The sequence below is a fragment of the Chenopodium quinoa genome, unplaced genomic scaffold, assembly GCF_001683475.1.
Source record: "Chenopodium quinoa cultivar QQ74 unplaced genomic scaffold, ASM168347v1, whole genome shotgun sequence".
In the NCBI taxonomy this organism is placed as follows: domain Eukaryota; kingdom Viridiplantae; phylum Streptophyta; class Magnoliopsida; order Caryophyllales; family Amaranthaceae; genus Chenopodium; species Chenopodium quinoa.
In genome coordinates, this window is record NW_018743850.1 from 7,699,034 (window position 1) to 7,750,454 (window position 51,421).

Consider the following 51,421-nt stretch of genomic DNA (forward strand, 5'->3'; position numbering starts at 1 on the left):
ACTTCAGATAAACTGCTGCCCCGGCATGGTGTTTCGGATAGTTGTTCCCTTGGATGAATTGAAGAAAGTGTCACAAGAGTACCATCTCTAGAGTGAAAACTCTCAGGTGGGAAATCAGTACTTTAAAAACAGATGTAGAAAATAAAGCAAAGTGTTCAAAGATCCTCGGCTTAGCCGAGAAAAATTATCAGCCATTCCAGAATTCAGAAGACCTCATCTTCAGATTTCTGGGGGGGCAGAGGGAAATAGAGAAATGGCACAACTGATCTAATACCCTTCAGCTCAGCCGAAGTTTGATACTTATGTCAGTTTTTTCACAAGTTGAAAACATCCGAGTACAAACGGCAAAAAGAAGTCTCAGCAGAAATGATTCTCGCTAGCCGAAGTTCTGCACTTAGCAAATATTTGAAAGATCATTCAAAGAAAGCAGTAAAGTGCGAAGACTGGTAAAGCGAAGGAAAAAAAAATACACAAGAAAGCTGAGAAAGTGAACTTCTTTGAAATAAAAATGTTGAATTACAAAAATAGTCGGCAGCCGCCCACAAGCGGAAAGTAACAGCTGCCGAAATACGTACAGGCAAAATAAAAATATAATAAGCTGTTGTACGATAAGGCAAGCTGAAGCAAAAAAAAACAAAAGGCAAAAATTCAGAAAGCGGCAAGTCTAAAGTTGAGCGCATGATGAACCGCAAGATTCTGAAGACGACTGCCCGAGTTCCTATGCTTCAGCCTGAGGATCAGACTGATCAGCTTCATTGGGCCCAATGGTGGTCTCAGCTCCAGCAGCAGAAGAAGCAGGCTTTGCACTCTGCCGAGCCTCCCTTTCCCTCTGCTCAGCCTCCAACTCCATCCTCTCAGCTTCTTCCTCGGCTTCCTCAGCCTTAAGGATTTCAGCTTCGATTGGAGTGGCATACTTCATGTGAGGGTCTTCGGGATCTTGGACCCATTCAGCACATTTGGACCAGTCCAGCTTCGGCTCAGCATGAAGGCAGACCCTTCGGCACACTCTGAACCCGTTTCTAAAACCCATTTCATACTCTTCTTGGGTATAGATACGGACTTTGAGTAGAGCCTCAGCATCGGCCAACTTCTTCTTCGTCTCCTCCAAGTCTTCCTCGGATCTCTTCAGCTCATCGACGAGCTTGGAGGAGGAGCCTTTCAGCTCGGTAAACTCTTGCTGAACCCGGGAAGCCTCGGCCTGAACTTGGACCATTTCTTCCTTCTTGGCAGTGAGCTGATCCTCAGCCTCTTGTAGCTTAGCTCTTTGAGCTTCAGCAGCAGCAGCAGCCCTTGAGAGTTGGACATCCCTAGCTTGGAGCATCTCTTCAGCAGCCATTCTGCTGGCTTCAAGAGATTCTAGCTGATGCTGCACTTCAGCTTGTGCAGCAGTTCCTTCTTGGATTCGGCTCTCGATAGCAGCCTTGAACTTGGAGATGTCCACCCCCAGGTGCTCTTGGAGGAATTTTTCCCCTTCCATCAGTGGGGGAAAAACTTCCTTCTCCATAGCGTCGCAGAAGGTCTGGAGGGCTTCAGCAGCCTTTTTCTCGTACTCCTCAGCCTTCTGCTGCTTCTCTTCAGCTGCTGCCTGCTTCAGCTTAGCAAGCTTTAGCTCTTCCTCGGCTACCCTTTGATCGTGCTCGGCAGCGTCCACCCTATCTTGTAGGGAATCTATCAGCTCTACAGTGAGAGTCTGATTGTGCACGAACTGAAAACAGGGGCACAAGTTAAAAAAGTAAAAAATAATAGCTGAAAGGTTGAGTTCAGAAAGAAATCAAGGCAAGGAGAATTACCTGCATCATCAGCAGTTGGTTGGACCTGGCAGGGTCAGGAACTGATCTGCTGGATTCGCCCATCCCAGCAGTGGCCTTCAGCGACCAAATCCTTGCCCTATCTACTTCGGACAGGCCAGCAAAATCGCCGAAGTAGGCTGCAGCACCTTCTCGGTTCTGACCCCATATGAGGTCCCAGATGTGGTCTGGGACTGGAATTCGGGGGGCCGAGAAACCCATTTCTCCAGACTGCAGCGTCTGGAAGGAAGGGAAGGATGACGATGGAGCCTCTTTAGCTTTGGGTGGCTCAACGTCCTCCTCCTTCTCAGAAGAGTCAATTATTGTGACCTCTTCTTCTTCAGGTGTGAGGACGAAGGCCCCAACCTCTCTGGCAATGTCCGCCGTGAAACCCTCAGCACTGGGCATCACGGCGTCTCCATCCTTGTCCTCGGCGGCACTCTCTCGAGCTTCTTCTAGAACCTCTCCCTTAGGTTTGGGAGTTCTCTGATCCACCTCCATCTCGGGGGGTGGCGGAGAGGCCCTTGGGGGTGATTGAGGCGGTGGCCGGGGAACCCTCGGCGATCCATTGCCTTCCTCGGGTTCCCTTATTTCAACGCCGATGGTCATCGGCCTCCGCTGAAAGTCATGCGGGCCGATGATGGCCATTCTTCGGCGCCTCTTCTGAAGCGGCTGCTCGTCCATACCCGAGTCTGAAGACTCTTCTTGTACTTGGTCTTCGGGACGAACAGGGGCTTTCCCTTCCCAGTGTCTGCTGCTCTCTTCAGACTGTAAAGGGCAGGCAGGGGGAAGAAAGTGAGTAAAAAAAAAAAAAAAGAAGAAAGACAAAGTTAAGTCTAAAGGCTCACCGAGGTCTTCAGCAAAGCCTCGTCTTCTTCAGCTGCCCTAGCCGCAGCTTCTTCAGCAACTCTGGAGGACCCTTCTCCACCTTCACAAGCTTCAATAACCCGTGCAACCTCTTCGGCTGTACGGGCAGCTTCAGCTTCTTCTTCCAGCAGCTGAAACAAGGGATCTCTCTTCTTCCACCAAGGCTTCTGCCTCTGATACAGAGCAACAGCCTCAATTTGGAAGTGGGAAGAGTCTAGGTGAACCTCTCGGCGCCTTGGTTCAGTGATAGGGGGAGCCCGATCAGTTACGACTCGTTCTCGGTTGACGCCAAGGCGAGCGTAATCAATGCCGACGTTGGTCTCGTCCCGTTCTGAAAAAGAAAAGGGGAGAAGTCAATTCAGTTAGTTCGGCACATCACAAGAAAGCAAAATGAAAGAAGAAAAGAGATAATTAAAAGGCCTCGGCCCCAGCCGAAGAAGATTACCATCCCTAAACTTTCGGCTGAGGCCGACAGCTGCCAGCATATTCTCTTGGAAAACATAGTGCGTATCGGGGAGCCAAGTCTCCGGGATATGCTGCATTCGGCCGCTGCCTCCCCGGTTCGGCAGCTTGCCGAAGATGTTCTGCTGATTAAGGTTCGGGTCTGGCCCGCTATCTTCGGGAGGACCTAAACTTCCCATATCAGGATCCGGCTCGGCAAGATACCGGGGAGCGCTGAAAACGTAAGGGTGGCTCGGCTCCGTGGGTGCCCTAACCCAAATCCATTGACCTCTCCAGTCCTTGTCTGAAGAGTCGTTTGGCCACATGGTTAGGAACGGGGGCCGAGACTCAATCCGATACCACCCAGAGCCATGGCATCCGTGCCCACTTTGAATGTTTGGCACTAGCCGATGGAGCCTTTTGAAGCAATGCAGGTTCGGCACGTACCTGAAGAATTTGCAGACCCATAAGTACGTCATTACCCTTCGGATGCTGGTGGGGGTCAGCTGGCACAGGGAAATGTTGTAATGGATCAGCAAGTCTCGGACGAATACGTCCAAAGGGAACCTCAGCCCGTACTGGAGTTGTCTTGTGTACACCCCCACATACCCCGGGGGTGGACGGTGGATTCTATCGGAGGCCGTGGGCATTCGGCACCAATACCCATCGGCTTCAAGGATGCCGTAATGCAACTCAATTTGCTCGGCAAACCGGTACTGATCAGCATTCTCCACCCACCATGAGTAGGGGCGGTTCTTTATCATGGCCGAAGCTACTTCGGCATCCTCCCACTCTGAAAACCCTGGGAGGATATCCCAAAGGACAGCGGGAACTTCATCATCCCGTCCTGAAGCGCTCACCCCCTCAGCCCTCTGAGGAGGAGCCGAAGAAATGGGAGTCGCCCTAACCCCTTCAGCAGGGTCAGACTCTGTCCTTCGTCCATTCCAGGTCCCAATCCTGTCCCTGGGATCGGGGATTAGCCTTGCTCTTCTTGGAGCACGGGCTCCACCTCTAACTCCCCTCACCATTGACGAATTTCGAAGGAAAAAGTCGAAAAAGGGGAAAGAGTGCAAAGTCGAAGAAAAATGAAATAAAATCAAAGGAATTTACCTTGATCTGAAGCAAAAGTCGCCGATTTACGAATTGGTAGTGACAAGTCTCAGCTTCTAAGCTTAATGCTCGGGGAATTTGCGAAGTTTTGATGCGGGCTCTTGAGCGTTCTTGAGAATTCTGGGTTTGTGTTGATGAATGAGTGGGGAGAGAAGACGCGCCTCTATTTATATCTCCAGAAATGGGAATTCAAGGAGTCTGCGTTTCAATTTCTCTCAAGCACCCCACTAAGTAACCGTTAAACACACGACCTTGCAGTTAAATCGCCCACTACCCGTCCAACTTCCGCAATTATCCACATTAACTGTTGTTATCTCATTAATCATGGGTTAATTACGGTTTAAATTCACATTTTTGGATTAACAAATCATTCACTTCCCTCCTTTTCTGATTAAATCAAACCCGACCCGTCATCCTTCCAAATCGGGTCTGGGGGGCAAGTTGTTTGGGTCCAATTTAGTCCAATTGGGCCTGGTCACTGAATGATCCAATTAAAAGCCCAAGGTTAAGGTTCAACTCTCCAAATGTGCTAAAGTCAAAAATCAACATCCTCAAAGCCATGTCAAGGTCAGTCAACGGCCCAATCAGCTTGGCCCAGCCCAACTGACTTCCGGGCCCAATCCGCCTCCTTCATTAGCCAAGGTATAAAAGCCAACAATTTGGTCAATTCTTGGTAAGACAATAAAGCCTCAAGCAACTAAACTCTTGCACAGCTTTCTCTCTCTAATATACTGACTTAAGCATCGGAGGGGCCTTCCTCGGCGTCCCCCCCGAGGCTAGTTTACGTGTATTTGTTGTGCAGGAAACCCTCGGCTCCTGCGTCGTTCGGACCGAGACCAAGTTCCCTCAAGATAAAAGGATCTTCCGAGATTCGATTGTTTTCATCCGAAACAGTATTGTTGTGTTATAACTTTCGACAAAGAGTGTTACAAGGCATTTTAAACCTAACATCTTATAAATTAAAAAAATATGATCAAACTAAGGTTTAATTTGGATTGGGCAAATTATCATCAAAGTATAATCTCAATGGACTTCCTAATCAATTGACTCAAGTTTGTCGGTTATTTTCATACTCGGCTGCTTGGGGTCTGATATTAATTAATTAATTAATTTTTTTTTTTTGTTTGAAATATATACCTTTATAGTGGGCATTGGTTGAAATATAGATCTTTATAGTGGCATAACTTGGATTGGGCAAATTATCATCAAAATCTTCTAATATGGAATTAATTAGTCCTTTTACCTAATTTGCGAATGACTAAATAGCAAGTGACATTGCATTGTCATGAGTTGGGGTCAAGTATCTCTCAATGACTGCTACTACTTGTAACCTAAAGTGGCTAAAAGGGTTTACATTGTTATTTATTTTCAGGAAGATACGCTTTATACTTATATGTTCATCCTTACCTCTTCATCATGAATTTTTAATTTTTACATAGAAGAAACTTATAAATAGTAAAAGAGAAATGGACACACAATATGTATCGTGGGAAAAATTATCAAAAAAATTCACGACGACAAGCACTCGAAAATCCACTATACGAAAAATAAGAGAGTACAAAACCCTTGAAAGGGTGAATATTACAAGCAAACTCTTAGGAACTCACAAAGAGTAGATTAGGGAGATTGGGTATAGGTAGAAACTCCGATCATGATATATTAGAGAGCGGATATTTGTCAGTAAATTCTCTCTAAGCATAGATTGTATGAGGGGATCGGAGCATTAGAAGATGATGTAAGTGGATACATCTTACCAAATGATGCCCAACACTAATATTTATAGGTGATGTATGGAGATGTAAGAAGTGTGTGGAACCATTTATCCTCACATATTTTAAATTCTTTACATAATCTAGAACCTTCATGAGCATTCACCAATTCTAGATTTCTTCACAATTCTTCGTCAATCTCTCAACGTAGTAAAGTTTTGTAGAAACCTTGAGACATAAAAAGTTAGAATTATGGAATTTGGGCCACACTAACCCAAGACTCTTATTTTTAATTTTAATAATTGCTCTAAGAAAACAAGCCAAAAAAGATAAAACACCGGTATGGAGTAGATTGGTATAGTAAATTCTTAATCATGTCAATTTTTTTTTGGTTACTTCTTATTCATTTAACATTTTCCAAAGATTTATAATATTGACATTAAAGGGTTAACCCAAAGGTCTTAATTGTTGGGTTATTAATGAGCTAGTAATTGTAATTAAACCCACTTTAAAAAATAGTCTTGATTCTCTTGGTCTTGACCCAATGACTTTTCCATCCTATAAAGAAAGCCCACTTGAAAAAAAAAAAAAAAGAAAAGAAAATCAAGCATCGATGACAACCTCGAACCTTCCTAATCTCCGTTGTTCTTGTTCATATATTAATTTTCTTTTCCATTTTCCAGTTTCCAATTTCAACTGTGACTAATTATTATTACTCGTATTTATTTATACATCACCTTTTTTTTTCGTGCTTCTCACTATTCAACCAATTCCACTGGTAAGTTTTCTCCTTTTTTCGTTGATTAAATCTCATATTTATTCATATTTTTAATTCTATATTTGGCTTTATTACTCTTTGATCTTGCTTAATTGATTTGTTTTATTCTAAATTTCGATTGCATTGAAATCTTCGATCCCATTATTTGCAGGTCGATTAAAATTTCTGGGATTTGTTTAAAAATTGTACACGAATTAGGGTTTAGAAAAATGGAAAGTGGTTTTGAGGAATCAATGAAGGCTGAATCAAGTTCGAGTAATGGAGAAGCAAAAGATAATAATAATAACAATAAAGATAATAATGATGCTGGTGATTTTGAGTGTAATATTTGTTTTGAATTAGCACAAGACCCAATTGTTACACTTTGTGGTCATCTTTATTGTTGGCCATGTTTGTATAGATGGCTTCGATATCATTCTCAATCACATGAATGTCCTGTTTGTAAAGCCCTTGTTCAGGAAGATAAACTTGTACCATTGTATGGTAGAGGAAAATCCAATACTGACCCTAGATCGAGGCCGGTCCCGGGTATCGATATTCCTAATCGACCATCCGGGCAACGCCCTGAAACCGCCCCCACCCCACCGGGGCCTGAGCAAAGTTATTTCTCTAATTTGGGTTTTGGGTTGTTTGGTGGGTTTATGCCAATGGCAACTGCTAGGTTTGGGAATATGACTATGTCTGCTGGGTTTGGTGGACTTTTCCCTTCATTGTTGAGTTTACAGTTTAATGGGTTTCCTCATAATCCAATGTATGGGACCGCGCATGGGTTTCCTTATGCTTATCCACAGGCGGTTCATGGTAATGCAATGCACCACGGTCATGGGTACGAGCACGGTCATGGATTCCAGCAGCATCATCATGGTGGTGTTGCAACTCCTGCCAGCCAAAGACAGGATTATATTCTCAAGAATTTGTGTCTCATTATTGGCTTCTGTTTTTTGGTGGCGATGCTCTGGTAATTGTTTAGCTTCGATTCCTTTTTGATCTTGTACAATTTTTTAGCACATTTTCCATGTTAGCTGAGGAAGTTGTCCATATAATAATAAGAAGCTTATGATCTCTTCCTATGATTTTCATCATTGTTGGAATGTAACTAATAGATGTATTTTGCTTTGCGTGTCAGACTCCGAGTAATTAAAGAAATTAAAACTCTACAATTGTTGTTATCAGTTTATGTGCTGTCATTGTTCTTAGACATGAATTGTGATTACTGATGTTTGAGATGATAGCTATTTTTTCCACTTGAAGATCTGTTCCTATATGCATTGTGTCACTTTTATGGTTTTACGGTTTCGTTATTTCTCTATTGCTTTTGGAATAATTCTCTTATTCATTTTTTACACATCTGTTCTTTTTGTCTTCTATGCATAATCCAAGTTTGAACAATCGAAGACTGTTGTGAATGCAGCCAAGTTTGAACATTTTAGAACACACGTTTTTTTTCCCCTTGTAAGTTTTTATTTATTTGAAGGCTTAAATCTGGGTTATGGCTCCTAGGCTCCTTATGAGCCAAGTTTGAATCATTACTTTTCTTTAAACTGAAAAATTCAGTCATAAATTTTGCTTTTCTCCTATAGTCTTCACCATCTCTTGCAGGTTCAACTGTATGCTCCTTGATACCAAAATTTTCCTAATATTGTGAGGCTTAGGCTGTGAGTGGCTGGTAATAAGTAAAGGTAGTTTTCCTGTTTATACTCTGGTTTGTAACTTGAAAAATTATTATTTTTCAAGAATGAACAAGATTTTCTTTTTCAATGAACAAATGCCTTGTTTTCCTCTCTATCTCCTAACTCCCTTCACCTTCTTCCCACTCTTACATTTGACTTTCTTCTTTTCTGTCAAACTTTTTTAACAATGAAATAAACAAATGGATTGTCACATGTAAAACCTGTCTCCATTGAAAATACTATATAGTTCAATTGTTTTTTTTTGAATAAAAATGTAGCCTAATACCAAGATTTTTTGTGCACACAATATGAGTCAACAAGATAGATCAAGTGTAATTTCGCTGACTAAAACAGAGTGCCAATTATTTTGATTTGTACTTGTACAAAAAACCAATTAGTTTTGGTATCATACTTGAGAGTTTGTTTTCTTTTTGTTTGCATAATGAGAAGTCAAGTGGATTTGATGAAGCAAGTAATGTGTGGCAATGTTTTTGTTTTTTCTGGGACCCTGTCCACGTCTGATTCTTTCCAAATTACATGTTCCTAGTGGAACATGTAATTGGAGGCAGTCTATACATATTATCACAGCCTCTCATAACACATTCAGGGCGTGCAACTAACATATGACACCTGTTATCTACATTTGACCACATTCTAGATGGCGACATGTATAGATTCATTCTTGCACCTAAGTTTTGTGATTTGCTTTCACCCTGGTTGCCCGTAATTATGGGAGGCTTTGCATTGGGAGTGGTAGTGCTTGTGAATCTGGGGTAAGTGCGATGTATGCATGTATCAATTGATAAATTGATCTAGTAACCGGACTATTATGTTATTCTGCTATTCGCATCTTGGTGCTTCACCATGTTTGCCTGTTGAATGGGTCAGTTTAATTTTGATCAATTTTTACTTAAGCCCTGTTGTGCTTGGGTGTTTTATCTGTTCATGCCTATTATAAACTATTGTTGGAAGTAATATTCAGGCATTACCTTATGCATGGCCCCAAACTTTTGGGTGGATTTTTGTTGGTTCAAGTAGGTCCTTTATATTTCTTAATTTGCTTAGAGCTTGAGCTTGGAAAATGGCAGTTTCATGTAGAAAATGAATATATATATTTGATGGTGGTATGAACAATTGAATTGGATTCAGGCAGTTGTAACCTGTTGGAAAGAGCTTGTAATTTTTTTGTCTGACATTGTCTTCATTTGTAACTCAAAATCGGTGACTTTCAGTTTTTCTGATGAAATGAGTGCTATAAACCAAATAATCCCTCTTTTTATATGGTGAGTTTTAATTCTTAGCATGCCCTGTTGACCAGATTGAGAACTGTGGTTGGCTGGGGCTGGGCCATGGAGTTCTTAACTTGTTAATTCAAGGAAGTTAAGGTACCAGAGGGAATGTTATTCTCTATGGGCGAGTTAAGGAGCAGTAATTCAGCTTGCACTTAGGTATTATGTGTTGATTTAGCTCGATCTGGTATTGGTTTACCTATTTGCGTGGCTTGTTTCAAAGTGATGTAACTTGTGGTTTAGAAATGATGCTCTTATGCTATCATTTCTCTGTATGTTTTTTTTTCTCTTCTCGTTAATAAAAAAATTTCAAACTGGAACAACAGAATCATCTACATGAATCTTGTGTGTATTATTAGAGCACCAAAGCCACCAATTCTGTATTCATGTATTACAAGGCATTGATATTACTCTGTAACCATCACTCATTAACTGAAAGAATGCGAGCTTTATATGTTGCCTTAACCTTTAGAACCCAGCATGTCCTGCAGGTCTAGCATCAGAGTCCTCAAATACTAACCTTTTGGTATGATGAACCTACTTCTGTGGAAACATTGTGAGTCAGGATTGATCAAACAAAATTTTTGATGGGAAGAAGATGAGACTCATGAGAGTGCCAATTACTTAAATTGTAGTTCTTGGTTGGTTGCATAAGAAACATGAGATTTAGAAGATTATAGAGTTGTTTGGTTGGCTAAAAGTGAAGTTGCATTTCCTAGAAAGTGATCAATGTCCTTCCTAAGTTAGTGGACTTCTCATGTTTCAAGGAAATAATACTTCTTATGTTCTAATATTCGGCCACTTAGTCTGTTTGCTTATTTGATCCTATCATGGCTTCATTCAAGAGAGAGTTTGGTTGTCTTTATAAGTGCATGTTAGCACAATGTACAATAAAAGGAGTAATTAGTGTCTTTAGGAGAATAGCACTCTTTCTTTTGGCTAGATCCTAGAGGCATAAACCATTACACATTTTCTCAAAATCTTTCGAGCATGCAACTATATGAACCTTTTGCTACCCATTTTCAAATGCAGCATAAATTGCTGATCAATCTTATATTTCTGTGAACTTAAATGTGGTGATATCACATGTGTTTTTATGTTTCTGGTTGCCTAAGCTCATTTAATGTGACAGTAGACACAAGCACACAACAGTTCAGATTTGCATTTGCAGGTGTCAGTGTTTTGTTCATAAGCACACAACAGTGTTTTTTCTCCCATTACTTTTATATGCATTGTATAGTTTGGTGCTCCCACAATTTTACTTGCTAAACAGGTTTTTCAGGCAAATTGGTAGCCTATTTTAGGTCTTGTTATTTTGGGGAAATTTCTAATGTCAGGTTCATTTATAGTTGATATTAGCAGGGATTTATGTTTGTTTGTGTGTGTGTGTAATGTCGGGTTCAATTATAGTTGTTATTAACAGGATTTGTGTGTTGTTTATTGTGTTCAAGATCCTGGTTTGTGACATGCTTGCCGTAGTAAAAATTATTGAATGTGTTGTATTCCTCAAGTTCAATGAGGACTGCACCCTTGTGACCAAAAGTTGTAACCCCGTAGTAAATTGTTGCAATATGCTAAGAAAAATGTGTCAATCATATATCAGGAATTTAGGATTTCTAACAGTACTATAGGCTTTTTATGATTGCTTCCTTGAAAGTTTGTGTGGATCCATGAATCATTTGTCGCTAAACACTAAATCAAGACCGCAATTACTCTTAAACAGAGATTTAGGATATAATGCAGTTGTATTCCACAGAAGCTGAAGTTTCTAGTCACCTTGAGTGTACAAACATGGTTGTTTAAATGCCTGTAAACAGAGTAGTTCGGAGAAATAATGATATACGGCAGTTTATACACAACTTGGCCGACTTACGCTGCATGAAGTGAGTGTGAGACCCACAACATAGCTGTTCCAGTGTCGGCAGGCAATCAGGCATGCCCACTTCCCACTCATGTGTGCTTTTTTATCTCCTCTCTCCTCACTTTACTGTCTTAATCATGGATTATACTTGATACATTACACTGTTGCTGATTTTAAATTGGGTTTATGCTTGTATTTGGAATGCTCAATGTTTTGTTAATTACTGCCATTATCTTGGTTGGAATTGGAATTATTTTGTAATAATTGAATTGGCAATCTATCTAGATAATATACGTACAAGAGTAGTTGCCCTCAATTACTACTTAAGTAGAAATAGTTGTATACTGAATTTGAGGTGGTGGAGTAGTAGCATCGCACTCCCCATCTGGGACCTCAGTGATGTCTTGTAGGTATTAAATTTCATGGGATTCACTTAAGGGATTTTCTTTATTTTCGTCTTTAGTGAATTTTCCTTATTATTAAAAAAATAAAGTATAAATAGTTGTATAGCATCGAACGTGATATGCGATTTTGCTATTTATTTCTGAGTTTTGTTGAATATGTCATCAACTATGACATTTTGTAATTTGCAAAGGAGCCTTACAAATGTTAAATTGTATTCTTTCTTTATAAATTGACAATAATGCAAAGGACCATGCGACTATCGATCAGACATCAACCTGCTCATGAAATATGGCCACTTGGGCACTTGGCGAAGACGAAAGTAGCAATTAGTGCTAAATCCAAGTAATAGGGTCGAGTAGGATCGAGTAAATAATGTACAACAATTCCAAGCTCATCTTCCTAAAAGGTTAGGGTAGATTGTATGAACTAAAAAGTTACTCTCTGATTTTATACTTTAATTTTTTAGTCTCATAAAAGATTAGATTTAAAATGAGAAGAATAAAAAGGAACAAAAAGATATTTTTTTTTAATGGATTTTACCAAAATTATATTTCTCCGTTGATTTCTATAGTTCAATGTAGTACTACATGCTCTTACAAATCTAGTAATTGCCATGTATTGTTCATTTTAGTTATCTCTGGTTTCCTCCAACTATCATTACAAATGTCCAATTTCCTTCTCAATTGACGTCTTACATAGTTACATGTGTCCAACCACAAGACTATTTTTCTCTTATCTTTTCTTCAATTTGAGTAGCTCCATAATTTCACCGACTATCTTCATATTCTTCAATTATAATTTAATTTCTTAAGGGGTTTGTCCTATTTCGCTATAGTTGGCACTACTTGGAGTTGCTCAAACTTGTAAAATACTCCTTTTACAATAATTAAAACCGTTTGACTTTTTAACGTGTACATATTTTGACTCACATGTTTTATTATCACTGTCTCAGTGTCACCATCTTAATATAGTTAAACATCTTCTTCGAAAAAAAAAATAAATTGTTATTATGTGTTTCAAAATAATTTGAACATGTACACTTCTTTTTTGGTATGGTTCTGTGAATTGTCTATTACTACCTCCATTCATATGTGCAATATTTACTAAACCGGCTGCTACACATTATGTGCAACAAATGTTTTCTTTCCTTCTTAATTTGTCATTTCTCTGTGTTAAACTGTTAATCTCCTAATCACATGCATTTCTATCTTTCTCTCTCCATTTAACACTCACAAACAAATTTTATCTAGGAGTCTGTGTTAAGATCTTTGTTACACATAAAATGAAATGGAAGTAGTATTTCTTAGATATATACATCCCTTACTCTAATTACATCTTTATTAACCAAAGTAGCTACTTGTACAATTTATCACATACACAGTAAAACTTTGTGCAATGACAAGTATTTAAACTATTCTACTATGAAGGGTATAAAAACTGCAAGTATATAATTCGTTAGATTAGTTTCATTATATATTCTCATATTATCAATTAATATAATTTAATTTGACTAATAAATGGTTTAATAATGATTTACGTAAGCCTTTTTTCTTGATCAAAATGCTAAAAACTGCTCAAATGCTGCCGCCGAACATGCCACAATATAGATATGAAAATTAAATTGCACAACCAACTGAAAAAGTATATTTTCCGGACGTTATTAGTTACAATAACACGTGTAGAACACAGCAAGGTAGATACAATAAATTAGAGAAACTGCGTAGGTGAAAAGGCGGCAAGTCGGTTGTAAGAACGTTAAAGTTGAATGAAATAGCATAACTTAAGGCAAATATACTACGAGAAAGAGTAGTGCAGTTTCAGTATCCTGTTTGTTTTGCAGTAATTGCGGTGAGATGAAGAGGATCTGATTCTTTTGAATTTAAGAAATGCAATGTCCCCCAATTAGCCATACATTTTTCCAAATTTTGGGATTGATTTTTGGGGGGTAATTTAAGCTTCACATGTTTGCATTAATGTATTGTTTACGCCTTTTTTTTAAAAACGGTAGTTTAGATATTTTGTTAATAAAGATCTTAGGGATCACATTAAGTGGGAAGATTGGAAATCAATGTGTAGTTACTTTTGCTTTGACTCTTTTCCATAATCATTTGATTATTTTATTATTATTATTATTTATTTTTTTTTTTCCGAATAGCTAGTTTGATACTCTATGTGTGATAACAAATAGAGGTAATATTTTAAGAGTAATGATTTTTAAACATCTAATGTCTTTTATGAGAGTGAGGGATTGTTCGAATCCATTCACTATTTTCACTCTAGATTCTTATAATAGGCCCTCGGTCCTAAGAGCTTAATATATCATTTTTTTTTATATCATAATACAAATGCTTTTTGCTAAATTTAAGAAGAAACACGCATGCATATGTCATTAATATTTGCTCATTTGCCTGTCCACTTTCTTTCTTTAGTATGTCGATAATATTAGTTGTCCGCTTTTTTTCTTATTATTTTATCTATTACGATATGTATAATATTAAGAGTTGCATATAAACGTTAAATGCGTTTCTTAATTTTTATAAATTTGAAAATGTATCACAAAATCACATGTTAATCAATGCAATTAATGTTTCATAATTCATAATCTTTTCCTTTTATTCTACTTATAAGCAACTCTTAATCTAATGAATATTTACCTTATTTTATTTCATTACCAAATCCAATTCATTTATCACCACTTGTAGGTGTGATATGGTATCCAATAATGCAATTTTAATGTGAAAACACATTATTGAAGTGGAAATCCATAAAGTATATGAGGGTTGAACTTTTGTGAAAAACTTTTGTAATGAGCTAAAAGGTCACATCGAAGAAAAGTAATTGAAAAACAAACGTAAAATTTGACCAATTGACCTCCATGAATTAAGAAACAAGGGTTGAACTTTTGTGAATAATTAATGTTGCTAAATATTCTGAGTTCTGACATAGATTAACTAAACCCAAATTTTGATATAGATTGTTATTTCGAGTCACAGTCTCGGGATTATAATGTGTGTTTGGGTAATTGTGTGTTTAGTATAGAGTGGTGACTGGTGAGATGTAACTAAATTCAGCCTTTAATATGATCTATAATCTTGAGAGTTGACATGATATTTATGACAAGGGGAAATTTGAAGGGAACACATTCTCACAAAAGTTACAAGTTATAACCCTAATGTAGTCCTTTTTCAATTCCGTCCATCCTTTGAAAATTGCCTCATAATTCTAGTGGTTGTTTGATTAATATTGGAAATAAAAATTCACATGAATTTCTACTTTATGAGAGTTAATTTTCATGACTAAGTTCATGAGAATTACGTAAACTTGTTTGGTTAATTAGCAAGAGTGAAATACTTTTCATAGAAATTTTTACTTATTTATAGGGAGATTACATAAAGTAAATTATTTCTACATATTGTGAGAATTGAAGATTTAGGAAGTTTCAATTTTCCTATTTCATCAGGAAATTTTATTCAACCAAACAACTTATTTGCAATTCCTGATAAGTCTCACTACCTATGTTTTTTTTTTTTTTTTTTTTTTTTTTTTTTTTTTATGTAAACCAAATAAACGTCTAGTCTTATTTTTGTGAGAGTTATGAATTTATGATGATTGATAAACAAGTTGATAACTTTATCTTTTATTAAAATAATAATAATAATAATAATAATAATAATAATAATAATAATAATAATAATGATTGTACGCAGTATGTTAACTCGAAAGGAAATATGACAATAATGGCTTTTAGGGGTAGGATCAAGGTTTAATGCGTTTAAATCCTACCTCACTCTTTCCCTCCCAATGAGCCTCAAAATGAGACCTTTCAAAATGCAAAAAGTGCTTCCAATCATCTTTGTTATGACTTTGAACTTGATGTGTTTGACAATAGTTAAAAAAAATGTACACTAAGGTTTGTTTTCACCAAGCCTTACCTTTTTTGGAATTTTGCAAAGTGAAAAATTGAAAGGTAAAGTGGTATTATTTGTAAAGTAAAAGGTACTCCGTATTACATATGTACTTGGTCTCCTAATAAACATACTAGTAGATGAATGATGTCCATGCTCCTTACTGACTATTTTCCTCGTCCCTCTAAGGTTGCTCTTATTCGGCGACTCTATTTTCATTAGAGAAGAGAGAAAAAAACATAAAAACTAAGAGCAACTACAATGGTTGGCTAATTCTTTTAATAGCTTGTAATGCACCATCAAATTACTACAATGGCGGAGGATTGATAAAAACTAAAAACTAGTAATGCACCATCAAATACTCCAAAAGATGATAAGCAAAAAGAAATGAACATGTTTACATTTACAAAGATCATGAAAAGCTTTGACTAGTAAACAACCCATTGGTCCACATTTCTTGATGAATTGGCCCGCCCTTTCATTTTCATTTTCCTCAACCAAATGACCTCCCTATTCATGTACGCGCATTCAAAGCTAAAGTTTGCAACAAACACCACTCAACACCTAAGCATCTCTTTTCCTTTTTTTCCCCCCTTTCCCTTTTTATACTTCTTCTTGTACTCCTTACTTATACTTTTATCACTAATCATTTCACACTACACTACTTACACAACTTCCTCACTTGTTAATCAAGTCATGTAACTATGACTCAACTCGTAACACTCTCTCTCACCATATTCTTACTGTCATTCTCTTCAACATCCATTGAACTTAGTTCCGCCCTTGAATTCAAAGAAGCGCCTAAATTTTATAACTCCCCAAATTGTATAAACAATGATCAAACCGTCCACATTGCAATGACCCTAGATGCCACGTACCTCCGTGGCTCTATGGCCGCGATCTTATCAATCCTCCACCACTCCACTTGCCCCGATAACCTCCGATTCCACTTCATATCGGTCTCCTCCACCGCCACGAGTCGTGATCTCAATCGTACAATACCCACCTCCTTTCCTTACCTCACTTATTACATGTACTCATTGGATGATGCCAATGTTGCCGGTCTTATATCCACGTCTATACGGTCATCCCTCGACTGTCCGTTAAACTACGCGAGGAATTACTTAGCTGCCCTTTTGCCGGAGCGTGTGAAGCGCGTGGTGTATCTTGACAATGATGTTGTTTTGGTTGATGATATTGGTAAACTTGCTGCTACTTCTCTTGGAGAAACCGCTGTTTTGGCTGCTCCCGAATATTGTAACGCTAATTTCAGAACGTATTTTACGCCGTCGTTTTGGGCTAATCCTGCTTTGTCTATGACATTTGAAGGCAGAAAAGCTTGCTACTTTAATACAGGTATGCCATTTTTTTGTAACATCTTTACCTTTTGATTTATTTGCTACAAATACGAATCTGTACCACTCGACTAATTAAAATAAGTTTTCATCGAATATAAGAAGAAAAAAAATCACAAACAATAAGTTAAGTTTAGCAAAAATAAATTACAACTTAGTACAATTTAACAAAGTCGAGGAGAGCAAAATACGGTACACTTAATAAGTTGACTAGCTGCACATATTAAGGCAACACACACGACTATTGAGTGCGAAATTGCGGATCCGTCTTTATTTTAACATAGATTAGATTCCGAATTGAAGTAATTAATACATTGATTTTATCCCTTCAATTAATCATACAAGTACTAAATCTAATTAAGTATTGACTCAGCCTTTTTAGTAAGGGTGCCAAAGTTTTGATAGACATAAAATAAATATTCTATGCTAAATTCTATTACGTCAATTGTAGATGGCATATTTAATTTTTTGACACATTAGAACATCATATTTCAATAATGTTACAAGTGCTCTAATAAATGTTACTGAGATTATATTCCCTCTGTTCTTTTTTAGGCAAGTATTATATGCTCTTTATGCTCGTTTTTATTTTTCAAAATAAGTAATAGATTGGGTGTACCTCAAGGTATATAGAGTTAAAAGGTTAAAGAAGAAACTGTAATTGGAAAGAAGATTTTAGGTTGATATGATTGTTTATGAGGGGGGCTTGGAGATGCTTGTACGATAGTGTTTTAGGCTCTAGCTAGTTGGTGATATTATCATTTCAGAGAGTTGGGAATCTATAACTTCTGCTTTACAGGAATAATGCGATAAGAGTTGTATACCACCTTTGATAAGCTGTTGGCAAAAGTTCTAATAATAGTAGTAATCTCCTACTATTTGTTAGAACATTGGACGATTAAGAAACTAGGGGATCGAATGTTTCTTCTAAACACATGATAAGCTATCTATGATTTTGAAGAAAATGTACGATAAAATTAAGAGTTTATTATATAAATTTGTCCATCTGATACTCGTGCTAAGTCACTCGAATGAATAAAAAGATTAGTTCAAGGAATATTTCAACAATTGACAATCGGATTACTAGATGTAACGGATTTATATCGGTATAACTATTGAAGAAATTTTGTTACTACTGTTGTTGATGGGTATGCTTGAACATATGTTAGATAGCCATGCATAAAAAGTCAATTAAAAGACAATTCATGTAGGATTGGAGTTAAGTTCTCTTGTCAATTATTGAACATCAACTAGTGTTGAGATATTTTCTAGTGGGAAGGGAAGTGTCCTACGTGAAAAGAAAATTATGGGTTCAAAAGTAACGTATATAATCTATACTACGATATAGATTGACTAGTGATTGGTGATGCTGCATGACATAATTCTATTCATATTTATATAGTTTTATCTAACTATATTAAAAAAAAAAAAAAAAAAAAAAAACTTTATTTAGGCCTAGCTACTATTTTGAACTTTTATTTGATCTATCTATGTTAGTTGTAACTTGTAAGTAAGTGGTACGTGTTTGTTATATGCTCCATATATTTAGAACGATTTTAGGTTCTATTAGAGTGTAATATATGTATAGAGAGCCGAAATTGTGAACTCTAAGTCATGGACAACTTCTCTTTACAACTCTACAAACAACATAAACCTAGTAAGTAGAAAGATCTTACATCTCTGTCAAAAAAAAAAAAAAAAGATCTTACATCTATGTAAATTTTGTCACCTTCAATTTATCATGTAACCCCATATTGCTTTAGTAGGTTGGATTATAAATATATACTTGTACAAAGTTGTTAGGTGAAAGACAAAAGAGTTAATTTCATATCAGCTGACGATGATATTTTCGCCCACAAAAATTTCGACAGGTGTGATGGTGATTGATTTAGAGAGATGGAGAAATGGAGATTACACAACAAAAATTACAGAATGGATGGAATTACAAAAAAGAATGAGGATTTATGAATTGGGCTCATTACCACCTTTTTTATTGGTTTTTGCTGGGAAAATAGCCCCAGTTGATCATCGTTGGAACCAACATGGGCTTGGTGGCGATAACTTTCGTGGGCTTTGTAGGGACCTACATCCAGGCCCAGTTAGTCTTTTACATTGGAGTGGTAAAGGTAAGCCTTGGGCCCGTTTAGATGCTAAACGGCCCTGCCCATTGGACTCACTTTGGGCCCCTTATGACTTATTGCAGATACCTTTTTTACTTGATTCCTGAAAAAACAAAAAAAAAAAAAAAAAACCTTTTTATGTACTTTCTATCATCTATACTAGGTAGGGATGTTAGGATGCATATAACATACTATATGTATACGCAAGTTTTGTTATTTTTACAAGTAACATCCGATCTACTATTGAAGTTGTAGAAATACAAAAATGAGCTTGGTTGTCATCAACTTGTTGATAACAAGAGAAAACGTGTAAAGGTACACATTTGAATGAAAGGTTCAATCTGTATGGTTGTTACGTACTTACATGCCAATTGTTAAGCTTACATTAGAAAGACTATTTATGTAGTAACTACTCCCTTCATTCGGCATAGATAGTCACAAAGGTGGTGCTACAAAGCCCGAGTATAAAAATACTTAACAAGCATCTAAAATTTTTGACTTAATGGCTGTGAGCGAACTGTATACAAACACCAGAAAAACTATGATAAGTTTGTTCATCATAGTTTGTTAGCATATACAGAACATTAAACACCGTTAGCGTAGTGACATTAGACATAGATGCAGGAAGCAAGAATACAGTTACTAATGATCCTCAGATCCTATTAAAAGCTCAAATTTCGTCTTTCTAACGGTTGTATATGTAATGCAACAGCTAGGATACAATTGGCTTTGGCGCTTCCTCGTAGTAGAAATCCTGGTCTTCCTCCCTAGTATTCCTCTTTCGCATGTGTTTGTAGTACACATACTGCATGATTATCTTGAAAAGAAGAAGTGTCAAGGCATAACAAACTGTTTTTCCAACACGTATTCATACATCAGTATGATTCAAGACCTTGGGCTATTAGTTGTCAGATTTCCTAGAAATGAAAACAGATATTGAAATTTAAAACCAAGGTAAAATAAAGGATACAAATAAGTCAAGCACCACGCAAACGACAGCATCCAGCAACCAAGGCATGTTGGCTTTGATTTCTTCGAATTCTGTATGTCTTGCTAATATGCTGCATTTGGTATAGAGAAGTAATGTAGGGTGAACTTTTAGAACGTTTGACCAAAAACAGTGAAACTGAGATATATAGTAACAAGTAGGGGTGATAACAAACTGATCCGAGCTTGAGCTAGGGTTTGAGTGTCAAGCACATACACTTCAGGCTTGAAACATTATTTAACAAGAGCTTGAGTAGACTCAGCCTGATTCACAAGCTCCAACAAAAGGAAAAATTCTTTGAATTGAAGTTATGTATTCAGAATTTTAACTTTTTGCCTATAAAAAGAGAGATTAATTAATATGGATCTTACTAATATGTATTATTACTATAACTCATTTTCTTAACATTTATATGTTCAAGCCGACTCACGGGCTTTTGGAGCTGAGATTAAGTAGCTCATGAGTATGCTAAGCTCATTATTACCTATAGTAACTAGCGAGGAGTCAGAAAGAATACCTTGCAACATAGGCGACATTAGCGATAAGTGCAAACATGAACATCAGTGGATTCAGGCCCTACAAAAGCATATGACAGCAGAGTTATCCATCATAAAAACAGGATAAGGGGAGCTATACGTTACATCTGATTTAAATAAGTGTTAATAAGGTCCCATGACAAATATTACCTCCACACTTCCTCTTTTAATCTGGTCAATAAAAGACAGCAATGCTTGTTAGTATCAAATAGTGTTGCAGGAACAAATTAAAATAAAATCAAGCAGTGTAAAATGATTTAGTATTAGGAAGTATGGCTCACATTCCAAACGATCTGAGGAATCCGGCCGCCCATGTAAATAGCAGCCATCAACCAACCCAACCACTGGCCCACTGCACTGTGTTCAGAAGCATGTTCCTGCTGCATATATAGATTAGTCTCAATAAGCTCATAATGTCTCATATTGTACAATATCACAAGTACGAGTTAAGTTTAGCAATTATATGTTGTTGGAAATGAATAGGCGTACGCTTAACAACATCCTCCTCCCTGTAAAACCCCTGTAAGCTTCTGATAATGCATTGCCCCCACTTGGCAAGTTAACAGACACGGCCACCATTGCTCCTCGAGCAGCCTGAACAAAAGACAGTGGACAAAGAATTACAGAAATTAGATGCTGTGGGACTGAGTATGCTATATATGATAGAAAATAGTTCTAACAAAATGTTGTGTGATTCATGGCATAATGAGAATGTTACATGATCTTGTAGTATTAATCCTCATTATCTTAGGCTGCATTATGTTTAATTTTCTCAATAAGTTTCTTTTGTTTTTAGTCATTACAATCATCGATCACATATTCACACCAACTTGAGGACAACGTAGCTTGGAGTGACCACATAATTATATTTTTAATTATTAGACAAAATGCTCGATACGTTCTAATGTCAATCCACTTAAGTCAATAACACTCAAATCAATCAACATACAAAATCTTAGGTGCAATACGAGGCTTGCAGATAACAAACATCTTCAGCAAATCTAACAAACGGAGTTTTGCACTTTTTTGCTACAACTTTTCAAAAACATTCAAGTTACGGGTCCTATAAGAAGCTGACTAAGACAACCTCCATAGCACCAATGTGTCAATTATAATGTTATGGGGACCAATAATTTCATGATTGTTTTCATGCAAAACCTTGGACTACATTTGACATTATTGTCAATATATATATGCATAAAGGGTACTTTCGTAAATAAAGCATAGGAAATACAAAGTGAGCAAGATAATGAAAATGACTTGTTTTTTAAGTTCATAAGCAGCTAAGCTGGAGTACAAATTAGTTCATGAATGTGCACCAGAAAATATACACAAGTGGCAAAACGACTAAACCTAAAATATTTAGAAAAAGAAGTGAAAACTTACAGGACGTGGAATTTGTCGCGGTAGGCTAGTGCCTGTGGTACCTCTCTTAGCAGGTATGGGAATAGGATTAGTCTCTTCATCATCTGAAGATGAGTGGTCGTCGAGCCCCACTGCTGAGGGACCGCTCCTGGGTCCCGACCTCAGATAAGATCGGAATGGGGGTGTGTCACTCCCAGCTAGAGACCTTGCTGACCTGCATTATTTCAATTTCACAGATAATATATATATTCAGCTCATCTTTTAGTTCAACATGTTTGGATGCTAGCTAGCTAGCTGATTGTCTAGGATTATCTACTAATTTACGTACATGTAGTATCTTCGTGTTGGTGCTCTTACTGGAGAACTCGGAATTGGGATAGTTGCCTGATCTGTTGGCTTCGGATTCAGTGGTTTTTTCACTTCTTGATCAGCCTATAATATTATCAGCATTATCTAACCAACATTTATTTTCCCACACGTACAAATAATTACAGACACTCAGACAGTACGTAAATGTAACATATAAATTACCTCGCTATGGACTTTATCATGACGACATTTCCACCACGAATAGAAGTAATCATAGTACACGCTCTGCAACACTAGCACTATTGTGCTAATTGTGTAAAACTGCGAAAATTATAATGTATCAATTCCATTATTTCAATTCGGAATGCATATAAGTTCATGTAGCAACCCAAAATAGCAGGTAATTAAAATCCTTAATTGTTTATGTACATAACAAAGGTGGCAAATGAGGTACTATAGCTTAAACCTATTGAATTTGACTATAATCCCATCATAAACATCTCAATTTTTATAATTTGCTTATAAACCATATGAATGCATCATTTGATAATTATTACATTATTGGTCCAGTAGAATCAAATTATCTCATGAGTGATATGCGCGACGCCCGGGACCGAGTGCATCGTTCTGTCTAGTAACATAGAGTGAGCATTTTGTGATAATTCTAATGTAGTCTTATGACTTTTGACCACCACAATTTTTTAAAATGGACGGCTGAAATTATTTGTTTTTTGATTTATTTTTAATTAGTAATTTTAATTAAAAAATTATTTTTTAATTATTTTATATATATTTTTATTTCTAGAATTTCAAAAATATTAAAGAATAGTTTCTAGAAGATAAAAATATATTTAAAATTATTTAAAAAATTATTTTTAATTAATATTACTAATTAAAAATAAATCAAAACACAAATAATCTCAACCGTTCATTTTAAAAAACTGTGGTAGTTAAAAGTTATAATACTACGTTAGAATCCATCTGAGCATTTTGGCACAAAAATAAAAAAAATACCTTAAATTAAAAAGAATATTCTCTAAATCCTAGGGGAATACTTCCTATAGTACAGATTTGATTTTTGAAGCGGTCAAGAAGGATAAAAACATTTATGTAGGGGACATTCTTGACTCAACTATTTTAATTTCTTTTAAATTTTAATCATGCTAACATAACAATTTAAATGACCTTTATTTTTTTTGTATCCAAAATAAGTACAGTAGTGAAATCTGAGGAGTTAGGACGAGAATAACGAGATACTAACCAAAGCTGTATAGAACTGGGTTGGCAGCTGCAAAATCACATACAAACAAAATTTAATTTAGTTAACAACCAAACAAATGAAAGCAGCAAAATACTTCAGCCGTAACGCCAAACATGGACACATATTTCGACAAATTAAGAATTCAAACAATAATTATAACAAAATCTTTATTAGTATACATGATCATGATATTTTTTAAGCACTAAAACACAAAATTATTTAGGGAAAGAAGAAAATAACGTAGGAAATAACATAAGAGAGGTAAATTATTTTTAACTTATTTGGTGTAAGCGTAAATGTCATCATGTCAACACTCAACTGCTAACATGACAACATATACTCTTATAAGCTTTCACTTCCCAACGTATGCTATTTTGCCTTTAATATGGTACGGAATACATGGACTATTACTCCTTTCATACCTAAATAATTTATTGCAATGTTACAAAATATAAGTACTGTATAATTTACGGAGCAATTGTTACTCCTTCGATTTTATTTTACTTTTCCTCCTTTGATTAATTTAATTTGTCTAACAAAAAAATTTCAAGTAGAAAGAACAATATGAAACAAAGGGAATATCAGCGTAGTAAATAATTATGGAATACCGAAGTTCAAAATAAAATGAAAAGTAAAAATAATGAAGTCCAAGTTCAAAGCTTGAAATAAGGAATATCTAGGGATGAAGATTACTCACCGTAGCCGGCTCCAGAAGGCACCCCGCTAAATTAAATATGTCTCTGAAAACAATCATTAAAAAAATGAATTTGTGTTTCCTCAAAAAAAAAAAAAAATGAATTTGTTACATGCACAAATGCAACTTGTCACACTCAAAACAAAAGCTATATCATATTTTATATACCTACCTTTTATGTATACAAAAATAATTAGTACTCGTTACTCTTAATTAAGTAAGATCTTAATAAATTACTGCCACTACTATTGCATAGATAACAGAAATGATTTTGTTTTTCCGTTTTGAAATATGGTAGGTGCATCCTTGTTCCCCCGGATGGAGCGTTCTACTAGTTTGTTGTTTCCTTACATATATGTCTGACTACGAGGCCTAGAAATAGGTTTTATACTACTCGATCCCTGTCTTATATTGAATTAGACTACTGTAACGACACTGACTAGTTCAAATTACAGTATCAACGCCGACATTAACTTTCGAATAGATGGAGTATTTACCATCTTAGGAGCAAAAGAGAGAAGTGAAAGAATTACATACCCAAGAAACCAACCAATGAGGAAGAGAAGAGAAACACCATGGCTAGACTTGGTGCGGAAATTAGTGATGATTTGAGGAACCTCGGCAACAGCCCAAGCTATTAGACTGATAATACCAAAACCAAAGGAAAGATCATCTCTAACATTACAAAGGCAATCTTTGAAGTATTTCTGAACCCATCTCGAACATGGTTTCTTCTCTTTCCAACAGTATATTGCTCTGTTTGAAGACGCTCCCCTGTATTTCGCCTTCATTTTCTCTCTTTTCGTTCCTCCTCCTTTTGTACAAACTTGTGTGAATGGGTGTGATTTTATACAGCACTTGAGTTGTGGCTTACTTATTTAGTCTATTATTTTAAATAATATAATACTCCGCATGTCCTACGAATGTACGTATGGACTATGGGGTGTAATTTATAGCGGATCCCAGTATGATTAATTGGTTAAAGTTTTAAGGTTGAAAACTAAACATATGTACATCATTGTCTTTGTGTCTCTTTTAAAACTTATAAAAAAAATGAATATAATTTATACGGTTTAAACACAATATATACATTTTTTTTTAAGGAAACGACATATATTAGTTTTAATATTTGACTAAGTTTAAATTGATAATAGGCTATAATGGTGGATTGGTAAATAATAGGATCACCCATAGATGGAAAGAAATATTTTTGTAGGTATGTTGTAAATGAGAAATGTTGTTTACGTATGGAAGGAATAATATTTTATCGCATTCAATTTTTAATACTCCGATTATCATTGTTTCATTTTGACTAATTAATATATTTGGTTAACTATTATAGGGTGATTACTTATTTGTAAAAGGGGATTTTTTCTGTGTGGCAGGGGTTACTTGGTCAGGGGTTACTTGGTCAAGGGTTACTCGAGTTACTCCTGATCGAATAACTCCTCGAGTCACCCGTGACCGAACCCCTCAAGTAACCCCTGACCGAGTAACTCGAGTAACCTCTAACCGAGTAACTTTTCAAGTAACCCCTGACCGAGTAACTCGAGTAACCTCTAACCGAGTAACTTTTCAAGTAACCCCTGAACGATTAACTCGAGTAACCTCTAACTGAGTAACTTTTCAAGTAACCCCTGACCAAGTAACCCCTAACCAAACCCCTCGAATATCCTCTGATGGAACCCCTCAATTAACCCCTGACCGACTAACTTAGGTAACTCCTACCACACGGTGTGGCCAACCACATATAAAAGTTAGCCTTTATAAAAAGGATCTTACTAATGAACGCCCCTGGGGCGTTTGATAAGCATTTAAAATACTTTCTAAAGTGGTATTAATTTGGGAATGCATGACAAAATCACGCGTTGATCGGTGTAATTAATGTTCATTTTAAATTAATATTTCTACTTTTAGTTGTCTTATCCAACACCCCGGAGGCGTTCGTTAGCTTTTGACTTATAAAAATTACTATTTTAAAATATAAATCCATGTTGATGCGATGAATTTTACATTAAAAAACATTATACTCCCTCCGCCCCTTGAAATTCGACCCTTATGGGCAATTTTCACGGGAATCAAGAAAGTAAAAGAGATAGTAAATGTACTTTGGAAAGTTAAATTTCCATGGAGTTTGTAAATATGTAGAGAGAGAAAGTAATAAAAGTAAATGGAAAACAAAATAATTAATTTTGCACAAATATTATTGCAAATGAGAGGATATTTAATAATCCTAATATGGGATGATCATTTTGGGACTAGATTTTGGCCAAAAGGGACAAAGATAAAAAGGTCAAAAAATATGGAGCTGAGGGAGTATGAAATATTTTAAATGGTCAAAATTTTATGTAACAAAGGAATAGTTTGACCTTGTTCTTTTGAGTTTCTAAAAGAGCAGAGCAGGTGTCAGCAAATTATAACTCCGTAATACTTAGCAGAGCAGGGTTCAGCAGAGTCGAACAGAGCAGAGCAGAACAGACTACAGCAGCTCAAAATAACAGGGTTGTGTTACATTTATAATAATAATAATAATAATGATATTAACATTGAATGGCAAAACATAAATTTGCTAAATTGATTCAATTTATTGAATGCAAGTAAGTGTCACCCATTAAGGTATTTTGTTGGTATTAATTATTATTTTTTTTTAATATACTTGTATGATATTACGTACTTCATATATATTTTGAGAAATTCCTTCTAAAATGAGTTTAGGGAGATTCGACCATTGCCTCATGCATGCTTAAACTTAAAGCTGATAGCTAGTCAATTGTTCTAGACTCCTAATTTGTATTTTAAATTGTAGGGTTGTGACGGCGTAGTAAAATAAAAAATGATGTAGAGATAGAGAAGATTAATTAGAAATAAATAAGGCAATAAAAAGAATAAAGAGGGACACACAATTAACGTTAGAAATTTGGCAAAAAAAAAAAACTCATGGATGATGAGTACCCAAAAATTCCACTGTATGAAAAATATAAGAGTACATTATATAGAAGAACTCTAAAATATTGTTGAGTAATCTTTCGTCGTAATTATTAGAGATCCAGCTAAAGATTATAAGTAATCTCACATCTATGCTGAAATATTATGGATATGAGGGACACTACACTAATAGAGTGTACTATAAGAGGATCAGATCATCAGAGCATTAGAAGAACTTCTTCATCTCTCCAGAAGTTCTAATACATGCATGCACATACATACATACACTCCACCAAGATGATTAGTCAATAATCCTCCGCAATAACAATTGGGAGGGGATTGGAACCTAATCATTCAAAACTGATCCCCAAATTCGGATTAGCCCAAAGGGTGAATCGGGTAGAACAAAAAAAAAACACCTAACTAACCTATTAAACAATTGAAGAGAGAGATTTCTGTGCTATAACTTTATTATCACACAGATTGTTGTGCTATAACTTTATGTCTTCATTATCACACACTGTTAGTATTAAAATAAACTTCGTACTTCATAGAATCATATTACTTGTATAGGTTGAACATTATTAAATAGTTTAAATGTTACAGTATTATCGATCATTGAAGTAATGTTAAGTTTACTCTAATAAACACAACTACACAATGTTATGGTTTCAAGTATAGTATCAATACTTTAACAAGGAAGCAATATTGATCAATTACTCATTGCTATTTGCTAGAGCCTAGAGGTTGCAAAAACTACTTACTCCATATTATACTAGTATTTACTGCCACTACGCCACCGTGACTTCAAACTAAAATTGCCATGTAAGGCTGTAATAAATGATGACTCACGGAATTCCTACAGTCACAAATTAACGTTTGACTTTTTTTCTTCATCATAATACTGTATCATGAAATTCGGAGTAATAATTTGATAATTTTTGAAATAAATGAGAGACTATATTCATGACAAAACTTTCAGAAATTGTGTTGTCTGAAAACTGTAATAAGAGAACATGATGCCATACATACACTACCATGAATATAACCACAAATTATAACAAAGTTCAATGCTTTATTAAAATGATAAAACTTACCTGATATTTTATATTCTGAATCTGGAGCTAGATACCGTCACTATACATGTACAACATTACCTCATAAGTCATAATTCTATCCCATGATAGTTCTATATAAGGACCAAATGGTCTAAATGTGGCAACATTCATTCGCCTTAGTGATACAGACCGAGTACTAGGTAAAAAGTTCATGTGATTCTATATTACTCCGTAATATTTTAAGAAAGTCGAGTTTGCAATAAATATTTTACATCCGTTGTAAAATTTCCTTTAAAATAATCAAAAGTAATTTTAATATAGCTAAAGGTTATCTCCATATAAATAAAAATTATCTATGATTTATTGATAATTTACCTCTTTTAGTAAGTAAAAATCAAATTTCAATAAGTGAAGGTGATATGTTACTTTTCAAAAAAAAAAAAAAAAAAAAAAAAAAAAAAAAAAGGTAATAAAGTTACCTTATGTAAAACTTACTATATTGCCCATTTACATCAAAATCATATTAGATTTAAATTTATTTCAAAAAGGCTAAACGCTAACCCAAATTGCATAAAATTTACCTTACTATTCAATATGCATTAATATTTAATATTATTAAATCAGATGTATACAAAAATATTTGCGCCGTATATTAAATGGATTACTACAACATTTGAATTTTCACCCAATCTGAGTGATTTTGAGTAACCAAATCAATTTTTTCTTAAATTAAAATGATTTCTGTAGTAAACACTGTTAACTATAGAGTGCATGTATTTTTTTTTTAATTTTTTTTATTATCGTTTAGAGAACCATAAAACCGGCTTATGAGAATTGATTTTTTGAACTCGAAAGGGCAGCTCTAACCACTTGAGCTATTCTTAATCTATTGTTAATTATAAAGTAAATGAATAACGTTTTTACTTTTCCAAAAAAAAAAATGATACTCCGGATTAAAGTTAGTAATGTAATCGAAAGTAGAGATCGAAAAAGGCAAATGATGAGGTGTAGGATGAGAAGGATGACATGATTATGATGAAAAAGGCCAAGGATAGAGTCGATTATAAAGACGACGCGTGTGAGTAGCGGCCTCGGTTCGCTGCAATCTGTACCTTTTGCTATCGCCACCCTGTCTTTCTCGAATTATGTCTCTTTGTCTTCGTGTTTCAATTGTCTTCTATTCCCTCTCTTTGCAGTTTGCATTTAAGCAGTAACAGCCAATGCGGGATCGATGTTTATTCTTTTTAGCACTTGTCAACATGCAAATATGCAAGTATCTTCTAGCTAGACTATACTTACAATTTTTTTTTTTTTTTTTAATGAAACAAAGATACTCATAACATTGTGGCCGTGTCCATTTTACGTTTGAATGTACAATTATTTATGTATTTTGTTAATTCCATAATACTACGGTATTTTTTTTTTTTTTTTTTTTTTTTTTTTTTTTTTTGAAGACAAGCTAAGCTTTTATATATTCATTAGAAGCAATACGATTCATGAGTATATTAGGAGCAACCTCTTGGAGACAATGATTAACCTAGGTTTGCTCAGTACCGAAAGGGATAAGCTTAACTATATAATGCTTAACCTAGATGCTCAGTACCGAAAGAAATAAGCTTAGCAAGATAATGCGCAACACAATAATTGCCGTCACGCTTGACATGAGACCACGAGACAGTTTTAAATTTGGAGCACATGAGAATAATATCACCAAGAACCTTGTCAACATCAGCCGAGAACAAAGCACCCTTTGACAGTTTGTCAATGATGAGCTTGCAATCCGATTCCGAATCATGAATTTAAAAATTATGTGGGAGTATTTGGTTATTTGTTCATTTAGAACAGATTTAATTAAACAAATAATAAAGATTTATATGTATCATACATGTAGATGATATATCTGATACTATAAAGTACGTATGGAATACACACTAATCATTTAAAAAATTCCTACATGATTAAATGATTAATTAGCTTAATTTACGTCCTATCTTTGTTTTTTAGTTTTGGTTAACGTATTTTTATTCAACTAAACTTCCTTTCCATGTTATACCGCAATTCAGACAATTGCCACAGGAAAGGACAAATCAGAAATTTGATCAGTCTTACTTCTACAACTTGTTACTTTGTTAGAACGAATCAATAAGGACATTCGTATCTCGAACTTCGAATAGTACGTGTCATTACTCCTTAGTACTACGTGAGGAATTTTCCTCGAAAAAATAAAATAAAATTACTACAAGAGGGATATTCGTATTTTAAAGGGATATTCAAAAGTACTACTCGGTTCAATTAACCCACTTTGGCCACTTATCATCTAAAAGAAGAAAGTGGTTAGAAATCAAATAAGGATGTTGATTAATCGAGGGGATGTGCAAAATTAGAATGATACGGGTAGGTTACGTAAATATTACTCTGAAATTCTGAATGTTCTTTTAATTTGTACGTACTATAGAATAACCCTTAATTAAAATGTAGATCCTAACTATGTTTTTTTTTTTTTTTTTAAATGTAGATCCTAAAATTACTAAGTTGGTGGAAGTTGACAATTGCGAATCCAATGCATGCTTCTATTTTTTGTTTATTTCGTATACTTTTTAATTTGGAAAATGGTGAGACACTACTAGTGTACCACTAAGACTCTTACAAGTTACAATCTTAGTATAGCCTATATAATTGTTTTATACCTCTGTAGCATGCAATATTCGCATACTTAATTTTGATAGTTATTTTTATTAACATATTTAAACAAATATTAATATATTATAGCGTTATTTACAATTTATATTTCCAATATCAATATTGATTGTATACTTTTTTAATAATGTATAATAAAAAAACACTTAATATTTAAATTTGTACATCGCCAAACATAAACTTTAGAATGAACTATAAAAGAAAAAAATGAAAGATATGTATCAATGTTTAAACTTTCTCCGACGAAAAAAAAAATGTTTAAACTTCTGTTCTGGCCATTCTGTGAGAGATAGAAAGTGACTTGCAAAGAATTGGGCTTTAAAATGGGTAGTCCAATTGAAGAGACCCAAATTTTATGGAGTAGCAAATTGCGTCTACTTGTGAATTAGTGATGACCATAAGTTTGGACTATGTGAGTACTGTGGCCCAATAACATTCACTCAGATAGTGATTTTTTTTTTCCTCACCTTTTGGTGACTATGTTTTGAAGTGTTATTTAATTTATTCTATCAGAAAAGTGAGTTCAATCACCAAAAAGTGAATGAAAAAAAAAAAAAAACATAATCACCAAAAAGGTAAAAAATGTTAAACTTGATCACCATTTGTTAGCTTAACTCCATTTCGACTAACACATGCTTCCCGAGGTTATGGTGCTACAAAAAATAACGGAATTGTAGTTGAAAATAACAATATTACAGACTTTCGACCTATAAAAAGATAATCGCTTTGAATTACTAAGTTATTTATACTTTCGACCTATAAAAGATAAGCGCAAGGCTTTTCTCCTATCTTTATTGTCTATGATGATATTAGTGTTGATAGGAATTGGTTTGATGTATGTTTATTTTCTCATGTAAAACGAGCATGTAATACCGTTGCGCATCTTGTTGCAAGGTAGGATACGGGTGTAAACTTCAAGTATGTACGTTTGAATTTTTTTCTTCAAAGTATTTTAACTTTAGCGGACTTGGACATTTTCTAAACAATATATGCTCCGTCTGCCTAAAAAAAAAATGTTTAAACTTCTGTTCTGGCCATTCTGTGAGAGATAGAAAGTGACTTGCAAATAATTGGGCCTCAAAATGGGTAGTCCAATTTAAGAGACCCAAATTTTATGGAGTAGCAAATTGCGTCTACTAGTGATGACCATAAGTTTGGACTATGTGAGTATTGTGGCCCAATAACATTCACTCAGATTGTGGGCCTTGTTGACCGAGCCAATGGTTGTGAATGTCTTAAATACTTCTGGTTTTAACATTTTTGACAAGTTAGGTTATATTCTTTTGAGCTGTTCTTCTCTCTGCCCTGCTGAAATTTGCTATACTCTACTCTACTCTACTTAAAAATAATAATTAATAATAATAATAATAATTAATATTTAATAAAAATAATAATTATTATTATTATTAATATTTAATAATAATAAATAATATTTATAGATAATAATAATAATTAATATTTAATAAAAATAATTAATATTTTATAATAATAATAATAATAATAATTAATATATAATATTAACTGATAATAATAACTAATATTTAATGATAATAATTATTATTTTATATTATTTAACACATTTTCTAATGTAATAAAAAGTAAAAATATCTAAAAAAAAATCAAATAATAATAATAATAATAGTAGTAGTAGTAGTAGTAGTAGTAAAAATAATAATAACAATAATAATAATAATATTAAAAATAAAAATAGTAATAGTAATAGTAGTAGTAGTAGTAGTAGTAGTAGTAGTAGTAGTAGTAGTAGTAGTAGTAGTAGTAGTAGTAGTAGTAGTAGTAGTAGTAGTAATAATAATAATAATAATAATAATAATAATCTCTTTCTCGCTGGGAAATGTCCTGCTGTGTTGGGTGAATACATCGCCAGTGCTCCTCTCACGCCACTTGTTAAGCCTGGTGGTGGTATTCGACCTATTGCTGTGGGTGCTGTTTGGAGGCGTCTGGTTTCAAAGGTTGGGGTTTCTTTAATTGGTCCGCGTCTGGGAAACTATTTAGGAGGTCTTCAGTTTGGTGTTGGTGTGCCGACGGGTAGTGAGGCTATTTTTCATGCTGTTAATCGTTTGGTTGAGGCTCGTGGTGGTGATGTTGGCCTCTCTATGTTGCTAGTGGATTTCCGGAATGCCTTTAATTTGGTTGATCGTACGGCTTTACTGCGTGAGGTCCGTCTCCGTTGTCCAGATCTCTCGCGTTGGGTTGAATTCTGTTACTCTACTCCAGCCAGGCTGTTTTATGGGGAGTAGGGGTGAGCAAAGACCCAGGGTACCCGGTATCGGACCCGGAACCGGTAAGGATCCGCCGGGTCTGGACCCGGAACTGGTTTCACCGGTTCCGGGACCGGGTCCAAAATGTCGGACCCGGTTGTAACCGGTTCCGGGACCGGGTCCTAAAATTTCGGACCCGGTACCCACTGGGTACCCAGTTTAAGCCAATTCCAGTTCCGGGTACCCGGTCCCGGATCCAGACAAACCGGGTACCCGGAACCAGTACTGATTTAGTTATAAAAAATTATTTTTTTTTAAAAAAAACCCAACAATCCACAGTCCAGTACAACATTAGGCCCATTTCATCCAATTCATTTCTGCTAGGGTTTCTGTCAGCCACTCAGCTCCTCATTTCATCCATTCATTCTAGGGTGTTTCGTTCTTCTCTGTTCACTCTCGATGTTCTCTGTTCTCCTCTTTCGTTCTCCTCTAAAAATCTCATCCTATCTTTCGTTCTCCTCAAAATCTCATCCTCTCTTTCGTTCTCATCAACTCCCTGATTCTCTCGGTGTTCTCCGGTACCGAACGGCGGTCTCTTTCATTTTGTATATGTAGATCTCTGGTACTGTTTATTGCTGCTTGCATTTTCTTTGGAGATAGTTAGTGTGTACTGTGTATTTGTGTAATGCCTTATTAAAGAATCAACTCCCTGATTCTCTCGGTCAGATGAAGAATTAACAAATCAAAAATTGCATTACTTTAATTTCTTGATATTGCGCATTTATATGAACATGAGAGTGATTATAGCATTATGATGTGATTTTACTTTAATTTGATATAGTATGATGCAGAAACTTGCTAACTATAGTCCAAAAGATTATAGCTTTAAACTCATAGTATGTAGAAGTGTCTGATTTGCATTCATACTCAATATTCTATCTCACTATGTCTCAAATTCAAGCTGATTTGAAATAATACCGGGTACCCGATTTTGGAACCGGTTCCTACCGGGTCCGGGACCAGTTCCAAGAAATTTGGATCCGGTATTAACCGGTTCCGGGACCAGTTCCAATTCTTGGGACCCGGTTATAACCGGTTCAGGATCCGGGTATTGCAAATATGACCGGGTACCCGGTCTTGCTCACCCCTAATGGGGAGCATACCTTAAGGTCATGTCAAGGTGTGCAGCAGGGTGATCCTCTTGGCCCTTTGCTTTTTGCTTTGGTGCTCCATCAATTGGTTTGTCGAATCAGGGATTATTTCGACTTATGTTTGCAGGCTTGGTATTTGGATGATGGCGCTATTATTGGTGACACCTTGGTGGTAGGGAAGGTCATGGAGTTGATTTTGGTGGAGGGACCTTGTCTCGACCTCCATGTTAACGTTGAGAAAATGGAAGTTTTCTGGCCCACGGAGGACCCACGTAGCCGTTTGGCCGGTGTCTTTCCCCAGATATTGCTCGTCCTGTTTATGGTGTTAAGTTGCTTGGTGGTCTTGTCAGTGCGGATGCCTCTTTCTGTGGTGAGCTTGTTTCGCAGAGAGTGTCGAAGACCATTGTGCTCATGGATGCTGTTGCTAAGCTTAAGGATCCCCAATGTGAGCTGTTACTACTTCGTGCGTGTACTGGGGTTTCAAAACTCTACTTTTCTATGCGTACGTGTCCTCCTTGTCTTTTTGAAGCGGCCCAGGTTTCTTTTGATGTGGCCCTTCGAGGTTCTTTGGAGCGCATTGTAACTACTTCGTGGCCAGGTTTTGGTGATTGGCAATGGCGACTTGCCACCTTACCTTTTTCTTATGATGGATTGGGTGTCTATTCAGCGGGTGATGTTCGTCACTATGCTTTCCTTGCGTTGCGTTTGCAGTCTTTTGGTCTTCAGACTTCGCTTCTTCGCAATTCTGGTATTGATAGTCCAGGTCCAGTCTTCGATGGCGCTCTTAGTCTTTTTAATAGGACTGTGGAGACTGACTTTTTGCGTAACCCTAGTGAGATCGCTGCCCTCAACCTCATGAAGAAATTGGCAGATATATATTTCACGAAGGTCACTGCATCTGTAGAATCCACTTTCTCCTTATCTCCGCGCCAGGTCGCCTTATGGAAGTCCCAGCAGGGGGATCGCACATCTGCCTGGTTGCGAGCGGTCCCGATATCAGGTTTGGGTCAGACTATGAATGGTAAGACTTACCGTTGTGTTCTTTGCTACCGGTTGGGTGTTCCCTTGTTCTCCGTTCCTACTCCGTGTTCTGCTTGTTCTAGGGTTTTTGATGGGGATATTTATGGGGATCATGCAGTGTCTTGTGCTGGGATGGTGGGTATTAAATATCGGCACAACGTTGTTCGTGATACCCTTGTTGATATTTGTTTTCGCTCTGAGATTTCTGCAAGGAAGGAGGTTAACGTTGGGTTGACTGGAGGGAACGATGGGGCTCTTCGACCGGCAGATGTGTTGCTTTATTCCTGGGATAGAGGTCTTGATGTATGTGTTAACTTGACGGGGTCTTCTCCTTTGACTCAATCTAGGTTGTCTGACTTTGTTCCTGGTCGTGTTGTGTCGGCTGCGGCTCAGCGGAAGTGGGACAAGTATGGGGAGCGTTGCAGGGCAATTGGCTATGGTTTTCTTCCTTTCTCCTTTTCTTCATTGGGGATATTAGAGAAGGATGCTGTTGCGTTGCTGAAGCGGGTTCAGGCGTTTGCTAGGGCTCAGGATATTGGTGCTCGTGCAGCTGCTCATATCTTCAACAGGATCGGGTTCGCTATAGCTAGAGGGGTGGAGGCCCAGATTATATCTCGGCTCCCCTCTAGTTTCTTGTAAATCAATTGACTTTGTAGGTTTTTGTTATTTCTCATTTATAATAATAATAATAATAATAATAATAATAATAATAATAATAATGCGATGATAATAATAATAATAATAATAATAATAATAATGCGATAATAATAATAGTAATAATAATAATAATAATAATAATAATAATAATAATAATAATAATAATAATAATAATTCTGAAACCTGCTTTGCTCTGCCAGCTCTGCTCTGCCCATAAGCTCAAAAAAAACAAGGCCTTGAGCTAACATTTGATGATCAAGTTTTAACATTTTTTTACCTTTTAGTGATTATGGTTTTTTTTTCCCTCACCTTTTGGTATCAGAAAAGTGAGCTCAATCACCAAAAGGTGAGAGGAAAAAAAAAAACATAATCACCCAAAAGGTAAAAAATGTTAAAACTTGATCATCATTTGTTAGTTTAACTCCATTTCGACTAACACATGCTTCCTGAGGGTATGGTTCTACAACAAGTAACAAAATTGTAGTTGAAAATAACAATATTACATACTTTCGACCTATAAAAAGATAATCGTATTGAATTACTAAGTTATTTATACGAAGTATACAGTAAAATAACACACTATAATTTATTGATGATTACAGTCTTCCTATGAAGCATTGCAAATCCAATTTAAGCAAAAAATTAGACCCATATATACAAAGTATATATATGTATTTTCATCATTTTCTTCATCAATTATCAGACATAGCCACATAGGGTGAATCCCCTATACACAGAGGATCTATACGAGTATTATTTATGGTGTAAAGAGAGATACAAAAACATTGTAGAAGAAATTTAAACCCAGGTTGAATACTACACGTTCACTCCCCAAAGATTTTAACCAAGTAAGGTAATTAACATTCACATATATAGAGGATCTATGAATAATTAAGAAATGGATAAGCTAACCCATATGATGATAAGTGCAATGTAACTATAGGGCTTGATACATGAAAAGTACAACATGACGATGTTGCTCCTTTAACAAGTTCAAGAATACAATTTCCTTTCATCTTCCCACCTTTCCACAACTACCATCAACCATCCTAAATTCCTAAGTCATAAGCTTATACGTAGTACGGAGTAACTACAAAGATTTTATGCAAATTCACAATATAATTGCACGTACGACCAACTTGCCAATGACTACTATCAACTAGCCATCTATTTTCCTTCATAATGCATGAGTGCATGACACATAGTAAAATAATACGAAAAATACAAGTTTTATTAAAAGTAATCCCACTAAACATCGCCAAGACACCAACAAATTACCAAGTAATAAATAACAAAAAAGTTGGTAGATGTACAACATTATGTGTCACAAAAAATATACAAAAGTATATAGGATAATATGGCCAACAAAACTTACATTAGTAAACTTAAAGTATGATAATCGTACATTAGTACTACTAATATAAGCCAATATCAATATTTATTTATCCCATTTTCGCATACAATTCATGCATAAAAATGAAAGTCGGCAAATTGACATAAACAAGTGGAGCCTAAGTTGTGTCAGATAATTTCATGGGGTTGGCCCAAACGAAGCTACCATGCAATTTCCTTAAAACAACTCCTACGCAAATCTTTCCAACTTACGTTCTTTCCCTAGCACTTTCCATTTCAAATTCCTCTCATTTTTTTTCTTCTACCCTAATTTATTCCACTACTTTTTTTTTGTCATATTGATTGTAACTCTTCCACTTTTCCATTCCTATATATGAACATAATTTAGACATGACTCGAAATCACAAGGAAGAAGGTTGTTAGATATATATCGTTGTCTACAACTTTAAAAAATAAGATAAATAAAACATGGCATATGAGTGTATTCCTAGGTCAAGTAGGTGGTTCTCAAATGTTGGACTACGAATAAGCCTCCACAAAAAGAAGTCCAAGGGTAACTCGTCGGCCTCCTCATCGAGTTCCTCAGGCTCCCCTCGCTCCCCTCTACCCCCTCCGTCCATCCCTTTTGGCCCTACGGGGAGGAGTAGGGAAGAGGAGCTTAAGGAAGTCTTTAGACATTTCGATATGGATAACGATGGAATGATCACGGCTCTTGAGCTCCGGAGGTATTTTAACTCCATAGGGGAGATCATCTCAGAGGAAGAGGCCCAAGAGGTTATTGATGAGCTTGACTCAGACAACGATGGTATGCTCGAGTTTAAGGATTTTGTTAAGCTCATGGATAGTAAGGAGGGAGCGGATGAAGACATGAAGAAGGTGTTTGAGATGTTCGAGCACGAAAAGGGATCCGGTAGGATCACTCCTAGAGGGCTTCAAAGGGCTTTGTATCGCCTAGGGGATTCTAAGTCTTTTAAGGAGTGCGCGTCCATGATTCGGGTATATGATACTGATGGTGATGGAGAGCTTGATTTTAATGACTTTCATCAAATGATGGCTGTATAAATTTTCTTGCTCGTTGTATTAAATAATATGATAATTCTTTCTGATTTGGTTGTCATATTACTCCGTACTAGTTTAAATTACACAACTGTTTGAGGGACGATAATAATTTCCACTTGGAGGGATTTATTATGCATGTTTGCTTGTGTATGTAATCTTTACTCATGAGTCACTTTTGTAACAAAGGATATGAGGAGAGGTGGTTGAGGGACTTTGAAAATAAGTCTGAAATGATAATTGCAAGGTCTGGAATTGAACCCTAAACTTAATATTTTGATGGCTTAGCAGTTTGATAATACTTGTATTAACTATGAAGCATGCATAACAATTATATTATACAGTGTGTATAAAGCGGGTGAACAAGAGGTGATTTACAAATAAACATTCGTGACAATTACTTTAGTAGAAAGTAATTAAAGTATATACGTAGTATGTAGATAACTTTGTTAATTTTTTCCATTTAGGGAGTTTAGCTGAATGTTTACCAACGGTTTTCGTCATTGGATTATACAAAACTTAGGCTAATGTTTTGCAATTATGATATATGAAGTAGTACATATATTCAGCCTCTCATGTCGTCACGACTCTACGTTTAATACGACAAGAAATAGCAATTGTTTTAATTTGCAAATTAAGATTGATTTTGGAAAGTTTAGTTCTCGGTTGATCACGGATCGATAGTCATAATCTTACGAGTTTAACGAAATAGTTTTGATTTGTCTATATATAAGTTTTTTGTTTTTTTGTTTTTGTTTTTTTTTTTTTTTTTTTTTTTTTTTGTTTGAAGGATTGTCTATATATATATATATAAGTGCAATAACTAACAATCAATCAATCATTGTTGATAAGTTGATAACAATGATCATCAATGAGATAAAACTTTGCTGTCAAAAAAGAAGAAGAAAACAACAACAAACAATATAAGTTCTAAAGTCATTCTCTCAACGTAGTAAATGGTACGCAAGATTGCATAAAAATAAAGCACCTTATAATAATAAAAGGACCCTTAACAGATGGACATCGTTTAATTGGCCTTAAAATGGATATTGCGTTATCTTTGTGATTACGTTTTCTTGTGTTTTGTTGTTAATGGATTGTCATTTGCATATGAATCTTTGCTACTTGTCCAAGCATATGTATGTTACGGAGAAGTTGCCACCCATGTGTCCGTACGTATACAATCCAGTACAATTGTACAAATTTTAGGGTGTAAAAGATCATCTACTTGTATAATACTTCCTCCGTTTCAATAATATTGCAACAAGGATGAAATTACGCATCCCAAAGCACATTTTATATGTCAAATATCTATAATTGTATAAGTGTAAAAATTATAAACAGTTGATATTGTAAAAGTATTTTATGAGAAAGTATTTTATGAGACGAATCTAACAAGATCCTACATATATGACTATATTTTGCTTAACGTATAAATTATATGGTCAAACAAGAGTACGTGATGAATAGTGCAAAAATCCCATTGTTCCAATATTATCGGAACGGAGGAAGTATAAGGCTTCATGTTTGATTTTACTTTGTTTTAAATAAAGGGGGTTAAGGATTTGATTATACATTGTTTGAGTCTGTTAACTTTGATCGTATTCACTTTAAATCCTGTACACTTCGTTTTCTTATACTCCTGATTCTATGATGCGGATCAAAGGCATCATGACTAAGATTTTAATTACTTTTTTTTTTAATTATGATTGAGTCGTCTATTAACCGTTGATATTTGTTAGTTTAATTCGGTTAGTAGAAGATAGCTTAACTTTAAAGATCATATTTGCAAAATATTATCTTTACAAGTTAGGGTTAGTTTCCTAGTTAGATTAGAATTTGTTCTACACGATTTTAGGCTAATTGTTTAGCTTATAAATACGTGGTTAAGAATTAACAAAAATCAGATTTGAGTTTTGATTATCATATGAAAAACGTGAGCTTAGCTTGTGTTTATGGTTTATTAAACCTTGCCGTTGTGCTAAACTTTGGTTCTGGAACTGAGCCTTCAAGTATCGCCTCTCAACCGAGCCTTGGGAGTTCTATCATTGTTTCACAAAAAAAATTTAACTCGTTTTTCCTCAAGAAAAACGAATACATACCACCATAATCGTATAATAAACATATCAAAATCCAAGAAAGGTTTAAAGATTATTTCTCTTATTCAAGAAACTCAAAATAGCTGCGTAAATATGCATCATCTTGGTGTGGTTGCTACTACTGCTATTTGACGAGGGAAAAGGGTGCAGACTCGTACAAAATCTTGGCAGAAATATGGCCTAAAAAGGACAGTTTTGTAGGTCAGATTGTTTGGCTTCATTCCTAACTCTTTTTGAATGATTATTTTTTTCAAATTTGGATAACTTTTTATCTAGTTTTCACCTACAAAATTTCAAAGTTTTTAGACGTAGTTTGCTATTAAACTGGGCGTGTTTTCGTCAAGGGGTCTGTTTTTGTACCAGTTTTGCACAGCAGAAACTTTTGGTTCATATATGGAGTTCTACTTGGAGATTTTGCACGAATCTTTTTGCGTTGGACTCTAAAACATTTAACTTTAATCCTGTAACTTTTTATGATTTTTCGCTGAGTAACGAATTCTCAGCAACATCAAACTTTTGACGAACCTGTTCTACCTAGTTAGGTCGAAGCAACCATGGAGAATCAAAGTTTGTTTGAAGCATTTATGGTAGAAATCAAGAAAATGAATGAATGCTTGGAAAGAATTGAAGCACGTCATCAAAGATGTATCGTGAGATGTGGCTTACAAGATATGTCCTGTGAGAAGGAAAAAGTAGAGCAACCTATTGTTGAGGCTATATACGAGGAAAAGATTGTAGCTTTACCGAGTGATAATCTTACAAATTCAATTTTAGAGCAATCTCATCAGCAACTAGTAGAAGAAAAGGAAACTATGGAGCACAAAGATGTATTTTTGTCAAGTACCATCTCAGATGAGGAAGATAAATTTGAGGTATGTAGGTTGGAATCAAAAGGTCTAATTTCTTCTAGTTCCTTTGATGGTGATAATTGGGATGCAAATATTTTCACAGATTATTTCAATAATTGTATTGATAAACGTGTGTCATCAATTATATTTTTGGATCATTCGATTGAACATTGTATTGCATTTCATGTTGTGAGCTCTACGCATGTTGTGACTGGATGGACTAGACATAATTTTTTGGTTCATTTTCGATTGATTTGGATGATATCTTGGTTCCATGCTTTGCTAAAACTTGAAATAAGTTTTTTTCAAGAGGGGAGTATGTTGCGGATCAAGGCATCATGACTAAGATTTTAAGTACTTTTTTTTTTTTTTTTACAATTATGATTGAGTCGTCTATTAACCGTTGATATTTGTTAGTTTAATTCGGTTAGTAGAAGATAGTTTAACTTTAAAGATCATATTTGCAAAATATTACGTTTACAAGTTAGGGTTAGTTTCCTAGTTAGATTAGAATTTGTTCTACACGATTTTAGGCTAATTATTATTTAGCTTATAAATACGTGGTTAATAATTAACAAAAATCAGATTTAAGTTTTGATTATCATATGAAAACCGTGAGCTTAGCTTGTGTTTATGGTTTGTTAAACCTTGTCGTTGTGCTAAAGTTTGATTCTTGTACCGAGCCTTCAAGTATTGCCGCCTCTCAACCGAGCCTTGGGAGTTCTATCATTGTTTCACAAAAAATCTTTACTCGTCTTTTCCTCGAGAAAAACGAATACATACCACCATAATCGTATAATAAACATATCAAAATCCAAGAAAGGTTTAAAGATTGTTTCTTTTATTCGAGAAACTCAAAATAGCTACATAAATACGCATCATTCTAGCTATTTGAAAAAGTATTGTATAGATCTTAATGTAAATGAAATCTAATACTACGTTGTGTAAAGCTTATTAATGAGCTCTTGACCTAATGATTAGGTCCTGTTCTTTTGAGCGCTTCTGGGAGAGCAGGTGTTAGCAGAGCAGGTTATTAATACTCAGCAGAGCAGAGTATATTAGATTTTAGCAGAGCACAACATACCACAACAGATCAAAAGAACAAGGCCTAAGACAATGACCCTAAAATTTACCGTATATTATAAGGCCCTATTCTGTTCACCTTATTTCCATTTATTTCAGGAAAAATAAGTTCAGATAAGTTCATATAAGAGTTAATAAGTTTAGATAAGATAAGTTTGGGAATAATAATTTCAGATAACTTGTGATAAGGATTAATCAGGGCTACCCATGTTCAATTTATAACTAAAATAAGTTCTAATAAAGGCTAATAAGTTTAGATAAGATCAGATAAGTAAAAATCAGGTGAATAGAATGCACCCTAATATTTACTTTGAGCTTGTGTATATAGTCCTTGTGGCACATTTCAACAAAAATGGAAAAACAAAGGAGCCAAAGTGTAGAAGGGCGCATATACTTTGGCACGAAACGAGAGCTAGACAACCAGTTGACCCGATTGAATACGACAAGGATTACCATACTTGATTAAGGTTAACAAAACAATCAAGGAACCTCATTTAATCTTCTAAACAAAAGATAAGTGGGACCCCAGATTCGAATTGTTTGGTAAAATGAAAAAAAAAATATGGAATACTTAACAACTCTAGAAAACTCAGAACCGAGTAAAGGCGGTGGGTGAGAGGGCTAAGTAGACGCTTTCATCTCATCGGAAAACGCCGTAATTTCTTTTAACTCCCCATAATTGCGTCGGTAAATATGAAGGTGGAAATGATGGATACGTTTTCTGCGATGGTTGCGACGGTAATTGCCGGCGATTTTGCGTCGGAAAATGGAAATGCAGCAATTCGCTCCGCCTTTTGTTGGGGCGCTTCTTTTTCTGCCTTGTTAGTTTCTCTTTCCTCTTTTTAAGCTCTACACTATTTGCGAAATCATCGAATTTTGTGTTAAATTTGAATCAATTCTATAATAATGTTATCTCTTCCACTTTTTAGTATTGCAATTGTAATTGGTCTCCTGTTGTTCTTGATAATTGTGCGATCGATGTGAAATTTTCAAAAAACACGTTTTCTCAATTTTGATTTATACAGTAACAGATGAATACTGGTTGATTAAAGTTGATTTCTTTTAGTACATAAAAGTTGGGAAATTTTTTGCATATTATCAAATATGTTTCTAATTTAGATGTCGGTAAATGAGATTGATTTGATCAAAATTCGGTTCAAGTGAAGTCCAAACACATTATGCACAAGTTTAAAGTATAAAAAATTGAGGATATTTGACAATATATGTTTGAGACTAATCCAAAACATTTGATTTTATATATATATTTGTAAAAATGAGTGGTCGAAGTTAACGTATGGATAATGTAAAGTCAAATTGTTGCAATTATGTAGAAACATTGGGCGTATGACTTAGGGTGCATATTACCATTTACTTGATTTAAACTATGGGGGGGGGGGGTGGGGAGTTTAAGGTTCATTTCATTATGAGTATTATAAATTTCCAATACAATCTTATAAATAACAAACATTGTTCATATTATGGTTGATATATAAACCAAATAAGGACAATAAATGAATTAAAGAATCTTGCAAGATAGAGATTACTTTTGGGTTAAAGCACTAATTGAGTCGAATTCAATCATGGCTCATGAGTTGAGTTGAGCAAGTCTAAGATCAAGGTTGACTCACCTTATTATTGGGGCTTGGGGTTAGTGGGACATAAATTTCCATAATTGGACGCGTGGATTTTCTATCACTCATCTTCCACCACTTGTTTTATTGGAAATAATCTTGCGGTCTTGAAATGAATATCATGTTGCTATAATGGAGCTTAAAAATCAAGATATAAAGCATGATGGGATAGTGGAAATGTGGAATACCAGTTCATCTGTAGTTCTGTACTAACAAATGTATGGGATTTCTATGCTAAGGTGATTTTTTTCCTTACTTAGAGAACTTAGTTGAGTTGACTGTCTTTGTTATATTGCCTGATGTATTTGACATCAGAATTGCACCCCCCACCTCCTTAGTTTCCCTACCTACAAGGCATTAGCTAATCAAGTAAACGATGAATTGTTGACCTTTTTATTCATTAAAAAAAAAAAGGGGTTCTTCTTTGGTATCCTCCATGAGAAGGTGATTTCCAATTCAAAGTCAAATCTATGGGAGCCAACTGCTAAATGGGAACTCAAATTTAGCATTTATTGAAGGATGACAACTCAACTTACCATCAGCTTGGGTTTGTTTGAAGATGGTGGCTGATGAATTTGGAAATTCGGTTTCAATCCTTTGGATATATGTCAAGCTTGGTATTAGAAAGTGATTAGAGGCATGGGCACAAATGCACCTTGTGTTTGTGTCTTTGTGATGCACAGCCCATCACCTCCTGCGTCTTCTCTATAAACTATTTGTACCTCGGACTGCTTAATGTGGATATCACATTACACAATACACAGAGCACTAGACTAGGACCTCTTTAACATATTTCACCAAATTTTGCAAAGAGAGGGATATATGGCCCATTAAAAAATTCAGTATGGCTGACAGTACTATTCAGGTCTCTGTAATTTTGGAATCTGTAGACTAAGTGTTAATGACCTTAATGTTACGAGTTAATGATGCTTTTTATATTAGTATGGATAAAGAAATTGGATTGGAAATTATTTAGGATGTATAGGTACCGTTTTTGATATTTTGCTACCTTAGAGCTGGATGACTCTGTGAGAAAAAAAGACAGGTAGCTGAATTATCTGTTTGAAAAATGTTTCAGCTTCATATTAAACTTCTAAGATGTTTATAATTTGATTCTACCAGCTCTTATTCTGTCACATTCCTCTGATGATATACTATTTTGCTGTTGCTCAAATGTTTAATTTATATTTTGTACATTAATATGATTTGTTTACACATTTATTGATCAAGTATCTGTCTTTCCTTCTTCCTTGGCTATTGCTGTAGGTTTCTATTAGTTTTGAACCTGTTGGGGAGAAGATCAAGGCTGCAAGCTTCACTTCTGGCCCTATTTCTTACGGCTAGCCTCCCAGAAGCTATATTCCAGATATTAAGGTGGTTTTAAAGATTCTTGGCAAATTTCTGGCCTTCTCAGATTTGAACTCTTTTCTGTGTAAGAAAATTACTGAAGATCATCTCCCTCATGTTGCAGAGGACAATTCGGCTGTTGGGTTGCTATTTTTGCTATTGCAGCAAATTACTGCTTTCCTGATGTATTTCCAGGTAAACTATTTTTTGCATCAAATGTAACCCAGTTTATCAATTATAAAGTATTAAAATGTGATATTCTTGCTTGCAGTTTCTGTCTCTCGATTTCTGTTCTTTGTTGTCATGCCAAACTGGCTGGCCAATGAACTACGTGAGAGCATCGCAGGTGCTATATTCTGTCTAGTGATTTGCATTTTACTTCTTGTAATGGAGATACACGCAAATGGAGGATGCAGCAGTTGTTTATGTAATTTGCAATGCTGTGCATATTGGCTCAGTATGGCTCTTCTCTTCTTCTTTACAATACTTTATTTATGTTTAGGATCTTGGTAAGTGACTACAGTCCTCAGCCGGATGAAAAATCCTTGTGCAATTATGGGTGCTGATTGATATTCATATAATCATGGATATTTTTTGCTTTGTAAATTCTTTGTATATACATGACTTTTTTTGTATACCTTACATAATAGAAATAGATATTTTTTTGGTAAAAAAAAGTTTATATGTAGCTGTGCTTAATTTGTGCCTAAAATTTGTTGGGTCAACAGGATCTCATGTATCTCTTGTTTTTACAAGTTTAGCTTATGGATTAAATAGTTTAGTCATTGGTCAATACAGTTTATTGAGTTGATGCACGATGTCTGTTTTGTGCGAAATATGAACGGTATTATTTCCAAACTGACTTGAACACTGGATGTTACTATGTTAGTGAAGAGATCATTTATGTGTGGTGGCTGTCATATTTTTTCTTTCCTTTTTTGTTCTTTTGTGATTGGATTTGCTGTCAAAAGTCCAATTATGTGGACTTACTGGAAAAATTTATTTGATGAGCTAGTTTACAGTCGTAGCTAAGAATAAATTTAGATTAGGGCCAATAAGTTCGGCTTAGATAAATTCGGGAGTTTTTGAGTGAGGAACTTAGTTGATATTTCATTTTTCATTTTTAGTGTACTTCGAAACTAATTGATAGCAGATCGCATTAGCGATAATTGACGGGGTACACGAGACCACGACTAGTGGACTTACCAAAATGCTTCGCTATTACTTGTTCACTACCGACCCGTTGTGTGAATAGGCACACTCATTGTCAACTGATCTTTTTCACTAAATGTAGAATATTTCCATATAATTGCACATCTATTTGGATTCGTGGTGGGAAAAGTAAGGTGGACAAAAACGTAAAAAACAATGCTCAAATTCAATGTACACTTTTGGATTGAAAAATGAAATTCAATGTGCACTCTTTATTAGCTATTGACAAAGTGATACTAGCTGATTGAAGACTTAAGTTTTAAGTCAGGGTGTTAACGCGAAGTTTTAAGTCCGGGAAAATAAATTTACCTTTTCATCTGTTTGGTTTGTAATAAGGCGCAGTAAGTTTTTTTTTTTTTTTTTGTGATGGTGATGAAAATATATTCATTATATCAGAAAAGGAAAGTCAAATTACGGAGTATCTTTACTTTTCTTTTCTCCCCTCTCACAGTCTCACCTATCCTCATCGTTTTGCAACTTGTGAGGATCTAAACAAAGGAAAACTATTTTGTGATTGTGTTTTTCTTTGAAAAAATTACTTTTATTGAATGTCATTTGAATGTCATTATTATGACAAGCTCTTTCTTAAAAGTATTTTGTAGTTAAGAGAAGAATAGTGTTAATGATAGTGAATTGATCCTTATAAGAATTCCCTAAGTAATAAAGTAAAAAGTTCAATCATTTAAAGAGCAAAGGATAAATTACATCTATCTGTTCGTTTCATCCATTTGTTTTCAAGAGACAAGCTATCTTTTTTTTCTTATAATTATTTTTGAAACTTGTCCCTTTGTGATGCTAGAATCTTCTACCATAGGAGTATCTTTACAAATCCTGTCTTCTGTAGTTGACTATTGACTTCAATACCTCCTCCCATGACCACATATGAGCTTTCCTTTCAAATTTTGCTTCTTTATTATTTATTTAATTTTTCTTTTGTGTGTGTGTGTGATACAAAACAGCAACTTCCCTCAACTTTCCTACGTAAGTTATAACAAATTCTCAACATTGCGGTGAGTGTAAATTTGCTTTCCACTCACAGTAAACCCACTTAAAAAAAAAAAAAAAAAAACAAAAGATTGCTATATTAAGAATTCTATATATCCTCATTCCATTTCAACCTCTCACCATCTCAGCCTCTCCTAATTAAATTCAAATGGCTTTTTCTTCATTCATATCCGCCTTCTTTTTCTCGATCTTCTACTTCTACTTCTACTTCCCCGGTTTAATCACATCCCAGCAGCCTTATGCTGGGAATGTGTGCCGTCGAAATGAGTCTTCTGCTCTTGGATACACCTGCAATGGCATGAACCGATCTTGCCAAACTTTTCTCATATACCGGACTCAACCTCCCTACAACACCGTCTCTTCCATCGCCTCTCTTTTCTCTATCAATGCAACCCAAATATCCGCATTTAATAAAAACGTTGCAGAAAACATGGCCTTGGCAACAAACACCAAGGTGATCATTCCTGTGACATGCTCCTGTGTTGGTAGGTTCTACCAAACCAATACCACTCATGTTGTTCAAGCTGGTGATACTTACTACTTGCTAGCTAACAATACCTTTGAAGGTTTGACTACTTGCAGGGCTATCCGAGCTCAGAAATTCAGTCCAAATATAGTTAATATATACCCTAATGAAAACCTTACTATACCTCTAAGGTGTGCTTGTCCTACTCGGAGGCAACTTAATTTAGGGATCAAGTATCTTGTGAGCTTTGTGATCCAACCAAGCAATACTGCTATTGGGGGTATAGCTACATATTTTGGAGCTGACGTTGGACAAACTCTTGAGGCCAATGGAAAATCCGAGCAGGATGATGTTATCAACCCTTTCACAACCCTTCTTACCGTTACAGACCCCTCCTAATGTTTCTAGATTAGAGTATCTTCCTTACGTACCACCACCAACATCTTCTCCACCTACCTTTCCTCTATAGAAACACCATTTCCAATGTCGTCTAGTGGGGATTCGAACAAGAAATGGGTTTATTTCGGGCTAGGGGCAGTTGCTGGGGGTGTGTTTATTTTAGTAGTAGGGTCAATGACTTTATTTATGTTTCAAAGGATGTTTATGAGGAAAAAAACTGATCTTAATATGTCAATACAAAACCTTGAAGCACAAGAAAACGCTCTAGTGAAGCAGGCACCAGAGAAAGAATCCCTTGAGTTTCTTGAGAGTATAACTAGAATAGCTTCCCTGAAAGTGTATAGCTTCACAGACTTGCAGGCGGCGACAGAGAATTTCAGCTCTGATCATTGGATTAAAGGATCAGTATATAGGGGAAATATTAGCGGTGATGAAGTGGTTATTAAGAAGATGGATGGAGATGTCAGCAAAGAGATTAGTGTACTAAACAAGATCAACCATTTCAACCTCATCAGGTTGCTGGGGGTTTGTTTTGATGACGGGGTTTGGTACTTTGTGTATGAATATGCAAGCAATGGACCATTGAGGGATTGGATCTTTCAAGACAACCCTGATGGAAAATCCTTCAGTTGGGGAAAGAGAATCCAGGTGGCTTGCGATGTTGCAACCGGGCTTAACTATCTTCATACCTATACAAACCCGCCACACATTCACAAGGATATAAGGAGCAACAATGTTCTTCTGAATAATGAGTTCAGGGCAAAAATTGCCAAATTTGGGCTCTCAAGACCTATCAAAGGGAATGATGGGCAATTTACGTTAACAAATCACATTGTGGGTACAAAGGGTTATTTGGCTCCTGAGTATTTGGAGAACGGAGTAGTCTCTCCCATGCTTGATGTTTATGCCTTTGGTGTTCTGTTGTTAGAGGTGCTAACTGGGAAGGATGTTGCTAGTCTTTATGAAGGGGTTAAGGTTCATTTATCAGAAATATTAAGCTCTGTGCTGAGTGAGGGCGGGATCTCGAGCTTGAAAGAAATTATGGATTCTTCGCTTGGGGAGGATTACCCTACTGATATTGCATATACTATGCTCGTGCTAGTTGATCGTTGCTTGAGAAAAGATCCAGGAAAACGCCCTTTTATCGATGAAATTGTGCAGATCTTATCAAAAACCTTGACAACCTCACTAGTCTGGGGATCCAGTACATCTGTTAGTGTCTTAAGCTCAAAATAATCTGAAGAGTGAAGACTAGTTATTTTGCAGCGCATATTGCTTCGAGTCGCCCTTTTTTTTTTTTTTTTTTTTTTTTTTTTTTTTTTCTCCACGGTCTTACATTACTTTAAAGCTTTCCCTTTTCTTTTAGGTGCATATGTGGTGTTTTTTTTCAACAGAAGGATGCTTGTGTAGGCTGAACCCAGAAACTTATTTTAAGGTTTTCTTATGTTGCTATGAAGTGTGTATAAGATTTAAATAAATAAAAAATAGCATAAAACTGAAGGTGATCGAAGGAGTAAGATATTATGTCTTGATGTTAAACTTCTAACCAGAGGATTTCTTGATAGAATTTGTGGGGGAGGCCCGGTATAAAGGAAGGGGAGAAAAATTAACCTGAGACCAGTGACTGAAAATTGTTGCAGAAGTCACAAACTGCTAGAATATTTTATTTTACCTGGCTAAAAATGCTGATATATGCATTATGACTAGTTCTATTATTGATAAGAATGGAGAATTGATATAACTGCCTTTCTTCTTATTATATATTTGTATTTTTAAGGATTGAATGTAATATACTGAGGAGTTTGTTTTACTCAATTTCGCATAGAATTCTTGAAATCAGCGGATAAAAATAATTGGTTGTCCTTGCTGCTTATGGTTTATCCCATTATAATAACTTTGTCTACTTGGATGAGCTAACTTAATTCAAACTATTCTTTGATATGTAATATATTAAACTTTTGTCTACTTGGACAACCTTATCACTTATATGAAGTAGTAGCTGCTAGTTTTTGACTGTTTCTGATCAACTTGAAGCTAGTTAGAATCTAATTAACCATGAGTTAAGGCGGTTTGAAGCCTTTTTATCATGGCTTAGGTACTAGATTGATATTGTTTCTCGTTATGTACATAACCTCAACGGTGCTTGATGGAGTTATTGTGGATAGGCCAGCACCAGCTTGACTAGCCTGATCCGCAGCCTCCGGCCTCTGGGTCCTTTCTGTTATGAAAATTTTCATTGATCTTGTTATTCATAGTGCATAGCATAAATAAACTGCGCGTTTGAGTTTTGAGCAAGAGACAGATTGAAGAATGATTTAGGAATGATATGTTTTTAAGTGATGATAAATTCAGATAAATATCTGTGTCTGACATCATTTTATTCTATGAAGTTTTTCATAAAATGCGATCAGGTTATATTGGTTGAATATTCAGGAGTTTCGATTTTTTTTGTTTATCAATTGGCATGATTCACACATCTAATGACTCCCTGCGCTTTTCCTTTAGTTTTTCACATACTTGATAGTTTGCAAGCTAAGATAAGCTTTGTTTTTTGGCATATTTCTGATCTGTCTTATATAAAACTGTTTTTTTGCTAAAAAAGTTTATATCTGACAAGAAATTTTTATGTAATTCAGCATAGAGTCTAGATGTTTACTATAGAGTGATCAAATTCAATTTGCACTCTTTAGCTTTAGGGTGATGGTATGTTTGACTTATTGTTCTAGTCCTGTGATTAATTTTTTG

The 51,421-nt window shown here is 35.5% G+C and overlaps 4 protein-coding genes and 1 pseudogene across 7 annotated transcripts; 4 read left to right on the forward strand and 1 right to left on the reverse strand.

Moving 5' to 3' along the window:
• The first annotated feature begins 6,255 nt into the window (after positions 1 to 6,255).
• On the forward strand, positions 6,256 to 10,116 carry LOC110686219 (E3 ubiquitin-protein ligase RNF185-like). 3 transcript variants are annotated; one of them, XM_021862829.1, is made up of 4 exons: positions 6,256 to 6,692; positions 6,844 to 7,650; positions 8,073 to 8,144; positions 8,292 to 9,659. In XM_021862829.1, exons 2-3 carry the CDS (start codon positions 6,902 to 6,904, stop codon positions 8,095 to 8,097), a joined length of 774 nt encoding a protein of 257 aa, XP_021718521.1. In that variant the 5' UTR covers positions 6,256 to 6,692; positions 6,844 to 6,901; the 3' UTR covers positions 8,098 to 8,144; positions 8,292 to 9,659. The 3 variants fall into 3 exon arrangements, with proteins under 3 accessions (XP_021718521.1, XP_021718520.1, XP_021718522.1); XM_021862828.1 differs by having other exon boundaries at positions 8,073 to 9,661; XM_021862830.1 differs by lacking the exons at positions 8,073 to 8,144; positions 8,292 to 9,659 and adding an exon at positions 9,681 to 10,116 and having other exon boundaries at positions 6,259 to 6,692.
• A 6,186-nt stretch (positions 10,117 to 16,302) lies between these two features.
• On the forward strand, positions 16,303 to 19,660 carry LOC110686222 (probable galacturonosyltransferase-like 1). The gene is made up of 2 exons (XM_021862833.1): positions 16,303 to 17,178; positions 19,049 to 19,660. Exons 1-2 carry the CDS (start codon positions 16,527 to 16,529, stop codon positions 19,402 to 19,404), a joined length of 1,008 nt encoding a protein of 335 aa, XP_021718525.1. The 5' UTR covers positions 16,303 to 16,526; the 3' UTR covers positions 19,405 to 19,660.
• A 163-nt stretch (positions 19,661 to 19,823) lies between these two features.
• LOC110686220 lies at positions 19,824 to 25,412 on the reverse strand. Of its 2 annotated transcripts, none has more exons than XM_021862832.1 (12): positions 24,988 to 25,412; positions 24,454 to 24,496; positions 23,757 to 23,783; positions 22,718 to 22,816; positions 22,515 to 22,618; positions 22,208 to 22,400; positions 21,311 to 21,415; positions 21,103 to 21,198; positions 20,972 to 20,992; positions 20,803 to 20,861; positions 20,268 to 20,358; positions 19,824 to 20,114 (listed from the first exon to the last, which is right to left on the reverse strand). In XM_021862832.1, exons 1-12 carry the CDS (start codon positions 25,239 to 25,241, stop codon positions 20,010 to 20,012), a joined length of 1,197 nt encoding a protein of 398 aa, XP_021718524.1. In that variant the 5' UTR covers positions 25,242 to 25,412; the 3' UTR covers positions 19,824 to 20,009. The 2 variants fall into 2 exon arrangements, with proteins under 2 accessions (XP_021718524.1, XP_021718523.1); XM_021862831.1 differs by having other exon boundaries at positions 21,103 to 21,201; positions 24,988 to 25,410.
• Positions 25,413 to 37,852: 12,440 nt separating this feature from the next.
• LOC110686223 (probable calcium-binding protein CML41) lies at positions 37,853 to 38,885 on the forward strand. Its single transcript, XM_021862834.1, has one exon. The coding sequence runs from the start codon at positions 37,999 to 38,001 to the stop codon at positions 38,590 to 38,592; it is 594 nt and encodes a 197-aa protein (XP_021718526.1). The 5' UTR covers positions 37,853 to 37,998; the 3' UTR covers positions 38,593 to 38,885.
• A 4,138-nt stretch (positions 38,886 to 43,023) lies between these two features.
• Positions 43,024 to 50,556, forward strand: LOC110686224 (annotated as a pseudogene).
• Positions 50,557 to 51,421: the final 865 nt, after the last annotated feature.

Bases quoted from the DNA above. Each gene is read 5' to 3' on its own strand.
- LOC110686220 (XM_021862831.1), bottom strand. From the start codon at position 25,241: ATGAAGGCGAAATACAGGGGAGCGTCTTCAAACAGAGCAATATACTGT. The intron at 23,784-24,453 runs GTGAGTAATCTT...GTGATTTTGCAG, and splicing joins GCCTTCTGGAGCCGGCTACG to CTGCCAACCCAGTTCTATAC. The intron at 21,416-22,207 runs GTAAGTTTTCAC...TCTTTTGTTCAG, and splicing joins CGCGACAAATTCCACGTCCT to GCTGCTCGAGGAGCAATGGT.
- LOC110686222 (XM_021862833.1), top strand. From the start codon at position 16,527: ATGACTCAACTCGTAACACTCTCTCTCACCATATTCTTACTGTCATTC. The intron at 17,179-19,048 runs GTATGCCATTTT...AAATTTCGACAG, and splicing joins AGCTTGCTACTTTAATACAG to GTGTGATGGTGATTGATTTA.
- LOC110686219 (XM_021862828.1), top strand. From the start codon at position 6,902: ATGGAAAGTGGTTTTGAGGAATCAATGAAGGCTGAATCAAGTTCGAGT. The intron at 7,651-8,072 runs GTAATTGTTTAG...GCATAATCCAAG, and splicing joins TTTTTGGTGGCGATGCTCTG to TTTGAACAATCGAAGACTGT.
- LOC110686223 (XM_021862834.1), top strand. From the start codon at position 37,999: ATGGCATATGAGTGTATTCCTAGGTCAAGTAGGTGGTTCTCAAATGTT.